Below are 72089 nucleotides of genomic sequence, written 5' to 3'. Positions count from 1 at the left end.
TTGACTGTGATTTTCTTTTGAAAACAGAGTGCTGCTGTAGAGACAGAGTGATGCTGGCTGCGGAATCATTTCGAGCTGCGGAAACTGGTGCTAGCTGCGGAAACGGTTCCCAGCTGCGGAAACTGAGACAACACCCCTTTAACTGCACAAATTTAGTTAGAAAAAGGACTAACTGAATGAAATAGTCCTGAGAAGGACTTTTATTGATGGAATGGAATGAAATGGAAATGAAGTGGAGTGAAGTGAAATGGAGATGAAGATGAGATGGAGGTGAAGATGGAAATGACAAGTGAGGTGAAGTGAAGATGGAAAGGGAGAGAGATTTTTTTTTTGTTTTGGAAAATATAGAGTGTCAGGTGTCCCTGATTTTCACTCTACATTCTCTGTATAAGACTGCCAATCTATGATTGGTTTTCAGGCTTATACAAAAGATTTTTTTTTTTTTTTTTTTCAACTGAAAGAAACAAAGATTAGGCTGATGGAGGAGAAGAATTCTTCTCCACCAGCCTCATTGCAGAATTTTCTTGAAACATTTTGACAAAGTCCTCTTTTGAGAGTGGCTTATGATAAATTTTCAATCGGTGGCCATTCACAATGAGAGGAGTTTGAAACTCATCAATAGTCTTGACTCGAACTGCTCCATTGCTAAAGACTTCATCAATCTCATATGGTCCAAGCCAATGAGTCTTAAATTTTCCTTTGAAGTCTTTAAACTTGGAATCAAACAGTAACGCCCAATCTCCCTTTTGAAACTTTCTCTCTTTGATATATTTATCATGCCACTTAGTTCTTTGGTGCTGAACTAGATCAGTCTTTAAAATTGCATCTTGTCTTATTTCATCTAGCTCATTCAGCTGCTCCATTCTGTGCTTTTGGGCTTCTGATAGATTCATCCCCAACTGAACTGCCACTTGAAGGTCTTGACTTGAAACTCAATGGGGAGCAAGACTTCTTTCCCATAAACAAGTTCATAGGGAGAATGTCCTGTTGTGTTCCTCCATGTAGTTCTATAGGCCCATAAGGCTTCAGGAAGCCTTTCTGCCCAATCTCTTCTCTGGAGATGAACAGTCTTGGTGATGATGCTCTCAAGAACTTTGTTTGTGGATTCCACTTGACCATTTGCTTGCGGATGGTATGGAGTAGATTTTCTGTGCTTGATTTTGTATTCTTCCATCAGCTTCTCCATCAAGTTAGATGTAAATTGACTTCCCTGATCTGTCACAATTTCTCTTGGGACACAAAAACGAGTAAAAATATCCTCAAAAAGAAATTGAACAACTGAATTTTCAGTGGCAGAAGGCAATGCCTTGGCCTCTACCCATTTAGTAACATAATCAGTGCAAACCAATATATACTTCTTTTGTCTAGATGGTGGATTAATAGGTCCAATGAAATCTAAAGCCCATTTTTCAAAGGGTTCGATGAGTACCTGTGGCTGTAATGGCATTTCATTTGAAAGAGTTGGTCTCCCAATTCTTTGGCAGCTGTCACACCTTCTAACATATTGTTTTGCATCTTTGAAGAGAGAAGGCCAATAATATCCTAAAGAAAGGATTTTATAGGCAGTCCTCTTGTCAGCAAAGTGTCCACCGCACGGTTCATCATGACATGCCTTAAGGATGTCAGGCATTTCATCCTCCCGAACACATCTTCTGATCACACAATCTAGCCCTGTTTTGAACAATTCATTAGAAATCCATGAATACTTTGAACTCTCCTGAATGATTTTCCTTTTCTCATTAGGAAATAAGTGTGGAGGTAGCTTCCCTGTAACCAAATAGTTAGCAATATCTGCATACCAAGGAGTTTTAGTGGTTACTGCAAACAAATATTCATCTGGAAACTTATCCTCTACAGGAGAATCTTCGTTAGTATTTTGGATTCTAGACAAGAAATCAGCTACTGTATTTTGTTTTCCTGGTCTATCTAACACAGTAATATTGAATTCTTGTAAAAGTAAAAGCCATCTTGTAACTCTGCCATTAGTAACAAGTTTGTTCATGAGATATCTAATTGCAGAATGATCAGTATGGACAAAAGTTTCATAGCCAGTTATGTAATGTCTAAACTTGTTAATTGCATGCACAATAGCTAAGAACTCTTTTTCAGTCACAGTATAATTTAACTCAGTGGGAGTCAAATTTTTACTGGTGTAGTAAATGGCATAAGGAATTAAATCCTTTTGACCCAACATAGCTCCTAGAGCTGTATCTGAAGCATCTGTAGAAATATGGAAAGGAAGTTTCCAATTTGGCCCTCTCAAAATGGGTGCTTCAGAAATTCTTGTTTTTAAAGTTTCAAATGCAGATTGACAGTCAGGATCCCTGTTGGAGAGGTAAATCCCCTCTACGGATAGAGGCGATCCCTACTAGCCCAGCAAGGGTCTAGCAACAATCAGTCAATGCTACTACGCATGTTCCTAATTGCAATTAAACAAGAGGTAAAGAGCACCTACTTGGATTCCAGCGCTGTTGTTTGACGAAGAGATGCCACCTTCGCTCCTTCGCTTTGGCTGGTCACGATCCTCCACGATCTCCGCGAATAGATACCTGCACACACGAAGAGGAAACAAACACAAGCGTGAAATCTAATAAAAGCAACCATACATCAGTCAGAAAAGATGTAATTCACATTTAACCATTGCATAGCCAAATGAGAATGGAACAATAATAGCAGTCATCTATTATTAATCAAACAGAGAAGAGTACAACCAAATGTTCTGACGTCGGTAACCTTCTCAGGAGGGGCCAGTCAGCAAGTATCCCAAGCATTCACCTTTGGAAATGATTCTCCCAAGACAAGCAACTCTCTCTCTCACACAAGCAACACAAAACAACCTTCCCTAAGCAATCAATCACTTCCACACCTAGCACACCAAATACCTATAGTAGCAGCAATCTGAGCACTATAAGCTCTATACAATCCAAGCTATTCCAAAACTAGCTGCTCATGGTAATGGTGGAAGTTTATATAGGAGAAGGAGTCTCCTAAAAGGGTGGAAGGATGAGCTTATCCTCAAGGGAGGTGGTTGCAAAGGGTCGAACAGACATGCCATAGAAGGGAGTCGATACTCACAAAGCCAACAACCAAGCCTGGAGTTATCTGGAAGGCTGGCTGTTGGAACAAATTTGCCCAAACAGGATCAGCGCGGATTATAAGGTAACTGACGCGTTGACGCCGCGCCTCAATAACTAGGAAAGTCATGTCAGCGCGACCCAATACAATGGAGAGGTGCGCTGGCTCAAGAAATGCGACCAGCGCGGAAAAGTGATGTGCTTCCGCACTGGCAGCGCACTGAATACACTACGAGCCGCCAGTCATCGCGGATATTTTAGAAACAGACGCGCTGATGAGGAAAACTTTGGAAAAATGGGTTTTTGGCCAGTTCAGAAGGCATGACCTTGATTATTGTGAATTCTTGACACAGTAAGGTGACTGACAGGGAGACAGTGACAAATTACTGTGTAACAGATGCCCCCTAAAGCATGAAGACCGAGAGAGTGGGAGGGGTGAAATGCTTTACAACACTCGCCGAACTGGAACACGGAAGGACCAAATATCTCTGATAAGCAAGTACATGCAGTCTAGGCATGGGCGCAGCCATCCGAAAGACATGCGAAAAGGTCTGTGGAATGGACGCAGCCACCCAGCTAAAGAGACCAGAATAATGATAAGGTATGGTCGCAGCCATCCACGAAGACTCAGGTAGGTTCCCCTTGCCATGCGCTCTCTTTTGAGTCCTTTTTTGAGCATTTTGACGGTGGGATTGGCCCAATTGGGCAATTTTTTGAGTCATGGGTGCGCTCTCGGTCAGCGCGGGTTTCCCGCTCGGGACCGCGCTGACCGATTTAACATTACACGTACCAACTTTGCGGTCAGCGCGGAAAACCCGTGTTCTTCCGCGCTGACCTGAAGAAAATACAAAGCGCTGCCATGGTCAGCGCGGCTGTTTTAAAAACAGCCGCGCTGGCGCCGTGAAATTTTGTTTTTTAAGTTTTGAACGTAAAAATCTTATCAGCCAGCACTCTAATTATTTTTAATGCTCATGCAGGACGCAATGGCCTTTCAGTGGCAAGAGAGGGCCCATGATGTTGAGGATATAGCCGCTTTTGCAAGTGCGGATTGCCGAAATGCCATGCGGGCGTGCGGATTCATGAAATTCTTCCTTACTCCACGTCTGAGAGCTCAGCATGACCTACTTGAGTTCCTGATCAGGGCATGGAACCCGATAGATGGCAAGTTTACCATCCGAGGCAAAGATATTGAGTTCGATCATATGGACATTTATTTTTTGACTGGATTGTCACGTCGGGGCGAGAGGCCTATCATAGAAGGGCAACGGCCCAGCGGCGAGACTCTTGACCAGCTCATGGCTCGGGTATGTCCAGAGGCTGTAAAATCACGGAGTGGGAAGGTATCAATTCCCACGGTGACGGATATAGTCCTTCGCACCATCCTTTTTATGGTAACCCGGGCAGCGGGAAGCTTGGCCAACCATGAGGCCTCGAAGACCCACCTATTGCTAGCTCTCGAGTGCTTACAGCCTACTGTGTTTGACTGGGCCACAGCGGTGACCAACAGCATGAAGAGGCAACTCAGCAACTGTCGTCGCGGAGAGACGAAACAGTTTGGCTACGGGTCGCTCTTACTCCCACTCATTCTGGAGCGGGTGCCAGCCATGCGGCTGCAGACTATGGCCGTAGACCCACCTAGAGGTCCGCGGGAGACGAGGGCCACTCGATGGGCTCGCATCATGCCGCGCGGAGGTGGTGGGCGTCCAGCTGCTTGGGGAGTGTTCTTTCGAGAGTGGTTGGACCAGCAGATCATTTTCGTGGAGGACTGGCCATACGCTGGTATGGACTTCCGCAACGATCCTGATATGGTACTGCCCGCGGGAGATCGTTGGGATGATGGAGGTATGACACTTGATTTTTGAGTTTTTTAATGTTTTTGATTTTTTATGTACATGTCTTGATAAATGTCACGGTGCGCAGATGTGGGACCTGTTAGACCCATCGGCCTAGCCCCAGAGGCACGGAGAGAGGGGCAAGGAGCTGGAGCCCTGGCCTTAGTCCCTCCAGGAGTTGATACTTCAGAGGCGATAGCTCGCAACCTTGAGGGTTTGCTGGAGGGTGTGCCAGACTACCAGGGAGTCGAGGAGGTTCCCATAGAGCACCAGATCCACACAGTGGGGGTGGCACCTAGGGTGCACCGCTTGTTGAGGCGGGTGGCACGAGCAGCTGTGTGCTATAGAGAGCACAACCCAGCACAGTAGTCGCCTAGGTTTCCTTTTGATGTTTTGAGAAACACATGTCTCGAATGTATGGAGAACAGTGACTCTTATTTTTGACACATACACTTATTTTTGAGCGCCTCAGTGCGCCACACGATATATATATATACATACTGATTTTTGGATGGATCTTGTTACATGTGATGATGTTTCGTTTATGTTATGCAAGTGTTCAGTACAAATGTGATCTTATGTATGAATTGCACAACACATGACCCATATATTTTAATGTTTTTAATGCAAGTTTAAAAGCACACACGCACGCATGCAAACTATGCTTGAGAAAATATCTTATTTACATATGTTTTACTCTACTATGCTTTCTATGTCTTCTTGTATGATGTTTATCTATTTCGCAAATGTCTGTCTAACACATGATTTGCCAATGCATCAGTCAACGTGTTTAATCGTCTCGGAATATGTTGATATGTGATATAGTCAAAATTCCTTTCTAACAATCTGACACGTAGATACAACCTTAGGATACGTTGGTCTCTGACGGAATATCGCCCGTTGAGTTGATGAACGACAAGCTGGGAGTCCAGGTTTACCATCATTGCACGAATGCCGAGATCAACTGCTTCGGCTAGTAGCTCAATTACGGCACTGTATTCGGCAACATTATTAGTGGTACGACCGAGGCAGACTCCTTGAAGATCTAGCAACTCTCTGTGAGGATCATAGATTGCCCACGCCGCAGAGGACAAATTGCAGGTACTACGGCAGGCGCCATCAGCGAAACCAACATAAGGTGCACTAGACATCTGCACAAGAAGAAGAAAACACAATAAGAGGCAAACACGTCTTCACACCAAAGCAAAACATGAAATCATGCACACAAAACACACTAAACACGCGTATGTACACACTGAGTGCACGAAGTCATGCATAATATTTCTTCAGATACAGCCCGTTGCGGGGCTTGTCAAGAGGATTTCCTTCGTAATCAATCAACTCATATGCGCCCTTTTGTAAAACTCTTTTCACGATATAGGGACCTAGCCACATGGATTCGAGTTTTCCTGCCCCCAGCTTATCTTTAGCTTGATCGTAGAGCAGTACTAGATCTCCCTCAACGAAGGAACGAGGATGAATATTCTGGTCAAAGTGAGCTTTGACTCTCTTCTTTTGCGCTTCGATAGCCAGAGAAGCTAAACGACGAGTCTCGTCTAACCGTTCTAGGTACAGAAGCCGTTCCTCCACCAGAGTGGTGTTGGGAAGCAACTCGACAGCTAATTTCAACGAAGGAATCTCACATTCGACGGGAAGGGTGGCCTCCAATCCATAAACCAACTGAAACGGAGTGAAACCGGTGTCGTCCTTCACAGAAGTCCGGTAGGCCCACAAGGCTGGGAACAACATTAGATGCCAATTAGACTTGTGCGTATTGACGGTGCGTTGAAGCATGGTGATCAAAACTTTGTTCACTGCCTCAACTTGTCCGTTGGATTGTGGATAGTACGGTGTCGAACTATCTTGACGCAAGCCTAGTTGGGTCGTTAGTTTCGTCATCATGTGATTACGGAAATGCTTTCCGTGATCCGTGAAAATAGCCTGAGGGACTCCGAAACGAGTAATGACATGATTGAATAAAAACTGCGCCGCTGTGTAACCGTCCTCGTTTAATGTAGGCATCGCTTCGGCCCACTTGGTGAAATAATCCACAGCAACAATGATGTACCCATGCCCCTGGCCGAACGAGGGTTACAGGACGTGTAATCGATGCCCCATTTGGAAAATGGACCTACGGTGACAACAGGGTGCAGTGGTGCAACAGGTGCACGCATCTTCCGGTGGTAAACCTGGCATTCATGACATGCACGTACAACAAGGATGCAATCCTTGAAGATGGAAGGCCAGAAATAACCAGCACGGAGGATCTTCTGGGCGGTAGCATATCCGGACATATGGCCGCCACAAGCGCCAGAGTGGCAGTCATTCAACACCCGCTCAGCCTCCTCGAGAGTCAAGCAACGGCGGAGAACAGAATCAACGCCGAGGCGGTACAGGGTATCGCCCAAAATGCGATAGGGTTGAGCTTGGTGACGAATTCGCCGTCGAGCATCTTTCGATACATTTGGACGGAAAGAAGACGTCTGTAAATATACGATAATGTCCCCGTACCACGGGTCGAGGGTGCTGATGAGAAACAATGTTTCATCCGGGATATGCTCCTCCGAACGAGATGGTGCAGAGTGAGATGGTAAGGAACAGAGCAGTTCAGCAAAGACCAGAGATTTCTTAGACTTGGCCGCAGTGAATTCCAAGTCGAACTCTTGGAGGATTACAATCCACTTCGAGTATTTGCCCCCCAGCAGCTGACGTGACAAAATGTAGGTCATGGGGTTGCAATCAGAGATCACGGTCGTTGTGCGCAACAGGATATAATGCCGGAATCGTTGGACGGCACAGACAGCTGCCAATGCCAACTTCTCGACATATGCGTAGCGAGTTTCCGTATCCAGGAGGTTGCGGCTAAGATAATAGACAACGTGCTCGGTGCCGACATCATCATCCTACACTAGAACCATGCCGATGGTGGTGTCAGCGGCAGCAAGATAGAGAGTGTAGTCACGGTGGTAATTCGGAGGTCTTAAGGGCGGAGCTGAGACAAGAAGGTCTTTAAGGTGCTCGAAAGATTCCTGGGCGACAGCATCCCAATGAAAGGGTGTGTCTCGCTTTAACAACCGTGTGAAACCCTTAGCCACCTCGGCATAATTCGGAATGAAACGTCTAAGAAAATTAGCTTTGCCCTGCAAGCTCTGCAATTGCTGCAAAGAGGCAGGGGGAGGAAGATTCAAAATGGCCTCGACTTTGAGGGGATCTAGACGGATGCCTTCCCGGGAGACGATGAACCCGAGTAGTCGGCCAGATTCTACGCAGAAGACACACTTATGCGGATTGAGTCGAATATGGTAGTGTCGACAGCGGAGAAAGATTTCGCGTAGATGAGATGGATGGTCTTGACGTTTAGCTGAATGAGCTGGAAGGTCATCCAGGTAAGGCTGTACGATGTGTCGGATATCATGAAAAGCATACGACATCGCACGCTGGAAAGTGGCACCGGCATTTTTGAGACCGAAAGGTAGCTTCTTATAAGCGAAGGTGCCCCAAGGACAAATGAAAGCTGTCTTATGCTGGTCTGCAGGGGCTATGTTGATCTGGTTATAACCAGAGAAGCCATCCATAAATGAATAAATCTCACTTCCTGCGCAGTCATCAATAAGCTGATCAATAAAAGGCGTAGGAAAGTTGTCTTTTGGACAGGCACGATTAATATCACGGTAGTCAACACAGACCCGGATAGTGCCCTGCTTTTTGTTCACAGGGACTATATTGGATACCCACTCCGTGAGGGGAATGGCATAGATGAAACCAGCTCGAAGAAGCTTTTCGACTTCGGCCTTGATGGCTGCAACCTTTCGAGGGTGCACTGGACGTAAGCGCTGACGAACAGGCTTAGCGCCTGGATAAGTAGGTATTTCGTGCACCACAATACTAGGGTCGATGCCGGGCATTTCCTCGTAAGACCATGCGAAGACATCACGAAATTCACGAAATAAAGCGGTATAAAGTTGAACTTCCTCAGGAGTGCACGTGACTCCAATAAAAATATTCTCGACAATCCCTGGTTTGACAGAGATGTCGATAGGCTGGGTCTGCGTGATGTTACCCATATTGCCTTCCGAAGACACTTGATATAGCTGAACAGGTGTTTGGAGAGGCGGAGATGGGACACATGAAGCAAACCGCTCAAGACAAGCGACCATTTCCGAATGCGGAGGGAGAAACGAAGAACGATGGTGGTGATCTAACCAAGGGAGTTCTTCGAGAGACATAGTCTCTATGATGGCCTCATCGGAGGGAAATGATTCCTTCAGGGGATCCGAAGTGGCCTCATCTCCCAACCAAGGGAAGTGATCATATGAATCGGGAACACTGCTTAGAAAAGCAGGTTCAGGAGGGGGAGCCGACGCAGCTACAATCTCGATGTAGTTGAGTTCGGCAGGACTCAACGGCATCATATCACCCTAAGAGTCTTCCTGATTCAAGGGAGGAAGAACCCATGGATCAGAACGCACTGAAATCATGTTGACAGGGGCGAGATTCGGAGGTGGGAGGGGAAAGACTCCCATTAAGGAGGGATCTTTGAATAGTCCAGCACCCACACTCACTAATGACTTGGAGGTATGCTCCACGAACGGCACATTTCCTTCAGAAGAGGAAGCGAAAAAGGACAGCTGGTCCACCGTGACGATTCTTCCTTGGTGGGGGAAGCGGACGACACGGAACAAGGAGGAAGCCACGGCTTGCATGGCGTATGTCCAGCTTCGTCCAAGGAGGAGGTTGTAAGTGAGATTAGCGTCAACAACTTCAACCTCTACTTCTACGGTTTTCCCTTCTAAAGAGATAGGCAATCGTGGGAGGATACCATATGGACGAGATTCTCTTCCATCGAAAGCTTCCAGGGTCGTAGGAGACTGGCTCAGAGCAGGAGAACCAATAGCCTTCCAGCAAGCAACTGACATGATGCAGGTTGAGGCACCTTCATCAATGACTGTACGATGGATCGTTTTTCCGTTGATGAGGACCTGTATAAGGAAAGCCACCTGATGAGGCAGTCTCTGTGTGAAACCCTCGAGATCAAAAGAAATTAAATCCGAATCTGCCGGGTCGATGCCACCAATTGCTGATAGCAAGGACTTCCTCTGGGAGGGGCAGCTCTGGAGGACTTCTAACGCGGACATAGCAGACGGAGCCTGAGCTAAGTCCTCGACAATGCTATAGTGCTGGGCAGCACGAGCATTGGGGTTATAAGATGACTTCCTGAGTACACCTTTAGGAGGGGGTCGGGGAATCGTCTCAGTGCTGGGTCGTTCGATGTGAAGGGGACCAGAACTGGACGGAGGAGCGTTGGAGGGAACCTCCGGCTCTTTCCCGGCTGGAGATGGATAATCTTTCGCTCGAGTTGAAACATGGATGGGAATCGTTCCAGCCATGAACACTTGAGAACCGAACGAGGAAGAGGATTGAGAGGGATCTGCCACCTGATGCGTCTGCTGGGAAGGGAAAGGATCTTTTAGCATAGCAGGAGGCCCTGGAGCACCTTTCAAAAGTCGACTAACCTCGGACCGCCTTGGGCAATCCTTGGTATAGTGATCCTCATCGCAGATGAGACAAGGATACTTAGGTTTCCGCTTAGCTCCTTCCTCGGAGGGAGGTTTAGGAGGGCTCTGCTTGGGCTGTCCAGATTTATCTTTAGCTTTCCCTTTCTTTTTGCCTTTCGAGGATTTATTCGCCGCGGTGGACTGGACGGCGTTTACCTCGGAGGTAGTCCCAGGAATTGATTGGCCCTGAGAAGCATTTTCGTTAGAGGCGTTCTGTTTCTGCTTCCCAGGGTTCACGGCCGATTTCTTAGATGACGAATTCACAGAACCAATGTCTCCATCAACAGAAGGCTTTGGTGGAGCTTTGGGCTGTCCAAGCCTCGGGGCATCTGGCAAATACTCATACAAAGTACCCGACTGAGAGTACACTAAGTCGAGGTACTGAGCTCGCGCGATTGCTTGCTCTTCAGTTACACACGCTCCCATTGCGATGTCTTTTGCAATCTTAGGGACAAAGGAAGTCGTGAACCAGTCGGTCAGGAGTTGATCAGGAATCCAGAATTTAATCAAGCGACGACGCCTTCTCCATTCATGTATATGATCAGAGATGTGCGTAGCCGTATCCTGTTTGAGAGACGTGAGAAGATGAGTCCCAGTCTCGTACCGAATGGGTAACTGAAAATGAGTCAAAAAGGCCATAGCCAACGAGTTGAAATCTTGAAACATGCCGCGATTGAGTTCGATGTACCACTTAGCAGCTGAACCAGTGAGAGTCCTCTGAAAGAGGCGAAGCCGGATAGAATCATCAAGCCATGAGTTGGATGAACACCAAAGGTGATAAGTCATTACATGGGCCTGAGGGTCTTCACCAGCTTTGCCGTGAAACTTTGGACAGTCACCTGGTATTTTGGTTGGAACTGGTGGCCAATACGGATTATGCAAAATGGGATCATTTGTTAACTTGGACACATCAGGCAGTTCCAACGTTGCTAAGAATGGTAACTGCGGGTTAAAGGACATTTGTGGCTGCGGATTCGAGGCGACATTAGGGTTCCAACCGGATGGTGGTTGCCCCCACGAACTCTGTCCGGACGGACCTGGTCCAAAAGGGCCTGGTGCGTAAGAACTTTGTCCCGATGGACCTGGCCCAAAAGGGCCTGGCGCATAGGGAGCTTGTCCGTAGGGGTTCTGTCCATACGAATTCTGGCCATATGCGGACGGCTGTCCCTGTGTCTGCCCCCCAGCTCCCCATGTATTAGCAGCTTGTCCCACAGGTGCACCATATTGATAATTTTGATAAGGAGTGACCTGTGGCTGTTGATAATTTTGATAAGGAGCAAACTGATTTTGCCCCTGGGGTTGCTGGTAGCCATATGGTTGCTGGGCCCCATACTGAGCCTGATAGGGAGGCTGCGTTTGGTAAGAAGGTTGATAACCCGTTTGAGTTTGAGGCCCAGAGTAATGTCCTTGAACCGGCTGGGGTTGAATCATCTGTCCTGAAGGTTGACTTGGTTGGATTTGAGATGGACCTGGTTGGCCAGCAGGATGGACTTGCTGGGTACCAGGTTGTCCGTGTGCCACCAAGGGTTGTCCTTGCGGAATGGATGACTGAGCTGGCTGGATAGCTGGTTGACGCTGAGGTTGGCCAGCTTGTCCAGATGGACGATTAGGGCGGACAGCGGGTTGACCTTGCTGCATAGAAGGTTGGCCCGTTTGCCCCCCAGGGTGAACAGACTGAGCAGAGGGCTGGGCTTGCTGTATAGCGGGCTGCCCCCCTTGGTGCATAGGCTGAGCAGTGGGTTGGCCTTGCTGTATAGCAGGCTGCCCCCCTTGCCCAGAAGGATTCATGGATTGAGCAGTAGGTTGACCCTGCTGAACGTAGGGCTGCCCACCCTGCCCAGAAAGATGACCAGACTGGGCAGTAGGTTGGCCCTGCTGTAAGTAGGGTTGCCCTCCCTGCCCAAGAGGATATCCCTGCTGGACTGCTGGTTGATTTTGAGGATTATAAACTGACCCAGTTTGTCCAGATGGGTACCCTTGCTGGAAACCAGGTTGGCCTTGTTGAATGTAAGGCTGCCCTGGTTGCCCAGTTGGGTAACCTTGCTGGGTACCAGGTTGCCCCGGATATCCAGTAGGTTGACTTTGATATGAATACGACGGACCTCCAACGGCCGAGGGTTGTCCCTGGTAGGGTTGTCCCTGTGGGCCCCCAGATTGTCCTGGGTAAGGCGGGCCATAAAGTGGTTGCCCTTGAGGGGTTTGCACATAAGGCGGCTGGCCTTGATTGGGTGGTCCCTGGGGCTGTCTGGGAGGATTCCGGCGCCCATGAAAAACATGAGTAGTGGGATCATATGTAACGTCCAACGGTTCCTGGTTCTCCTCGAAAGGACGACGAGGCAGGGACGAAACGTTCTCGAGGTACTCGCCGTTCGCATCATAATAAAAGAGTGGACCTTGGTAATCTGGATCCACAATAGGCTGCCCGTGGGCATCATACGGCCCTGCTCCTGGAATGCCACCAGGAAAGGGCCCAGCTTCAGGGTTTACAGATGAGGATGCTGGTACAGCAATGATGACCGGAGTCGAGTGTGCTACACAAACGGTTGGATTGGTGGGAACTGAGGTAACGGGCGTGTTAAGCCCTGAAGTAAGAGTTGTATTAAGAGGTCGCGAAACAAAGGGCCCGGTGGTGGCAATAAGACTAGGATCCCATATAGTCGTAGAAGTAGTTCTAGCGGCTATCCTATCCCTCATTGATTGATATCGTGGAGGGAGTGGAGAGGAAGCCGGGATCGGAGTCTCAATGTCCGTCACCACGGGTGTCTCACCTGTGCTGGAAGCTGTCTCATCCATGGGGGAAGTAGACATTGGAGACGACATACCGAGAGGAGTACGAGGGGTACGAGGGGTATAATCGCTGTCAGGCTCCCAGATAGGATTCCAATCTTCTATGTAATCTTCGTCGCCTGGGGCACGTACGTTGATAGGCTGGATACTCGGAACAATGGGAAGAGTACCGCTTACAACTGGTACCTCTGGAGCAACAGAAGATGGAGAACCTTGATCACTTGGACCGGGAGTTGACGGGTCAGCCAGGATGACAAGACCCCTTAGAAAACCTAAAGCAAGCTAACGACCAAGACCCTACTCAAAACTAACACACACAAGATCTAATCAGGTGATGTTATCGTGGCCGAATTAATTTTAAGACACAAGAACCAAACTTGATCTTTTCATGTTTCAAGAGTCGAGAAAAGGACGAAAAGATGACTCCAGTCTCCTTCGAATATTTAATGAGCACGAAGTGACAAGACGCTCACAGGCACCTTTTCATTTAGGGAGTCCGAAAAGGATCAAAAGTGACTGCTCTGGAGACTCTAGGTATAAGGTTTACCAAGCGACCCGTAAAACTGCTTATACACCTCAGCAATCGTATGAGAGCCAAGGACTTTCCGTACTGCAGTCAATCTTCCTGAATGCTGTGTTCGGTGCGTTACGGTTCACAAGGCGGCAAACTCGGCTTCCTATGGATAAAGGATAAAAGCCTAGTGGGGTATCCCTATATACGCGACGGTACGTGGGAGCGCAGTCTGTGTTAGACCACTATCGAGTCACAGAAGGAGGAATCACCCAACCATAATGTGAAACAACAGTGACTATGTTTAAAGACGCCGGAACACGTCTCTAACCTAGACCTCTAGATTTTTGCGTTTAGTTCCAATGCGTTTTTAGATTCATTCGGTTTATTTTATAGTTGATCTTGAAATTAAGTTTCGATTTCAGGTCTTATCGTATGTTCTCTCACAATTACCTAGATGCAAACTACATGCCAAAGAATACCGTTTTGTTCGATGAATTCTAGCTATGAAAGGGTAAAGAGATTTTTAATCAAACAAAACGAATACAAGCAATCAAACAACCTAATGCAGCTAAAGGCAAGGAAAGGAAACTTTTTCTTTTGAAAATGCAAATCAACGAAATGTTCTTTTCCTTTTCAATTCTTTAAAGCAAAGCTACTAGTTTGATTTTCTTTCAATGGCACAAAGCATCTAAATGAATTTGGAGGAACCGGAACACCAAGCAAATCACTTAATGAAAGCACACAAAGTTCCCAAAACATCCAACAAAGGCTTCCAAATCAAAAGGAAGAACTACGTTCCGCACGAGCTATGTGATCTAAGCTCGGCAAGACAAGCAAGGATTCAAACAAGGAGGAAGCGAAAACCACTCGGAAACACAACCAAAAACACTTCAACAATCACTGAACAAGTGCAAAAACAAATCTGAAGTTGGCTGATCAAACAGGAAAACAAGATCCCTACGGAAGGCTTGATACGCACACGGCCACTAGATGCCCTAGGGCTAGAATGCGAAATCAAAGGAAAAAGGCAAACACCCGGAGGATAAGAGTCCCAACCAGTCAATTAAAGATTCAACACAAACCAGCAACTGTAAAAGTGATGGCGGAAATACAAACCAAGCAGCGAAAGCAAAGAGGAAGGTATTTGCAAAACCGAAAAATGAGCAAAAAACGAAACCTTGTGGAGCAAGACTTCGCAAACAAGCAGCTCAGAGTTGAGGTAATGAAAAACAAGTCACAAACCAAGTGGAGAGAAGAGGGGAAAGCTAAAGCAACAAGTTCAGGAGGCTAATCTGGACAAAAATGAATTCTACAGGATCAGCGCGGGTAGCCTTCAGCAATTCGGCGCTGAAAAGAGGAGGCCTGTAGCAACTTTGCGACGTCAGCGCGGAAGTACATGGATAAAGGGCGCTGTCTCAAAAAAAAGAGGTCAGTGCGACTGTTAATCACACAAGCGCGATGACAGGAAGAACAAAGAAGCAGGTGTGCGACGTCAGCGGAAGGACACGGATAAAGCGCGCTGTCTCTAAAAACGAGGTCAGCGCGACTATTAATCGTGCAGGCGCGATGACAAGGATAACAAAGAAACAGGGGTGCGAAGTCAGCGCGTCTGTTCTGAATTAAACCGCGACGAAGGTGAAAACGAGTAGAATCAAGGCAGAAAACTCCCAAACCAAAGGTAGAAAGTCTTTTAACAGTCAAGACACTTCCCAGATGGACGCAGGAAGGCTACAAGCAAAAAAAACAATCCCCAAAACTCGAAAAGAGAGAAAAATCAAATTCAAGCACAAAGAGTGGACACAAGAGACAAAAAGGCTGATCCCCAGCGGAGTCGCCAAATTGTTGGAGAGGTAAATCCCCTCTACGGATAGGGCGATCCCTACTAGCCCAGCAAGGGTCTAGCAACAATCAGTCAATGCTACTACGCATGTTCCTAATTGCAATTAAACAAGAGGTAAAGAGCACCTACTTGGATTCCAGCGCTGTTGTTCGACGAAGAGATGCCACCTTCGCTCCTTCGCTTTGGCTGGTCACGATCCTCCACGATCTCCGCGAATAGATACCTGCACACACGAAGAGGAAACAAACACAAGCGTGAAATCTAATAAAAGCAACCATACATCAGTCAGAAAAGATGTAATTCACATTTAACCATTGCATAGCCAAATGAGAATGGAACAATAATAGCAGTCATCTATTATTAATCAAACAGAGAAGAGTACAACCAAATGTTCTGACGTCGGTAACCTTCTCAGGAGGGGCCAGTCAGCAAGTATCCCAAGCATTCACCTTTGGAAATGATTCTCCCAAGACAAGCAACTCTCTCTCTCACACAAGCAACACAAAACAACCTTCCCTAAGCAATCAATCACTTCCACACCTAGCACACCAAATACCTATAGTAGCAGCAATCTGAGCACTATAAGCTCTATACAATCCAAGCTATTCCAAAACTAGCTGCTCATGGTAATGGTGGAAGTTTATATAGGAGAAGGAGTCTCCTAAAAGGGTGGAAGGATGAGCTTATCCTCAAGGGAAGTGGTTGCAAAGGGTCGAACAGACATGCCATAGAAGGGAGTCGATACTCACAAAGCCAACAACCAAGCCTGGAGTTATCTGGAAGGCTGGCTGTTGGAACAAATTCGCCCAAACAGGATCAGCGCGGATTATAAGGTAACTGACGCGCTGACGCCGCGCCTCAATAACTAGGAAAGTCATGTCAGCGCGACCCAATACAAAGGAGAGGTGCGCTGGCTCAAGAAATGTGACCAGCGCGGAAAAGTGATGTGCTTCCGCGCTGGCAGCGCACTGAATACACTACGAGCCGCCAGTCATCGCGGATATTTTAGAAACAGACGCGCTGATGAGGAAAACTTTGGAAAAATGGGTTTTTGGCCAGTTCAGAAGGCATGAACTTGATTATTGTGAATTCTTGACACAGTAAGGTGACTGACAGGGAGACAGTGACAAATTACTGTGTAACAATCCCAATTGAATTCACAGTCTTTTGTAAGTAATTTGAAGAGCGGAGATGCTATCTTGGTGAAGTTTTCAATAAATCTTCTATAATATCCAGTAAATCCAAGAAAACTTCTAACATCTTTTTGACAATTTGGAATAGGTAACTTGGAGATGACTTCAAATTTTGATCTATCAACTTTAATTCCATCTCCTGAAATATGATGTCCTAAAACAATCCCTTCAGTAAACATCATAAAACATTTTTCATGACTTAAGGAAAGATTTGTTTCTTTGCATCTTATAAGGACTTTTTCCAAATTTTCTAATGCCTCTTCAAATGAATTACCATAAACTGTAAAATCATCCATATAGACCTCTACACAATCATGAATTAGATCAGAAAAGATTCCTAGTACTGCCCTTTGAAATGTTGCGGGTGCATTACATAATCCAAAAGGAAGTACTCGGTAAGCAAAATTTCCCCATGGACAGGTAAATGTGGTCTTGTCTTGATCTTCAGGTGCTACCTGAATTTGATTGTAACCACTAAAACCATCCAAGAATGAGAAATAATTTTTGCCTGCTAAAGTATCTAATACTTGATCAATAAAGGGTAAAGGAAAGTGATCCTTCAAAGTTTCCTTGTTCAATTCCCTGTAATCAATGAAAACCCTCCATTTACCATTCTTTTTAGGTACTATAACCAAAGGGGAAACCCACCGGCTATCTGAAATGGGGTAAATGAAGTTTACATTAAGTAACTTTTGGAGCTCTTCTTTCACTATCTCCCTAAGGTTTGGATTCATCCTTCTTTGAGGTTGTCTGATTGGTCTACTGTTTTCCTCAATGTAGATGTGATGAATGCAAGTCTTAGGATCAATACCTTTCATATGAGTATACTCCCATGCAAATGCAGTAGAATGTTTTTGCAAGATTTTGGTTAGCTCCCCCTGTTGTGATTTTTCCAAGTTTCTGTTGATATTCAATGTTTTCCCTGGAAAAATCTCAATGGCAGAACTACCAAACTCTTCCATAGAGAAAAGAGACATTTGTCTAGATGATAGACACTCGATGTCAGAATCCAAATGAAATTGTGTGTGGTCATATTCTGAAGATGGTTCAAAATTTTCTAATGTGTTCAAAATTTGACTATCTTCAATAATCTCAGAAATGGTAAAGACAGGTTGTATAGTATCTTCATCATCAACCCACTCATTATCTCCTATTTCTGTAATTGCTTTTGCTGGAGGATACAGATTGAACTTCTTTGTCGAATTACCATCAGAAATATACATATCCCCAGACCTACAACTTATGAAAGCATCAGCTGTGGCTAGCTAAGGTATTCCTAAAATAAGAGGATGTCCTCCTAGATTACTCTTGGGCGTTAAAATCATGAAATCCACTGGATATTCCCAAGAGTCTAGGGAGACTGGAATGTCTTCTAATACACCATCTGGTTTAATAATTGATCGATCTGCCAATTGCAATAAGGTAGGTGTAAAAAGAAGATTAGGAAGTTTTAGCTGTTCCATAGTCTGTCTACTCATGATGTTGATAACAGCCCCTAAATCAATCAAAGTATTTGGTATTTCTACCCCATTGATATGTGTTTTGACAATTGGACTACCAGGGTCTACATATTTCTGCATAGTAATTTTTCCCATCATGATATCTGCAATTTTCCCTACCAGGTGAATCCTTCTGGTATCTCTTGGTTTCCTTCCTGGTCTTTTAAGACTCAACTCCTTTATTGTTTTTGCTAGAATAGGAATCTCTTTAATGGCTTGTAACAAGGGAATCTTGATACAGACATTCTTCAATTCATCTAGAAAATTATAGTCAGGCAACCAAATTTGTTTTTCCACTCCTTTGTCAATTTGTAATCTTTCAGGAAAAGGAGGTGTGGATAAAGATGCAGGTTGCTCAACTATGGGAGTTGTGGGGGTTAATTCTTTTTCTTTTTCTTTTTGAGTGTTTGGGTTTTGAAGAGATGCTTCAGAACCCTTATTGGCTTCAAGAGACTCTTCCTCAAAAATGCTTTGCTTTTGAGCGTTTATAGAAGGTTTATCTAGGACTCTACCTGATCTGAGTTGTACTTCATTGAGAGGAACAATCATATAGGTAGGAAATTGTTGACCTTCCATCATGTAAGCATTTTGAGGGTTTTTATTATTGGGGTTTGGCAATGGCTGAGAAGGAAGTTGATTTGACTTCTGTTGAAATGGAAGCAAGAGTTGAGAATTTGGGTTCTGTTGAGAAGGTTTTTGTTGTTGTGGAAATGGAAATGATAACTGTGGATTTTGATTTGGAAGTTGTGGAGCTTGTTGGTTTTGAAAAGATGGAGGATATTGGTAAAATTGAGCAAATCTCCCATAAGGATTTTGCATACCTTGTACCCATGATTGAAAAGGATTTTGAGGTTGGGACCAAGGTTGTTGCCAAGGATTCCAATCTGGTGGGGGTTGAAAATTCATAGAGTTGCTAAACCCTTGATTTTGTTGCCCCTGCCAAGGTCTCCTTGCAACAAAACAGAGAGATTCGATTGTATTTGGATCTTCTTGAAAGACAGCTTTGAGCCCAGGAATTGAAGGACAATCCTTGGTCTCATGATTCTCTGAAAAAATTACACATGTTTCTACAACTTTTGCATCCAAGGGACATTCCCTTAGAGCATGTTTCTTCCTACACTTTGGGCAAAAGATGGCCAAAGCCTCAGCTTCTGCTTTCTGTTTATTATGAATCTTAAGGGTGTCTAGTTGCTCACTAAGACTCCCTAAGATATCAGTTTTGAATTCATCAAGCATGTTGCCAATCTCAGCCCTACTTACCGATCCAGTTGCAGATTTATTTGCTCTGATGAGAGAAGGATCTCTAGGCCCTTTTTGAGTTTTAGATTTCCCCCTTGAGAGATGGACACATAATTCTGCTATATCAGAAAGTGGAAGTTGAGATATATCTCCTTTCCCCATCATGTTCAAAATATCTATCCATTCATCTCTAATGGCTTTTAATAGAAGGGCTTTCAAGGTCTCCTCATCTAAGTTACTCATTTTTGCTCTTTTCAGGTTGTATTGAAATCTTTCAAGTAACTCCTCCAAGTTTTCATCTTCTTTTTGCATCATTTTGAATACCTCATCCTTGTGATTGGTGGGCATACAATAGTCCAGGTACCTATCCAAAAATGCTTGTTTCATATCATTCCAAGACCTAATGGATTGAGTGAGTAATCCCATGAACCATTTCAAGGCTGCTCCTTTCAATGTTGAAGGAAACAGTTTGAGTTTTTGAGAGTCGTCCAAATAATCATAAGTTCGACACACTACCTCAAACTCAAATAGGAATGTTTCAGGGTCCTCATTCCTAAACCCATGGAAGTTTGGGAGGACAGATAGTGAGATGTTTTTCATTGTGGCTCGGGAGTCCTCATCAACTATAGGAAACCCGAATGAGTTATCCCCATCCTTATTTCCCCCAATGTTACCTCTACCTCCTCCATTGTTTCCTCCTCCTCCTCTACCTCTACCTCTACCAAATCCAGTTGCTCCTTCCTCTGTCATGATAGTTTCCCTGGAGACTTCAGAGTCTTCTGGTTCCTTTACTAAGGGTGTATGAGAAGGAATTTCTCCCTCTTCTTCAGATGATTCTACTTCTTCTATTACAATTTGTCTCTCTGGAGAAGGAAGGAAAGGATCTCTTTCTAGTTCAGATTCGATGGAAGGTATGGGAGAGTCGGCTCCTGCCTCTTGAATTCCAGGAATCCTAGGGCTAGGAGTGTAAGTTGGAGATGATGGAGGTGTCTCTTGTCTATTCCTTGAAGTAGATGGATTTGTAAAAATCGAACTTTTGGCTCTAGCTAAAAACCTTCCCCTAGAATCTCTTGCTCTATGCATGTCATTTTTTATTTTTATTTTTCTTCAAGTCGGGCTAATAATTCTCTTTCTGATCTTCCAGGTCACTCTAGGTGCAAGAAGAGAGCATACTCAAGAAACTATTAAACCAATAACTTTCTCTTTTCTGATCCTCCAGATCACATTAAGTGCAAGAGGAGAGCATACTTTGAGAGGTTATCAATTTTCCTTCCTTGAAATTTTCTTGTTTTTTTTTTAGAAATTGGCTACCTAATTTCACTTAGATAACTGTTTTCTAGTCTTTTGTCGTTTTTAGTTTTTTTAGTTTGTTTTCAAATGTATCTTTCCTACTGCGATGTGATGGAAGTGTAATAAAGCAAGTGAAATGTGGATTGTGGTGATCTCTAAATGATTTCTCAAAACTTAAAGAGTATTCTACAAGAAAGCTTGAACAACAATTGCAATAAAATCAACTCTTAAAGGAAAATAAAGACATAAAATAAAAGACTAATGACATCGGCCCAGTATCTCTGCTGCTGAAATAAAAATGAAATCTACATTAAATCCAACTAAAAGTAAGAACAACTATCTCACAATATTTCTACTCTTCAACTTAATCTTCTCTATGAAAAGATACCATGAAATGTTAAGCAATGTGAAATCTAAGTGAAACTACATAAAAGACTAGTCACAATACTTTAACTTTTTCTTAACCTTGGCCTTTCAGCTGAATTTATCATGTAAGAAACAGTTATGAACAAGTCAAGTAATGTGAGTTCTAAAGCAAACTAAATCAAGCTATACTAAATGATATTTTGGCTCCCAATAAAGTTATTTGATTATGGAAAAGGAACCATCAATAGATGAACAACTTGATATCTAAGAGCAGAAAGTAAATTTGCAAGCTAAAGAAATGACAGCAAGGAAAATCAAAACTGCAAAACAATGAATGTCAGCAACATAGACAAGACGATCACGCATGCCACTAGTTATGAAAAGAAAAGAAGGAAAACTGTCCCGGGCTTGCCTAAGAAACCTGCATAACACACTGATCAGTCATGAACATAAAAGTGCAGAAATGTAAATCAACAGAAATCAACGTTTATGTACAGCTAATATACATGTTGAAAAGAAATAAAAACGCAGCCATTAAAAGACATCTGTACAACTATTATACATGAAACAAGAAAAAGAAATGCTGGAAATTAAAGGTTACTGTACAAGACTTCAGCAAACAGGGGCCCTCTGCCTACTTCAGCCGGTTCAAGGAGCAGTTACACGCTTAAATGTAAAACAGTCTTCTCATGTATTAACAACGAATGTAAAGTACAGTGGGGAGCTCAGAATTACATACAAAATGATTACCAAACGACTAACTCTACAACGTTCAAGGACGCTTTATTTATAAGGAGAAAAGCAAACTACTTTAACGAAATCTATGCTATTCAACCAACTGTTTAAAACACGTGAATCCTCTGCGTCCTCGGATCTAGGTAACTGTCATCGTGTTCATTCAATCCGGGGAATATGGCTGTTGGATTCGTGCTTCTAGATTGTCTCCGTGGCTGAGGATGATGCCACCTAGCTTTACGTGCCCAAAAACAGAGCAACGCAGAGCCGTGCCACTGCTGAACACTTCTGTTGACCGGTATTTGCCTCCTCATTGACCGCGGGCTTTTATGGATGTTCTGGGTGATTTGGAGGGACACGTACCATGTCCTCGACCCTTGGAACTTGCCCATGTGGCTCATCTTCTCGGAGGACACCTGTAACATATCGTTTAATAAAACAACTGCGGAATCCTGTGTTGGCTGCAGAAACCTGGATCAACTGCGGAAACCCGTGTTGGCTGCAGAAACGTAGCACACTGAACCAAAATTCTAAACCAAACAACAGTCACTTAGCATAGTTAGAAATTCATGTAAAAAGCCCTAGAATACAATGATTTAATCAACTAGGTGGATGAAATGAGTGGGAAAAGGAGGAAATGAATGGGAAAAGAAGGCTGAGAGGTGTATGGGAAGGTACAGGTTCAAGGCTCTACAAAAACTCCCTCCTTCCTCTAATCCAAATAACTTTTAAAAAGTGCATTCTATGCTTTGGTTTTGCTTAAAATCCCTTGGAATTTATGCTCTCTTTGGCCCTATTTACTATTATGCTTCGACCTACTTTTGTATTGCTACGAATATCCATCATATAAAAAACAAAATCCCTAGGAAGTTATGCTATCTTTGGCCCTATTTACTATTATGCTTTGACCTTCTTTTTGTATTACTATGAATATCCATCATATAAAACCCATTCTATGCTTTTGTTTTGCTTATTATACAAAATCCCTAGGAATTTATGCTCTCTTTGGCCCTATTTACTATTATTCTTCGACCTGCTTTTGTATTGCTACGAATATCCATCATTTAAAAAACAAAATCCCTATGAAGTTATGCTCTCTTTGGCCTTATTTACTATTATGCTTCAACCTGTTTTTTGTATTGCTACGAATATCCATCATATAAAAACCCAAATTAAATGAAGCCAAATATGCTCTCTTTGACCCTATTTACTATTATGCTTCAACCTACTTTTTTTATTTCTACGAATATCCATCATATAAAAACCCAAATTAACCCTATTTACTATTATGCTTCAACTTTCTTTTTGTATTGCTACAAATATCCATCATATGCTTCTTGTATTGCTACGAATATCCATCATATGCTTCTTGTATTGCTACGAATACCCATCATATAAAACCCAAATTAAACGAGATCATAAAACCCAAATTAAATGAGATATTTTGGCCTCACCTTAAATGAGATATTTTGGCCTCACATGTATTGAATGATATCTTTGAGATCTTTTGGCCTCACCTTGTCATGTATTAATGAGAGACCTTGTCATGTATTAATGAGATTATTAAATTAAATGAGATCTTTTGGCCTCACATGTATTAAATGAGATCTTTGAGATCTTTTGGCCTCAACCCAAATTAAATGAGATCCTTTGGCCTCACCTTGTCATGTATTAATGAGAGTATTAAATTAAATGAGATCTTTGAGATATTTTGTACTCAACCCAAATTAAATGAGATCTTTTGGCCCCATGTATTAAATGAGATCTTTTGGCTTCACCTTGTCATGTATTAATGGGAGCATGAAAGTCGAACACCCACACATGGTATCACCTTGTCATGTATTAATGGGAGCATGAAAGTCAAGCACCCACATATGGTCTAAATTGGGCACAACTCATTGAATACTCATTGAATAATGAGATCTTTAAATGTGATCTTTTGGCCTCATGTATTAAATGAGATCTATTGGCCTCACCTTGTCATGTATTAATGAGATCTTTTGGCCTCACCTTGTCATGTATTAATGGGAGCATGAAAGTCGTCATGTATTAATGTCATCATGAGACCTTGTCATGTATTAATGGGAGCATGAAAGTCGTCATGTATTAATGTCATCATGAGACCTTGTCATGTATTAATGGGAGCATGAAAAATGTCATCATGAGACCTTGTCATGTATTAATGGGAGCATGAAAGTCGAGCACCCACATACGGTCTCACCTTGTCATGTATTAATGGGATCATGAAAGTCGTCATGTATTAATGTTGTCATGAGACCTTGTCATGTATTAATGGGAGCATGAAAAATGTCATCATGAGACCTTATCATGTATTAATGGGAGCATGAAAATCGAGCACCCACATACGGTCTAAATTGGGCACAACTCATCGAATACTCATCGAAAAATGTCGTCATGAGACCTTGTCATGTATTAATGGGAGCATTGGGCACAACTCATCGAAATTGAAAAATGTCGTCATGAGACCTTGTCATGTATTAATGGGAGCATGAAAGTCGAGCACCCACATATGGTCTAGGCACAACTCATCAAATACTCATGCATTAATGAGATCATGAAAGTCAAGCACCCACATACGATCTAGGTACGGTCTGGGCACAACTCATCGAATAATGACGGTTTGGGCACAACTCATCAAATACGTAATGATGGTGGTCTGGGCACAACTCATCGAATACGGGCACAACTCATCGAATAATGATGGTCTGGGCACAACTCATCGAATACATAATGACCGCGGTTTGGGCACAACTCATCGAATACATAATGATGGTGACGACGGTCTGGGCACAACTCATCGAATACATAATGACAACACAACTCATCGAATAATGACGGTCTGGGCACAACTCATCGAATACATAATGATGGCGGTCTGGGCACAACTCATTGAATACATAAATAACGGTGACGGTGGTCTGGGCACAACTCATCGAATACATAATGACGGTCTAAATTGGGCACAACTCATCAAATATGGTGGTCGAATACATAGGTCTGGGCACAACTCATCTCATCGAATATATAAGTACATAGGTTTGGGCACAACTCATCGTATACATAATGACGACGTTCTGGGCATAACTCATCGAATACATAATTACGGTCTAAATTGGGCACAACTCATTGAATAATGAATACATAGGTCTGGGCACAACTCATCGAATACATAATGAGGGCGATCTAGGCATAACTCATCGAATAGGTCTGGGCACAACTCATCGAATACATAATTACACAAGTCTGGGCACAACTCATCGAATACATAATGAGGGCGGTCTGGGCATAACTCATCGAATACATAATTACGATCTAAATTGGGCACAACTCATCGAATACTGACACTGCCATTTGTATATATCTCCACACCATACCTCTACCATTTGCATATATCTCCACACCATACATACGGGATACTTCATATTCACTTCAAATTTTTATAACACCTCAACATCTACTCACAATTGGGCACAACTCATTGAATACATAATTACAGTGTAAATTGGGCACAACTCATTGAGTAATGAATACATAGGTCTGGGCACAACTCATCGAATAAATAATTACAAAGGTCTGGGCACAACTCATCGAATACATAATGAGGGTGGCCTGGGCATAACTCATCAAATAGGTCTGGGCACAACTCATCAAATACATAATTACACCGGTCTGGGCACAACTCATCGAATACATAATGAGAACGGTTTGGGCATAACTCATCAAATACATAATTACGGTCTAAATTGGGCACAACTCATCGAATAATGATACTTCATATTCACTTCAAATATTTATAACACCTCAACATCTAATCATAATTGCGCACAACTCATTGAGTACATAATTACGGTCTAAATTGGGCACAACTCGTTTAGTAATGAATACATAGGTCTAGGCACAACTCATTGAATACATAATTACAAAAGTCTAGGCACAACTCATTGAGTAATGAATACATAGGTCTAGGCACAACTCATTGAATACATAATTACAAAAGTCTGGGCACAACTCATCGAATACATAATGAGGGCAGTCTGGGCATAACTCATCGAATAGGTCTAGGCACAACTCATCGAATACATAATTACACAGGTCTGGGCATAACTCATCGAATACATAATTACGATCTAAAAATTGGGCACATCGAATAATGATGTTGCCATTTCTATATATTTCTACACCATACATTTGCATATATCTCCACACCATACATACGGGATACTTCATATTTAGAAACACTACCATACATACGGGATACTTCTTCGATGTTGCCATTTCTATATATTTCTACACCATACATTTGCATATATCTCCACACCATACATACGGGATACTTCATATTTAGAAACACTACCATACATATGGGATACTTCTTCGATGTTGCCATTTCTATATATTTCTACACCATACATTTGCATATATCTCCACACCATACATACGGGATACTTCATATTTAGAAACACTACCATACATACGGGATACTTCATATTTAGAAACACTCATCGAATACATTTGCATGTATCTCCACACCATACATACAGAACACGGGACACATACGAGATACTTCATATTCACTTTATATATTTCCACACCATACATTTGCATTTGCATATATCTCCACACCATACATACATACGGGAAGTATGTATATATCTCCACATATTCACTTTATATATTTCACACCATATATGTATGTATATATCTCCACATATTCACTTTATATATTTCCACACCATACATTTGCATTTGCATATATCCCCACACCATAAATACGGGAAGTATGTATATATCTCCACAGATATTCACTTTATATATTTCCACACCATACATTTGCATATATCTCCACATGGGATACTTCATATTTAGAAACACTCATCTAAATACATTTGCATGTATCTCCACATGGGATACTTCATATTTAGAAACATCCATCTAAATACATTTGCATGTATCTCCACGCCATAAATACATTTGCATGTATCTCCACATGGGATACTTCATATTTAGAAACACTCATCTAAATACATTTGCATGTATCTCCACGCCATAAATACATTTGCATGTATCTCCACATGGGATACTTCATATTTAGAAACACTCATGTATCTCCACATAGGATACTTCATATTTAGAAACACTCATCTAAATACATTGAGTGACATTTGCATGTATCTCCACGCCATAAATACATTTGCATATATCTCCACATGGGATACTTTCATATTTAGAAACACTCATGTATCTCCACATAAGATACTTCATATTTAGAAACACTCATCTAAATACATTTAGAAACACTCATGTATCTCCACATAGGATACTTCATATTGCACTCATGTATCTACTTCATATTGCACTCATGTATCTCCACATAGGATACTTCATATTTAGAAACACTCATCTAAATACATTTGCATGTATCTCCACGCCATACATACAGGACATTCATATTTAGAAACACTCATCTAAATACATTTGCATGTATCTCCACGCCATACATACAGGACATTCATATTTAGAAACACTCATCTAAATAAATTTGCATGTATCTCCACGCATGAATACTTCTCACACGTTAACACTTCATATTTAGTGCATGTATCTCACGCCATACGACACATACTTCGTATTCACACGTTAACACTTCATATTTATAAGACATCTGCATCTCCACACATAACACTTCATATTTACAAGACACTGAATACTTCGTATTCACACACTTCATATTTATATTTAGACTCATCTGCATGTATCTCCACACATTAACACTTCATATACATTATACTTCGTATTCACACGTTAACACTTCATATTTATATTTCACACGATATACTTCGTATTCACACGTTAACACTTCATATTTACACGTTAACACTTCATATTTATATTTAGACTCATCTGCATGTATCTCCACACATTAACACTTCATACGCCATACATACAAGACACTGAATACTTCGTATTCACACGTTAACACTTCATATTTATATTTAGACTCATCTGCATGTATCTCCACACATTTAACACTTCATCATACTGAATACATTCACACGTTAACACTTCATATTTATATTTAGAAACACTCGTCTGCATGTATCTCCACACATTAACACTTCATATTTAGAAACACTCATCTGCATGTATCTCCACATATAGGACACTGAATACTTCATCATCAAGCGAATACGCATTCATCATCACTCTCCAATATTCATTTTAAAGGCCCATCACGAAATTCCTCTGTTATCAATAAGATTACTTATCGCAGCCAAAGTATAAAGTGTGAATTTCGACTTTCTCACTATCCATGTGGGATATTATATATTTACTCTTTTAATATATATATATATTAAAAGGTCTCTACTACTCATTTCGGGGCATTCCTCTTAGCCGTCAAACCTAATTTCCGGGGCCACTCTGGAGGATTCATTGAAACAAAAGCACTTGGATGAATTCCAGAAGGGCCTAAAGTGACAGATGACACATCGTTTATTATTGTTTTAAGATTTGGCAACATGTTATTCGTTTCACTCCAGATGATTGTTTATCACGGCAACCAATGCCTTTCCCATGTTCGGTGGCACTAGTGATCTTGACGTTCAAAAGAGGGAGTTGGCTTCCTCTTTGCCAACGAGCTTGTGAGATTGGATGTTTATTGTGCATTGTCGACAGTTTGGCCTAGTAAATCTAGCGAGAGTTATTTATACACTTGGCATTTTCGTGGATGTGATGGATATTGATGCAGAGATAGATAAGAGTGCAATCGAAGCGAAGGTTAATCAGTCGAAATCATGAGGGGTTGTTAAAAGGCAAAAGAAGAAAAAAACATTGGGTGTATAATTTACACTTCCTTTATATCCATAGTCCTTCCACTGAATGATAATGGTGAATCTAGTGCATGCATTGTCGAATCCTGCATTGATCACAACACCAAAGTTTCATAGGTTCGATTGTATTTTTCCATACGTAATCCTCACGTGTTCTTGATAGAACATCCATCCGCGAAAGGTCAATATATTTTTTCTTATCAGCCTTTCAGTGTTCATGAGCTCAATGATTTTTGTTGTAAACGTTATGTACGATTCGACCTACCACTCAAATTCCTTGATGAAACGATGTTCTTGGCTCATTGTTTGTTTCCTCCAAAAATTGCTGGATTTGGGCTTCTCATATAAGTATTGGTTGCCAAAAAAATTGGATTACAACATTGAACTTGCAAGGAACGAAGGAATACTACCATGAACATTTGAAAGGTTTTGAGAAAAAGGAAAAAAACTTGGAAGTCAATAAAATGCGCTGGAGAAACTTAACAACTTATATCATTAGACCAGTATCACCCAAAGAAGATTGGAAAATCTGCCCAAAAGTTCCAAAGGACCGATTCTACAACCAAGTTATCGCAAAAGGTGGAAAAACTTGTACCGACTTTTTGTTTCACTAAACAATTTGTTGATTCTGCCATTTATCCATTGTTGCATGAAATTTGAGATCAATTCAGTATTTTTATTTTGCTTCGTTAAAAGCCTAATTATCTCTCACTAATGGGTGCGAGTGACACCAAATATATGCAAATGGCACAGCCAATAATATCCAAAATAGTTCAAAAGTGTCGCGTGAAGAATTCCATTTAAATGCATCTAGAGGACAAAAAGATATTGACATTGTTGTTTTAATAAGAGGAGGTGCACCAATAACTTTCGAGGGTTTTATTTGGAAAAGGGACTCCATTGTTTATCATAGTTGGGAAGAGAAAAGATATGGAGCTCGTTGTTAATTGTTGATATTCATTTCATTTGATATTATGGTGAAAACAAACGGAGGGAAGGGAGGGAAGGCATAGATAATAATTATATTCATTAATTTAGAATAAGAGTAAATATATGCATACGAGATAATGAAGTTTTAAATTCCGCGTTGATTAAAATATTGAGGATAGTTTCTAAACCGACAAAACAAATACAATTGTCTGACACCCATTTGATGGTCAATACAATGAATATCAAAGCCATCAACTACCCTGATGATATATAAAAGGCAACATATTACACAATTCAAAAGATTCCCCTTGCCATATACCTACATACTGCCATAATAGTGAGTGAGGGTGTTGGTTTCTGTGGTGAGGTTTCCCTTTTTATTATTTCTTTCCCTTATTTCTTGCATCTAATCTTTGTGAGCTAATGAAGATTGTCAAATTGTAGGCCTCTTCCCTGGAGAATTCAAGGGCATGAAGGCAAAGTTCTATAGGCTAAGGCTCAGTGAAGGTATCATATTTATTTTCTATTTGATTTCCTCTCTTCATTATTCACAGGTACTAATGATGTGATGGTCAAGCACAAGTTTGGTGATCCCCTTAGGTCATTGATCTATTTAAAAGTGACTTTGTATGTTCCTTAATATTTTACGAACCATTTTATGTAGAGTTGTATTCACAGGTTGAAGCAATAAAAGAACGTTCATTTACCAGTCTCAATTCCCCTATGTTTTGCATCATTTCATTTCCTCTTCACAACATTTGTTTTCATTTATTTTTGGTTTCTTAGTTGGAAACCTTTGAGCACTACTGAAGGGGGGGTGAATCAATAGTGCGATATATATATGATTTTTTCCTATTATTACTTTAATTACTGAATCACACATATATGTAGAGAATCTGTGATAGGTTAACCTGATAATGCAATATAAATCAAAGTAGAATATTATAACCTACTTCTACTATCAATTTTTGGAAGCTTATAGATCGAGCTAAACAATATAACCAAAAGAAGAAAAATCAATGGCACAATACACATGAAAATACTTTGGGGAAATCCTCAGCTAAAAACCCCTGCTATTGTATTATCATACATGGTGGAAATACATAGGAAGTATACAAGGCCTTAGCTCTCACAGCTAGCCAGCTCTCAGTACAATCATCACAGATGCTCACAGGCAATTTTGGCTTCTCTCCAGCCTTCCTCTCTGCCCTCCAAGCTCCTATTTCGTTGCATTGTTCCTTCTGGATGATCTTCCTATTACCAAGTGGAAAACGTAGCCTTCAAAACTGTGCAATCCTCAAGGATTAATCCTTGATTGCATGCATGAGTTTTCTCCATGAGAAAACACATGCAACTGATAGTACACTGTCCTTGAACGTTAATCTCAACTAGGTCTTTCTCATAATAGAAATGCATGAGTTTTTGATGAGGGAATCTTCAGTTAACTGAAGTAGCACTAGTTGAGTGCATTAATGCATCAACTAACTGTTAACTCACTATTAGTTCCTCAAATAGTTTGGAACTAATTTAACTGGACTTAACTCAGTAAGCTAAGTTAACTAATTACAACTCAAATATAACTCAATCATATCTCCTTAATTCAAGGGATAACTCTTGCATGACTTCAGAAAGACTTCTAACTTGAATTTCTCCAACTAATTAATTTAAAATAAATTAATTAATTATTTCCAAGTAGTTGTTAAGACTAAATTTGATTTTAATTCACAATTTAATCAAGCACAAATTAAATTGGAATATTCGTATTGCCATATTTCAACACTCCCTCTCAACAAGAAAGGGATTATCTGCCACCCCAATCCTGTCTCTGTGGAACTCGAATTTACACTTTGACAATGCCTTTGTCAAAATGTCAGCATCTTGCTCCTATGTCGAAATATACTGCAGCAAGATGATCCTCTTGTCCTGTGAAAAGCCACGGGCAACAAATCTTCCCTTATGCTTCTCCACACTACCATCAGCGGCTTGCTTTACCTTGTAAAGCCAATGGGAACTCACAACTGACTTGTTCTCCGGTCTCGGAACCACGTCCCAAACATTGTTACGAACTATGGAGTCATACTCCTCCACCATAGCATCAACCCAAATCGGCTGCTGCACGACTTCCTCAAAGAAAGATGGCTAGGTCTCAACACATTCCCCAGAAAGGGCCATGTATCCAGTGTACCTCTCAGGTGACCTCCTCTGTCTATGTTGAGAAGATTGTGCTCCCACATTCTCTCTCGCATCCTCCAACAATTTGTCAGCTTCTCTTGTGCGCTTTTGTCCATCTCTGGGAGACACTACTTGAGTGAATGTCTCCACTCTTGGAACCTCTACATGCAGCTGCTCCACATCAGTCTAAGGCTCCTCCTCCTTAGGAGCCAATAGTTCCTCCATAGCCTTTAGTTGGAGCTCCCTCTCAAGGGAAACTTGCACGGCCTTCTACTCATCAAACTTGAGATCTTTGTGAGCCACTATCCTCCAACTAGTAGACAAGTACACCCGATAGTTGTGAGGTGTATCAATGCACCCCACAAATATCCCCAACTCTGTTGTCGGCTCAAGCTTTTTCCGTGCATCCTTTGTCACATGGCAATATATCGATGAGCCAAAGATCCTGAAGTGACCCACATCTGGTTTCTTACCGGAGAAAGCTTCCTCTGGTGTCTTTATCCTAGGTATGCGATGCGGGCTTCTATTCTGCAAATAGACCATTGTGTTGCATGCCACAGCCCACAATTGAAGTGGTAGGCCTTAGTCATGTAGCATTGCCCGTGTTGCCCCTACAATAGTTATGTTCTTCCTCTCGGCCACGCCATTCTGCTATGGGTTATGAGGTGTCATCAACTCTCGTTTAATTCCTTCCACTGCACAGAAGTCCTTAAACTCTTGAGAGACATATTCTCCACCATTGTCACTTCTCAAGGCCTTGATCTTCTTCCTTGACTCTTTCTTGACCAAAGCTTTGAACTAATAAAACTTTCTGAAAGTTTGGTCCTTCTTCTGCATGAAATAAATCCAGCATTTACGAGAATAGTCATCAATGAAAATCACATAATACCTTTGCTTCGCTGTGGATTCCATCAAGAATTGTCCACACAAATCAGTATGAACTCACTCTAAGATAGCCTCTGCTCGACTGTCTCAATCATGAAAGAAAGACTTGGTGTACTTTCCCAAGGTACAACCTTTGCATGTGTCAACTTGTCAAGTTTACCTTTGAGAAGTCCTGTAGATATCTGCTACATTATCTTCAAAGCCCCATGATGCAAATGGCCTAACCACCTATGCCACAACTCGCCAATGTCTTGGATTTGCACCAATTCTTCTTTCGTACTCAATGCTGCACAATCATATATCTCTATTTTATAAAGATTCTTCAACCGAATCCCTATCCTCTTGGTCTAACCCATGTCTATGTGTCTTAGGAATGCCTTTCCTTTATTGAAGACAACATTGTAGCCTTTATCCTCCAACATCGCGATCGATACCAATTTCTTCTTCAGTCCTGGTACATACATCACATCTGTCAAGGTGAGAGGATCTCCTACTCCCTCTGAAAAGAAACCATGCCCACTTTTAAACACTATACCTTCCGTCGTCACCCATCTCTATGTGCATCTTGAGGTCTTTCTCCTCCAAGGCACTGAATAAATTTTTATCACTGGTCATGTGGAATGAGGCTCCACTATCAAGATACCATACACAACCCATCATCGATGACACCATGCACGCGATGAGGGTAAAGTCCATTTTGAACTGAGAGGCTAATGCCTCACCTTCCGATTCTTCCGAGGATCCCTTCTTAGACTTCTTCAATGGGAAATTAGTTGCATAATGTCCCATATTGTGACAATTAAGGCATATTACTTTAGACATGTCAACCTTCTTCCCTCCATGAGAAGAATTTAATTTGAAATGGGAAGCCTTCCCCTTCCCTTTCTTTGCCTTACTTGATAAGGCCAGATTTTCTTCATCATCATTCTTAGATAAAGAACCATCTCGTGTGCTCCTCCTGATCTCCTCCTGCATAAGATCCGACCAAAGTCATTCCCAATCCGGCAGTTTCTCCCTTCCATTCACAAAGTCCTGGTAGCTATTCCAACTCTTTGGAAGGCCAAGGAGAGTGAGGCTCACCATATCATCATCGGTAGTGGTTATTCTCACACTGCCAAGCTCATCTCTGTAGGTGGTGAGCTTGTTCAGATATGTGGAAATAGTATCGCCCTTCTCCATCTTAATTCTTCGAAGCTTATCCTTAAGCGTCAATTTCCTCTAGTTGCTACTATTCTGGTAGAGGTCCTTCAATGTCTTTCACATTGAAAATGGAGTATCCTTCCCATGGAGACTCGAGACAATATGGTCTCGAACTCCCACTCAGCCAACTCTTGTGCATTAGTTGAAGCTGGCTTTAGGATTTCTTGATCAATGAATTCCTTCAAACCATTGCCTTCTAATACAACCTCCATTCTATCTTTCCATGCTATGTAATTCGAGCTACCTTCCAAGGCATACTCGAGTCTCAAGCCATAGAATGCCATTGGCCAACCTTGAAGTATGATATGAATTCAATTTGCACCTGTAACCCCGAACTTCAAACTTTGAATTCTCTTCTCAGTATACTGTTCACATCTCCGATACCATGTAGAGAATCTGTGATAGGTTAACCCGATAATGCAATATAAATCAAAGTAGAATATTATAACCTACTTCTACTATCAATTTGTGGAAACTTACAGATCAAGCTGAAAAATATAACCAAAAGAAGAAGAATCAATGCATAATACACATGAAAATACTTTGGGGAAAGCCTCAATTAAAAACCCCTACTATTGTATTATCATACATTGTGGAAATACGTAGGAATTATACAAAACCTTAGCTCTCACAGCTAGCCAACTTTCAGTACAATCCTCACAGATGCTCATAGGAAATCTTGGCTTCTCTCCAGCCTTCCTCTCTGCCCTCCATGCTCCTATTTCTTTGCGCTGTTCCTTCTGGATGATCTTCCTATTACCAAGTGGAAAACCTAGCCTTCAAAACTATGCAATCCTCAAGGATGAATCCTTGACTGCATGCATGAGTTTTCTCCATGAGAAAACACATGCAATTGATATTACACTATCCTTGAACATTAATCTCAATTGGGTCTTTCTTAGAATAAACATGCATGAGTTTTTGATGAGGGAATCTTCAGTTAACTAGAGTAGCACTAGTTGAGTGCATTAATGCATCAACTAACTGTTAACTCACTATTAGTTCCTCAAACAGTTTGGAACTAATTTAACTGGACTTAACTCAGTAAACTGAGTTAAGTAATTACAACTCAAGTATAACTCAATCTTATCTCCTTAATTTAAGGGATAACTCTTGCATGATTTCAAGAAGACTTCTAACTTGAATTTCTCCAGCTAATTAATTTAAAATAAATAAATTAATTATTTCCATGTAGTTGTTAAGACTAAATTCAATTTTAATTCACAATTTAATTCAAGGACAAATTAAATTGGAATATTCTTGTTGCCATATTTCAACAATATATGCACTAGCAACACATTAGATTATCCATGAATATAAACATATAAGTAGCTAAAACAAGATAATTATGAGACCAACAATAATCAACACATAAAAGGCACATCACATCAATCACACATGAGACACAAGATTTCAAGTGGAAACCCTTCTAGGAGAAAAACCACCCTTGCGATTGTTGCTCTGCTCTGAATTTCTATTAGTCAAGAATTTGGTCTTTTACATAGGTTGTTAACTCCCATTAGCATAGAGACTCGACCTCACATACATAATGCCAACACCCATCGACTAGGAGACTCGATACTACTGATCAACTCGGAATATTTTGTTCTCTACAGATATACATACTACCATCCACTAAAATCCACCACGATGAATTGATCATTTCCCAACTCTGATTGGACTATCCAACTACCATCGGATGAGAAATTGTTCCTTTTGTTGAAGCTTCACTATCAATTCTCTTCTATCATGAAGTCACTACTCCTCTACCACTATGTGGACCTCCTTTCATATATTTTCACACTATATCCAAGATACTATGCTCAACAAGAAATAAGCTTTGCATACATGCTCTCGGCAACAAGCTAGCATCATCAAATAAAATATAAACCAGTAAAAATGTGGCCACATCAAATCTGAATACAATCAAACCCTCACAACATTATAATATTGTGTAATACAATCAGCAACAAAAGACACTATGGCTATGTTCCAAATGCATCAACAACTCCTAGAAAAACAAGTGTGAGAGGATCACCAACATATACTCAAGCGGAACACAAAAACTATTTCCTCAAACAATCTCTACTCCAGCAACTTCAATTATGATCTACTATGTGGCATGCTTAAGATCTGCTAACTATTTAGTCATTAACACTCATAGACTGAAGCATCTAGGCTCTACTCAAGGTCTGAGGTATAATCTCATTCTCTAATACCTTCTCACTCACATACATACATCATCAATAACCACAAATCTCACAAGACAAGAATATAAAACTTGTAGGGTGAAATTGAGCTTGGGGCTAGGATCAAAGGTGCACAAATTGGGCCAAATCAATCCACTAAGGTCATTACTTGTGTAGTAAATTCATTCATATCATGAGAGGACTTTTTCAAACCATTTCGAACCTTTTCAAACAATTATAGAAGCCTCTAGGAATTTCCAAGCTAATTTCCTTTCGAACAGCACGAGGAATGTGGAGAAGATGTCATGAAATCCCTCAATCGCATGCATAACACTGGATCCATGTGACTGGGACCTATAACCACTCCCATAAGTTTTTCTACCAGTGACTGGAGCACTCTAGTTGCTCCCATAGGCTTGGCTCCATGCGACTATGGATAAGGATGAAGGAAAATGTCATGCCTTCAACTCGGAACCTTTGCCACCTGTTAGAAACTCTTCTCCAACATCTATACTAGCTCTAAACCTCTAACATGGCCTTTGATACATCTGAAAGTAGATCAAAGATTCCTTCGAAGTGTCAGTACCAATTTGACCTAAAAGGGCCAACAAACAAGGTTGGCAAGTGTGCCAACAAGTCCTCCACTCTCCAAAAAACATCTAAAAAAGTTGCAACACCTCTAACAGATCTAAAAACATGTATGTAGCACCATCATCAAGCCATCAAATCACAAAAACAAGTCATCTTCATAAGAATGGACATGAATACGTAATGAATACCTAGTTGACAACTCAACTAGTGTGCCATCAACAATCACCATCACATGTAGATCTACATCATCTACTTGTAGCAACATCATCATCATCATCATGAGACCAACACACTGCAACAAGTCATCAAGTGCACCATCAAGTGTGTTATCATCATCAGTGCCAACACAAACCAACATGAGTGACATCATATTATTGACATCAATGCCAACACAATCATCCCAATGTTAACTCAACTAGCAGCATCATGACCATGTTGACATCAATGCCAATCCTACAATCCTAACAAACTCCCCCTTTGGCATTGATATCAACCCCAACAACATATGAGGTTGATATCAATACACTCTCCAAACTGAAGCTACTCTCTATCCATCCTAATTCTATCCCCCTTTGACATCAATGGAAGAGGGTCAACTCCATATGAATAAACAACAAGAACTAGAACATAAGCACTAGAGTAATACATCTCTACATGGCTGAAATGTAATGCATATCAAGGTCATCCATGACTTCATATAAGCAACAAGCAGCATATATATCCAATCAACAACTCTAGGAGCAACTTGCCAACATAAGGCAACCATAATCAATATATGCAACATCATCATATAATATGCAACAATATCCACATGAGGCAACACACACAATCTCTCCCACAACTACGTAGAAACAAGCTTCAAAATATATCATCACAACACGAGGATCAAAACCCCACTGTCATAACAGAGTATGAGGCATAGCATGATCTCCTTGAACATATGTCATCTCCAAGTTGTAGAGATACCATTTGTTGGGATGAAATGACCGCTTCCGCTGCAAAAACTGCTTCGTTTAACAAATAGAAGCACCATATGGGCCAAGACTCCACATGGCCATGACGCAAATAAAATATACAATGATAAATACATGGTTGTAGTGGCAACATAAGACCTCATACATACTCATATATGACCTCATAACTTGTGGTTGTATGACCCAATGATACTACAATACAAGTCCATGGCTCTATGAGAATATTACATGAATACATCAATGAAATACATAGCTGCTATGATCATCTCCTATGGACCAATGACTCAAATACATAATTTAACATGATTGTAACATCATCAGTAGCCCATAGATGTGGCTAAAAAATGACTCCATAAGACTCCTCCAAAACAATCCTAACACCATGATGACTCAACATACTAATGACTAGACACAATACCAATGTGAAATGATGAACAATGGTAAGTACGTGGTTATAGTAATCACCATATAGCAGCTCACTCATGGCTAGTCCATGTCACAAGTCTTCTCAATACATCCTGGAGTCATGATCGCAATCTATGCATGGTTTCACATCTTTTCGACCAGCTACTAGTGGAAACCAAAATCATATACATGGATGAAAAATGTGCTCTTTTTTCTACTCATGAAAGACATATAAAGCTACTACAAACACATGAGTGGAAAGGAATCAAGGAGACAAGATAAATCACGAATCTCAATACCATGCATAGATCCCCTTGAGCTCAATTGATCTCCAATAGATTGGCTAATCCTGTGGACTTGAATTGGCATGAGGCTCAATGAACTCATCATATGTTTTTGCAACAATCGTCACACCCTCCCTCGGAGGCTGTGCACCTCTCATGAATTTTGCAGTCCTCTATAAGTATGCAGTAAATAACCATGGACTATAGGAGGGAATGCTCTTCATTAGTTGAAGAGTTGTTGCTCCGCCTTCTTCCACACAGTCTTGGGTTGTTTCTTTTCCTCTTTGATCAACTGCTTCTTCTCTTCCTTCTCTTTCTTCCTTTCTTGCATCACTTTATTTGTACAAGATCCTCCCGCGTTTTGTTGCTTTTGATGGTTTTGTCTTGAATAATAGGGCAGAAAAATAATCTCTTTCCATATGGCCAAATCTATGGCATATATAGCACTCCACATGGCCAAGAGAATCAACTCTTCTTTTTCTCATGCCATATCTAAACCTTACATGAAATGTGTCTCTCCTCCAATGGTTAGACCTGCAATCTACTATCTTATGGAAAAATAGGTGACATGAGTAAAAATAACCATAAAAATCAAGATTATACCTGAAGGCCAATTTCCTTGGCTGTTGAAATTGGTTGAATCTCTGTTGATATGGTCTATACATTCTGCTCTAACAATTTTTTGCAACATGTCCAAACTTGTGACAATTGTAACATTCTATATTATGCACAAAAGGAACAAAAAGCTTTGATTCCTTTGAAATTTTACAAATATGTCACGATCATCTCTAGGAGAAAAAGATATTTTGAATCTAGGTGCTCCTTGAGATTTTCTTTTCTATTGTTAGTTCTGCTTGCTTTTATGTTGTTGGGTTTGCTTCTTATTTCCTTGGATCTCACTTTTGTTGTTGGTATTGTTTTTTACAGGTTTCTTGGGTTCTTCTTTGTTATTTTTTCCTACATGCAAACTAGACTCACCCTTTTGAAATCCAAGATCAGATTTATCCAATGGTGATCTTTGGATCTCAAGAAAATTGTCCAAGGCTACAATAATCTTCTCCATATTCTATTGATTTCTTAAGGAAACCACTTCATCTTCTAATCTCTCAATCTCTTCTACCTTCGCTTGATACTTCTTCCTCATCAAGCTTTTATGATTCAGCCAAATTGATCTTTAAGCTGACAATTTCTTCCTTGAGTTTGGCCTCCTTATCATCACAGATCTACAATAATTTTTCTTGATCCTTGCATTCAGTTGTTAGTCTAGAAATATCAGCTCTAAGACTCTTAATAACATTTTCATCTTCATTATGTGCTTCAATAGATCTAAATATGAATCATCAAAATTATAACTCAATAGAAAATCATTAAGATTTATACCTTTTGGTTCAATATTTTCTAATATCTTTTCATCATCAACTGAATCATGTGCACTAAAAGAATGATATTCTTGTGGCTAAGGTTCTTGTTTTTGAAGGGCCTTCTTCTTGTTTTTCTTCTTGTTGCTCTTCTTCTCATTTTCCTTATTGTTGTTGGTTCCATCTCCAAAAATGGATTCTAGCTTGTCCCACATATCTTTGGCATGTTTCACACCCACTAGTCTCTTCATATCATCATCATGAAGATTCTTGTATATTATGCACCATGTTTATGCATATTGTTGCAAAACTTTATCTGCAATTGGATCTTTACCACAACCTTCACATACTAATCTCCAAATGTTAGATCCACAAGATAATAATTGATATTTTACATTTGTGTGCCATACCTTGTAATTTGTAGCAGTGGGGACAACCATTCTGAAATAATAATAAATTAATTAAAAAAAAAACCACCAACAAACCCCAGATCTACTCTCGAGCAATCAAGCTGCAACCAAGAGCCCCTCTCTGATACCAATTTTTGGAAACCTTTGAGCACTACTAAGGGGGGGGGGGGGGGGGGTGAATCAGTAGTTTGATCTATATACGATTGTCAGGTCCCTATACTACTAGTGTAACCCCTTATTGTTATTAGTACAACCCCCTTATTATATTGTTATGCCCATGTAGTCCCCATATTGTTATTATTGTGCCCTTACATTATTATTGTTATGTTGGCTCTAATTATATTATGAACGCTTAGACTCCTATATATAGAAAGGAGGTCTTGTCATTTGTATCATCCAAGAATTGTTCATTTGTGTAATGTAAAGGAGGTTGCCCCCTCGAAGAGGCTCATTTCTAAGGCGTTGATCTATCTTTTCTATATTTTTGTGAGCTGGTTTCATAACATTTGGTATCGGAGCTTTAGATTCTAGGGTTTCGCTGCTCCAAACAGGTCATTGTGGAATTTTTTCTATAACTTTTTTTCTACGACGTCTCAGAAGAGAAAAAAAAAAACCCATTTGAGAGGAAATCTTGCTGAACCTCACGTCTGAGTTTCATATCTTGTCTCGCTACATTTTCGGATATATGATCTGAGGAATTTATGGCTTTTGCAAGCTCCATAACTTCATCTAAAACAGGTCATCGTGGAATTTGCGCTATAGATCTTTCGCTACGAAGTTTCAGAAGCTAAAAAAAAAACCCATTTGAGAAGAAATTGGTATGAACTGTGGCTCCGAATTTCAGATCTTGTCTCGCTATATTTTCAGAGATATAATTTGAGGAAGTTAGGGTTTTTGGAGACCCCCGAATTAGATTCCAAACAGGTCACCTTGGGAAAATCGTCATAACTTTCTCTCTAAGCATCAAATTGAAATTTCATAAGAAGTTACAGAAATAAGACGGAATGTAGTTTTCTGTATATATTTTTCAGATCTGAAAGTCGAACCATTGACACGTGGCACTTCGTACAAGTTCGCTCTACTCAAACATTATATAATTACGTCATCTTAGGAGATTAGGAATAAATCTTTCTTGGAGAATCCAATTCTAATCAGACTTGCAGGGTTAGAAAGAGAACTCAGAGGGCTATTACAAGCTAAAATTTCAGAACTTAAAGATCTGAAATTACAGAGTTACAGTCGTTTCAAGAGCAAGCTCCTAAAATCAAGAAAAAGAGAGATGAGGAAGATTGATGGCAAGGATCTGGTAAATTGGATACTACATATGGAGAAATATTTTGATCTACATGGTGTACCATTGTTACAAAAGGTATGTATTACATCTTCATATTTAGAACAAGATCAATTTTTATGGTATAAATGGATTTGTTCTCGTAAACCACTTGTTACGTGGTCAATTTTCACGGAGGAAATTATAGCACATTATGAGGATACAAAGAGAAACACCTTCTTTAGCCAATTGATAAATCTCAAACAAAAGTGTTCAATGGTAGATCACATTGAGGACTTTCAAAAATTGAATATAAGGGAAAATGATATTCCATAGAAGCATACGATTGATATCTCCATAGGGACATTAAAGGATAACATTCAACATGAGGTTCGTCTTTGGGAACCTGATTCCTTGGAGAATCCATTCAGGTTGGAAAGAAAAGTGGAAAGCAAAATTATGGCAACAAGGAAGTCTACCCCTCACAACTATAAAGATGTAAGTGTTGTTTCTCCTAGCCTTCTAGAACCTACAAGGTTGACAACGCAACAATTGGAAGAAAAAAGAGCAAAAGGGCTTTGTTACAATTGTGATAACAAATACATTAAAGGGCATAAGTGTGCTGAGAATAAATTATTTTACATTGATTGTGAAGAGGAGGGACAAAAGGATCAAGAAATGTCAAAAGAAGAGGATATACACCAGGAACCAACCCTAGAGAAAGAAGAAATGAATCCGACCATATCTTGTAAAGCGTTGGCAAGAATTACCACTCCTCAAACTCTCAAGATAGAAGGACATATCAAGTAGAAAAAGGTTCAAGAAGTGAAAGATCACATCGATAAAGAAGAAATGAATCCGACCATATCTTGTAATGCATTGGTTGGGATTACCACTCCTCAAACTATCAAGATAGAAGGACATATCAAGAAGAAAAATGTTCAAGGAGTGAAAGATCACATCGAGCATCAAGAAATAAATTGATCATATCTTGTAATGCATTGGAAGAAATTACAACTGCTCAAACTCTCAAGATAGAAGGACATATCAAGAAGAAAAATATTCAAGCAGTGAAAGATCACATCGAGCATCAACAACAAGTTCTCCAACTTTTAAAGGATAACGCCACTTTGGTGCAAAATCAAATGAAATAACAGGCAGATCAACATCACAGTGAAAGAAGTTTTTATGTAGGCGATTGGGTATTTTTATGGCTACATCTCAAGCAAGCTATTTATGAGAAGGAAATGTTGGCAATACTACATGCACTTAAGAAATGGCGACCTTAAATAATGGGAAGACACTTCAAGGTAAAAATGGATTATGATATTCTTAAATACTTTTTAGAATAAAGGTTATCTTTAGAAGAATAGAAAAATGGGTCACAAATATGTTGGGTTATGACTTTGAAATCATCTACAAAAAAGGGAAGCAAAATGTTGTTGCAAATGCACTCTCAAGAAAAGATGAGGATGTGGAAGCATTGTTTTGTTCTATTTCTATTATACAACCAGATTGGATAAACGAAGCAACTTAGGAATGAATGGAAGAAGGACGAAGAAGTGTGGCCACTCATTCAAAAGTTCCAGAAGATCCCAGTTCAAAAAATATTGCCAGAACTTGACGAGGAAGGAAAAATCATATTGGAACGTGGAGCAATCACAGAAAAAGAACTCGATAGCTACAAAATCGATCAATTCCAGAGTATCTGATAAAGTGGAACAACTTACCCGCTGAAGATTCCACATGGGAGGACAAGAATTTTATACAAAAACATCAAGAACTACTCAAGCGTTGAGGACAACACTTTTTCAAGGAGAGGGGCATGTTAGGTCCCTATACTACTAGTGTAACCCCTTATTGTTATTAGTACAACCCCCTTATTATATTGTTCTGCCCATGTAGTCCCCATATTGTTATTATTGTGCCCCATAGAAGCCCACTATTGTTATTATTGTGCCCTTACATTATTATTGTTATGTCGGCTCTGATTATATTATGACCCCTTAGACTCCTATATATAGAAAGGAGGTCTGACAGTTGTATCATCCAAGAATTGTTCATTTGTGTAATGTAAAGGAGGTTGCCCCCTTGAAGAGGTTCATTTCTAAGGCATTGATCTATCTTTTCAATCTTTTTGTGAGCTGGTTTCCTAACAATGATTTTTTCCTTTTATTACTTCAATTATTGAATCACACACATATGTACCAGCAACACATTAGATTATCCATGCATATAAACATATAAGAAGCTAAAACAAGATAACCATGAGAGCAAAAATAATCAACACATTAAAGGCACATCACATCAATCACACATGATACATAGATTTCTAGTGGAAACCCTTTCGAGAAAAAAACCACCCTTGTTGTTGTTATTTTGCTCTGAATTTCTAATAGTTAAGCAATTGGTCTTTTACATAGCTTGCTGACTCCCATCAGCATGGAGACTCAACCTCATATACATAATACCAAAACCCATAGGCTAGGAGACTCAATACTATTGATCATCTTGGAAGACTATGTTCTCTATGGATTTATTGACTACTATATGCTGAAATCCAGCATATTCAATCGATCCTTTCCCAACTCCGATTGGACTATCCAACTACCAATGGATGATAAATTGTTCCTTTTGTTGAAGCTTCACTATCACTACTCCTCAATCATGAAGTCATTGCTTATCTACCATAATGCGGACCTCCTTTCATACATTTTCACACTGGATCCAAGAAACTATGCTCAACAAGAAATAAGCGTTGCATGCATGCTCTCAACAGCAAGCTATCATCATCAAATAAAAGATAAACAAGTAAAATTGTATCCACATCAAATCTGAATATAATTAGAACCTCACAACAATATAATGTTGCATAATACAATTAGCAACAAAAGACATTATGGATATGTGCCAAATGAATTGGCAACTCCTGCAAAAACAAGTGTGAGAGGATCACCAACATATATTCCAGCAACATACAAAAACTCTTCCTCAAAAATCTCTACTCCAGAAGCTTCAATTTTGATCTACTTTGCAACATGTTTTATTTAGTCATTAACACTCATAGACTAAAGAATCTAGGCTCTACTCAAGGTCTGAAGAATAATCTCATTCTCTAACACCTTCTCACTTACATACATATATCATCAACAACCACCAAAATCACAAGACAATAATATAAAACATGTAGGGTGAAATTGAGCTTGGGGCTAGGATCAAAGGTGCACAACTTGGACCAAATAAATCCACTAAGGTCACTACTTGTGTACTAAATTCATTCACTTCATGAGAGGACTTATTCGAACCTTTTCTGACCTTTTCAAACAATTTTGGAAGCCTATAGGAATTTCCAATCTAATCTCCTTCTGAACAGCGCGATAAATGCAGAGAAAATTTCATGAAATCCTTCATTTGTATGCATAACACTAGATCCATGTGAATGAGACATATAACCCCTCCCATAGGCTGCTCTTCCATAGACTGGAGCCTTCCATACACTCCCATAGGCTTGGATCCATGTGAATGTGGCTAAGGATGAGCGAACCATCATCATCAATGCCAACACATGTCAACACAAACCAACATGAGTGGCATCATATTGTTGACATCAATGCCAACACAATCATCCCAATCTCAACTCAACTAGTAGCATTGTGACCATGTTGAAATCAATGCCAATAATACAATGCCAACAAACTCCCCCTTTGGCATTGATGTTAATCTCAACGGCATGTGAGGTTGATATCCATACACTCTCTAAAAATGAAACTGCTCTCTATCCCTCCTAATTCTCTCCCCCTTTGACATCAACGACAGAGGTTCAACTCCATATGAATAGGTAGCAAGAACTGAAGCATAACCACGAGAGTAATACATCTCTACATGGCTGAAATATAATGCATATCAAGGTCATCCATGCCTCTGTATAAGCAACAAGAAACATATATATCCAATCAACATCCAGAGCATAATACCAACCAACAAGTCTAGAATCAAGTAGCAAAAAGCCAACATAAGGAAACCATAATCAACATATCCAACATCATCATATAATATGCAACAATATCCACATGAAGCAACACACACAATCTCCCCCATAACTACATAGCAACAACCATCAAAATATATCATCACAATATGAGGCCAAAAACTCCACTGTCATAGCATAGTATGAGACATAAAATGAACACATCCAAATAGATCATAATGCCAACAATGTATGGCTGAAGTAAATAGGAACAAATAATTCTCCCCTTGATCACATGTTATCTCCAAGTTGTAGAGATACCACTTGTTGGACTGAAATGACCGCTTCCGCTACAAAAAATGATTCCTTTGAAAAATAGAAACACGATATGGACCAAGACTCCACATGACTATGACTCAAATAACATATACAATGACAAATACATGGTTTTAGCAGTGACAGAAAACCTCATACATACTCATACATGACCTCATAACTCATGGCTATTGGACCCAATGATACTACAATACAAGTACATGGCTCCATGAGCATATTACATGAATACATCAATGAAATACATAGCTGCTATGATCCTATCCTATGGATCAATGACTCAAATACATAATATAACATGATTGTTACATCATCATTATCCCATACATGTGGCTGCAAAATGACTCCATAAGACTCCTCCAAAACAATCCTAAGACCATGATGACTCAACACACTAATGACTAGACACAATATCAATGTAAAATGATGAACAATGGTAAATACATGGTTGTAGTGATCATCATATAACATCTCACACATGGTTGGTCCATGTCATAAGTATTCTCAATACATCCTAGAGTCATGATCACAATTTATGCATGGTTTCACGCATTTTCAACCAGCTATTAGTGGAAACCAAAAACATATACATGGCTGAAAAATGTGCTCTCCTTCTACTCATGAAAGACATATAAAGCTGCTACAAACACTGAGAATGATTTCCTTTTAGATCATAGAACTGATCTATTGATCTCGTAGATCTATTATTTATCTCCCATTTTCTCTTGTAATTAATCAAATTTTTTAGTAACTATTTACTCAGAAATTTGCCATCTAAAATTGATTTCACTGTCATTAGAATCAAGTGAATTATTTCTTAATTTTAATGGCTTATCTTTCACTGTTATAATCTCTAAAACGAAGCATGCATGTAAGCCATAATACCAGTTGTTATAACTTCTTCAACAACTAGTCATTCATTATTAAAAGCGTGTTAAATCCCCAATTTGTTTAAATTATTGCACTTGGTATTTGGGATTTATCTCCTAGATATCGAGTTAGATTAATTTCTTTTAATTTTCCGTACTACATTTAGATTTGGATTCAGAGTTAGATTAATTAATTTCATCCTTAGAAGTCCCCTTATACAAGGGAAACCTTTAGGTGTGGCTTGGCTGAGCCCTCAATTCAGCCTGAGGATTGATTTCTTGCAAGCTAGCAGCAAGAGAGTAATTCAAATTTCTTTGTTCTTGCTAATAGTTAATTAGCAACATCACAAGTCAGCAAGGAGAGAAAGTGGATAACTAGACCTAATAGAACCAGTCAGAACCGCCAAATCAAACAGATAAGGGCTCAATTGGGGCTATGACCAAATGGTATCCCTCACATGTTGATGAGGTCATTTTTGGCCATCAATGGACTGGCATCGCTGACCCCAACAACATCCCATGGTAGAAGAAAAGAATGACGAGGGAGAAAGAGATCCTTTCAAAATATTTCTCAAAGAATCCCTTGAGCGATAAAGGAATATTATGATAGACAACTTTGACCAGATCCTTCGACAGATGCCCACAAGCAACCCATCTTCATCCAGCAGCCACCTTGGAGGCACCACTCCCTTTAAGGTACAAGTCAACTTTGACATTCCCATATTTGAAGGCAAGCTAAATGCAGATGTCATAGATAAATGGTTAAATATATTGGAATGATATTTTTCACTTCATGATTTTTCCAATAGGGAAAACATCACTTTTTCACTCCTTAAAGCTGCCCCCCATGTCAAGGACTAGTGGGAAACCTACTGTGAGCAGAGGGATGAAAGGGAACCCTCACTCTTTTCAGTTACACCCACTCGGAATTAATTCCAAGATGACATCAAGCAATAGTATTACCTTGTCGAGAGTTATGAATATAAGTAGATAAAATGGACCACACTGTCGCGGGGAAGGGACCAAGATGTGTCATCAAGGAATAGTATTACCTTGTCGAGAGTTATGAATATAAGTAAATAAAATGGACCACACTGTCACAAGGAAGGGACCAAGATGTGTCGGAGTTCACAAATATTTTTCATACCCTTTGCACGAAGTTGGGTATCAAGGATTCTGAGTGGAATCTGGTACTCAAGTACCGTAGTTGTCTACACAAATACATTCAAGACGATATGGAGTTCCTGAACATATCCTCGCTTGGCGTTTGATACATTGTCAAGAACGAGAAAAAAATTAAACAGAAGAAGCGAGACTTTGGATCATCAAATCTGAAGCAAGGGAAAGGCACCCCTAAACCATAGAACAAAGGACAAAGCCAAGGTGATGCAAGAGTATTAGAGATTTCAAGTCATCAAGATTTTTGGAGATAAAACTCCAAACAGGGTTTCAATATTCTAAAGGAATTGTAATTCCTTAATTGTAAATATTCTTAGTTATTTTAATTATTATATTGTAAAGGAATTGTAATTCCTTAATAGTAAATATTCTTAGTTCTTTTAATTCATATAGAATAGTTTTAGAAAAAGTTATGGATAGGAAAGATTTTTCCATAAGGTAAAAGGTAATTTATCTTTAAAATCATGAGAGCTTTATAGAATAAATCATGAGAGCTTTAAGGAATAAATAAAGAGTGATTTATGGACGTAGAAAAATATACTTTTATTCTAAGTTTGTATTTAATCGTTGTAAACCTACAATCAAAGCTAATGGCCAAATGATTGTAGAATCAAGCCAAGAGAAGAAGATAGTTTTGAGTATTTGTGTATGTACGTATTTTAAAAAATGAAATAGAGTTTCATACTTTTTGTGTATGAATTATGTGCATGCATGATTCTTGAAGAATTCTAGTTTATGTTTGAAATATGAAAATTATATGAAGTCGAGTCTTTGAATGGATGTGTTGTTTGTGTGTTGTTTAAATAAAATTGAATAACAGAGCTGGGTAGAATTTTATGTGAGTGATAGTATGGGTTTTGACCATATGTTTATTAGAAAATATGTTATGTGAGTGAACTTTACAGGAAAACTAAAATTTTCCTGCATCAAAGTGGTATCAGAGTAGGAGATATGGAGACAACAGAAGAATTTTGCACTACAATATGGAGGAAAAATTAGAACGAGATTAAGATAGTGGTAGGTAAATTGATTTTGAATTTTTTATAATTTGAGGATTTTGATGATAGGTAGCAGAAAATGATATGAGAATTGTGGATTCAAAGGAATTATGACCACTAACACAACTGTGATGGAGGAAAAAGAGTTACTACAGAAACTTGGAGAGAAAGGAGTGCTCGAAATGGGTTCCAGAGGAGGGGGCCAAGAAAGGCCAATAGTCCAAGCTTAGAGAAGATAGCTTGGTGAGGCGTGTGTAGTAGGAAGGAGACCTCTTTCTATAAAGGTTATTTTCATTTCATAGTGGGTAGTGGAAAGCTCATAGAGGAAGAGGAGAGGATGAAGATGACTATGGGAAGTCATTTGAAGAATTCAGAGGGAAGCCACAGAGATGCCAAAGTAGTTGGCATAAGGAAAATGAGTGATGAAGAATATGAGAGGGAACTCATTGAGATAAAAGAATTGTTGAATGTGCTTACAGAGTTGCTACAGAAGAAAGAGGAGAGACAAAAGTGTGGGTAGAACCTGAGGAAAAGGGTTAGATGGCATGTTGAAATATTATGGGCCAAGAAGTAGAGACATAAGTTGAGACACAGGTTGAAGGGAGAACTCAAAGCTACTAAGTGTGAGGACGTAGTTTATAGGGGTGACCCTGAGCAAGGAGAAATCCATGGAGAAGATAGCAATTGTGGAGATTTGATGTTAATTGATACATCAAATGAGTCTGAAAAGACTTATGATTTTCCTCGTGGTTTGTTTATGGTTGTAGGTGTTATCGATGATGAACATCCCTTTGAAACTATCATGAGAAAAGATGAAGAGAGAGGATAACAAAGTTCAAATTTTGTTCTCAGCAGAGAGGAGGATAAATACTTGAATGGGATGCTCATCAGGAATGATGATCCAAAAGCAAAGGCAACTTTTGGTGTTCACACTAATTGTGTGCATGCAGGTATGGAAGAATTTATTATCAATTCTCAAACTGATGCAAGTGGAACAGAAACCGAGGGTTAACAACTTGCAAAATTTGTTGTGAATGAGGATGCAACAGAGTCAAAAGAGGAAAGTTTCCTGGCAACATGGAGACAATGCTCTCAGCAGATTGAAGTGAGACAGAGAATTCAAAGAGAAACTTTACAAGCATGGAATGAGGCTAAAAGTATGCTTAAATGGATATATATATATATATATATATATATATATATATATATATATATATATATTTATTTATTTATTTTTTTGTGGTGGGAAAAATTTCACTTGGAATGGTGAGCAGAAGCATGGTGAAACCAATGTCTTGCAATTAGAAAAGAAGGAATGGAATTATGGTGGAATTTAAGAACAATGTGAGGAAGTACAACATGACAAACATGATGATCAACAACAAAACTATGTACGAGATCCAGGAGGACGTCAACAACAACAACTCATTGTCAGGACACCATGAAAATTTTTCTAATTTCTACCTTGGGAGTCTGATGTAGGAGCATTAGAGCTTCCAAGTCATCTAGCTTTTTGAGATAAAACTCCAAACATGGTTTCAATATTGTAAAGGAATTGTAATTCCTTAATTGTAAATATTCTTAGTTATTTTAATTATTATATTGTAAAGGAATTGTAATTCCTTAATACTAAATATTCTTAGTTCTTTTAATTATTATAGAATAGTTTTAGAAAAAGCTATGGATAGGAAAGATTTTTCCATAAGGCAAAATCTAAATTTTCTTGAAAAGCATGAGAGCTTTATGGAATAAATCATGAGAGATTTAGGGAATAAATCAGGAGTGATTTATGGATGTAGAAAAATATACTTTTATTCTAACTTTGTATTTAATCATTGTAAGCCTACAAGCAAAGTTAATGGCCAAATGATTGTGGAATCAAGCCAAGAGAGGAAGAGAGTTTTGAGTATTTGTGTATGTACATATTTTAACTAATGAAATAGAGTTTCATACTTTTTGTGTATAAATTATGTACATGTATAATTCTTGAAGAATTCTAGTTTTTGTGTGAAATCTGAAATTAATATGAAATTGAGTCTCTGAATGGGTGTGTTGTTTAAATAAAATTGAATAACAAAGCTGGGTAGAATTTTATGTGAGTTATAATATGGGTTTTTACCATATGTTTATTAGAAAATATGTTATGTGAGTGAACTTTGCAAGAAAACTAAAATTTTCCTGCATCACATGTTAGAAAATCAGAAATCCAGAAATATTTTCTTATTCTTGATAATTACTTGTGATGTTTCTTATTATTATGATTCTTTATATCTTCCTTCCTTTAGTCCATCAAACAATTACCAAAGTAGTAACACATAAAACAATAGACACAAGATGTAGGCATTATGCCAGGGAAAAACCCCCTTTGAGGGGAAAACCCAGTCAATAGATTCTTCCTTCCAATAGTATTATTTGAGACTCTTCACCCTAGACCAAGACAAAACCTTCCCTCCACACCAATTCATCCTACCATAATTTTGACCCCTTTCCAACAGCTTCGACTAGGCAGCAACTTACGGCAACTAGAAGCTTCCAGCAATAGAGAAACTTGGAATACTTCGATCTCCCAATATAGGACACGAAACAAAGAGAGAAAGGAACCAAAATTTTGATTTTTCCTTTCTCCTTAGACTTCCTCAAACTCACATTCACTTCGACTTCCTGGCAATAGACTTCGCACCTTTTCCCATCTATAAGAGATATCGAACTTGTTTGAGAGAGTGATGCTCTAAATGAATTCAATGTGCTTGTATTTATAGGCTCCATATGAGGTCTAATAGGGTCCTTAGGCTGACTTGATCTTCTTCTAGGCCGACATGGTGTGGAGGATACATAAATCATATTTGACTCAATACTTAACATTTTTTCATGATTCAAAATCCAAAGAAGGGTCTCTTTAAAAGTAAAATGGCTCTATTGACTTAGAATAAATCCTAGAAGTCCTCAATGGGGACTTTGACCTAAAACATGGTGACCCAAGCATGAAACCCATGCTTTAGTAAGTCACAATAATAATAATAATTATTTTTTCTTTATTCTTTTGACAAGTACATTACATGATGACTCAAATACATTAAATGAAGATCGAACCTAGTTACATTATCCAACACTCCCTCTTAACTAGGGAGGTATTCATCATATACACGTACAATGGAAGATCTCAAACTATATAAACTCTGAAGAGCCTTAAGCACCGCAATGCCATGGACTAGATTCTTGACTAGGACAATCTATCGATGTGGTATTTCAAAAATTTAGGCACTCCAATGCCATGAACTAGATTCCTGACTAGGGACATCTATCCATGTGGGAATAAGATGGACTCAAGCTTTCAGCCTCTCTAGGTACCATCAGGCTTACTATCTAACCATCAACCCATAAATACAGGTGTGTATCCAAAACAGAGCTCAATAACCAACACCACCTTTCCAACTTTGGGACCCAGACATCAACACAAAGTGTCGGCCAGATTTCTTCCTAGGAAATGCTTCACTCTGAAATACTTAACACCCCTTGATCCAGTAGATCAAGGATGACCAATCTCTCCCAATCAAACTGATTGGTAATCGGCATGTTATCAAAACCTTCGAGAGATTCACTTGTATAAACACAACCCCAATCAATAATATACTTTCACATGTACATGGTAAAATACAAACCTTCAGGGTCATTCTAGATGTTGGTCCTCAACTCAGTAGGACTATCAACCAAATCTTGGACAAAAGATTCCTCAATTATATACTTTGCTACTTCTCTTGCAACAACATATCCTCTGAACTTCATTCTTTAATAAAAATCAAGCTATGCCCTCCCTCTCAACCAAGAAGCATCTCTTCATACGAACTCCCTCTTAATCTTAGGGAGCTCTCTTCTATGCAGGCTTCCTCAGGGAGATTAGTTTCTTCTTTTCATCATCGAAGAATTTTTCATGGCTTCCAACCATTTCATCAGAGTTATCATCATCCCTATCATTCTTATCACGTCAATGAATATCTTCACCATATTGAAGATTGTGTGCTTGCACAACTAAGATTGCAAGTACAACCAAATATATAGAAGCATGAGATTAGATATAACAGAATCATAGAAGCATTTTAACTTCATACATATCAGATACTTAGACTTAATTACAAACAAGAGAAATATAATCTTCAACATTTTGCTAGGGATGTTGTCATGAACCCTAGAGTAATACTTCATAACAAATTTCATTCCATCTAGGGTTTCAATGTTTCTTCCAAAGGTATGGAATACCTTACTACAACATATAGAAAACCCTAGAAACAATTCAAACAAATATAAAGCATCTAAACCTTTCAAAATTCATATGTTAGACTTCTTACTAGGGTTTCATACAAATCCTAGATTTCATCCAAAAGGGTCAATCAAAACCAATCACAACGTAGTCATTACCATGACCAACTTCCACTAGGGTTAGTTGCAAACCCTATATTTCTGATCAACCATAAATCCCAACCAAAACTCAGATTTCAAAAATCTTACACAAATCTCAAATTATCATATTGTCATTGTACATAAGAGATTTTACTTCAACTAAGGTTCAACTCCAAAACCTTAGAATTACATTTTCATAATCTCAACAATCATTAAATAAATAGATCTCATATTGTTATATCACACATACTAGATAATTTAAATACTATTAGGGTTTAGCTGCAAAACCCTAGATTTCCAAATATCATCATCCTAGAATCTCATACAAGGACTTCTATTAAATCCTAAGACTTATGACCATCAATAACTAGGTCAACACATATATCTAGGAATTCATGCATTTCATATGTCTGACAACATTAATATATCTTACCTAGACCAAGCTAGGGTTTTGACCAAAAATACATATCTATATATACCTAGGGATTCATCATCATGCAAAGGAATTTCATATCGTGTGTTAGTCAAACCAAACTTCACAAATAACAATAGGAGTTATACATATAACAAACTTGATTGGACTAGGGTTTGATCAAACAAACACACACATACCAAGGAAATCATCTCTAAGACTTTATAAGAGTCTTGCTTACATATTCAACCAAACCATAATGAGTAAGGGTTTCAGTGTAGAAACATAGCAAACCCAACATTACCAAAACTTCAAAGGTTCGAGATTTTAGACCTTATCATTCAACCCTAACAAGTTAGGTTTTCCTCATCATACCAAAATCCCAAACATGAAAACTTCAAACAACATTTCACAATATCCCTAAGAAGTTAGGTTTTCAAACATTCGCATTAGCATACCTTTCAGTTAGGGTTTTCCATAACTTGTCTAGGGTTCTACAAAATCAGTTAAGAATATGAGTGGGGTGGGTAGATTTATCAAGAGATGAATCACCAAAAAAATAATCATTATGATTCAATATAGCTAGACATAATAATGTTAGTAATAGATCGTCAAATGAATAATCCTTTCAATATAAAGAAAACAATGTATATAAGATATACCTTTGTTCCTTGACCAACCTTGTCTTGAGAGGTCCTCCTTCATATTTCTTGCAGATGTTTTTCCTAATCAAGACAATAGAGGGAGAATGGTGATTAGTATTTAATATAATCAAAACTAAATGAGTACATGAAACCAAAACTAAAAGGAAATGAGATAATTATCTTAGGGAGTCGTTGGGGATCCCTCCAAAGCTTGAGGGATACCTACAAAATTATAAAAACAGTAAAATGTCTTTTCCAAAAATATGTTAAAAACCTATAAATTCTAAAACATATAAAACAAGATATCTAAAGCTACAAGCAAAAGACTTAGTATTGCAAGTCCCCAATGTCATATTCTTCGGGCTTGGTTTTCTTTGATTATCCTTCCTTAGCAAAGTTAGCATGATCTCTATCTCTCTTCTTATTGTTTGGATTGATGGGATAGTCACTCTTGTAGTAACTCTTCATATGGCATTGATAGAATTTTATCTTGGACATGTCAACTTTCTTCCTTGGTCCTTTCAATTTCTTTCCTTTATGTTGAGAAATGTGGGCATTTGATACTCCTTTAGGATTGGAAACTAATGAGATCCTTAATTCTTCCTTACTACAAGTAGTCCATAATTCTTCAAAAGTGGGAGATTCCTTCCAACTATTAAGGCCTACAACAAATGTACCCCAAGAGGATGGCAATCCTAATAGAGCAGTGATCACGAGTTCTTTGTTTGGAACAATTTCATCAATGGCCAAGAGGTCATCCTTAATTCTATATATCTTCACAAAGAAGGATGACATAGTGTCTTATTTAGTCATCTCTGCGGTCCTTAGCTCATTCTTCAAACTTGCTACTTGACCAATCTTCTTAATAGTAAATAACTTTGACAAGGCATCATACGTTTCCTGAGCATGATTGATGTTAGCTATGAATGCGACAAGGTTGTCCTTTATTCCTTCTACCATCAGAGTCATGGCCACCAATTGTAATTCCATGTATTTCACTTTGTTAGCATCACTCAAATCCTCTGTAGGCTTCTTTACTTTGCTTTTGGCCCAGTCCAATTCCTTGTTCTTCTCAAGGATTAGATCAATCCTCTTCTTCTAGGACTTGTAGTTAGAGGCCCCTTCAATTTTTTTCTCTCCCTTGATTGTGTTAGACATCTTCCTTGAATATGGTAGACCCCCTTCCTGAGATATTCCTTTTGAATGGTTCCTTGATCAAGTGCTTGAGATTGCCTTTTACTTCCTTCTTCACCAAAGCTTTGATCCCATGTTAGAAAACCAGAAAGGTAGAAATATTTTCTTATTCTTGATAATTACTTGTGATATTTCTTATTATTACAATTCTTTATATATTCTTTCCTTTAGTTCATCAAGAAATTGCCAACGCAGTAGCACATAAAATAATAGACACCAGATGTAGGCACTATGCCAAGGAAAAACCCCCTCGAGGGGAAAAATTAGTCAAGAAATTCTTCCTTTCAATAGAATTCTTTAAGACTCTTCACCCTAGACCAAGACAAAACCTTCCCTCCACACCAAGTCATCCTCCTAGAATTTTGACCCCTTTCCAGAAACTTCGACTAGGAGTAGCTTTCAGCAACAGAGAAACTTGGAATAATTCGATCTCCCAATCCGGGACACGAAACAAAGAGAGAGAGGCACCAAAATTTCAAATTTTCCTTTCTCCGTAGACTTCCCCAAACTCGTATTCACTTCAGCTTCTCGGCAATAGACTTTGCAATTTTTCCCATCTACAACAGATATCGAACTTGTGTGAAAGAGTGATGCTCCAAATGAATTTGATGTGCTTGTATTTATAGGCTCCATGTGAGGTTGAATAGGGTTCTTAGGCTAACTTAATCTTCTTCTAGTCTGACATGGTGTGGAGGATACATAAATCATATTTGACTCAATACTTAACCTTTTTACATGATTCAAAAGCCCAAGAAGGGTCTCTTTAAAAGAACAATGACTCTATTGACCTAGAATAAATACTAAAAGTCCTCAATGGGGACTTTGACCTAAAACATGATGACCCAAGCATGAAACCCATGCTTTAATAAGTCACAATAATAATAATAATAATTCTTTTCTTTATTATTTTGACAAGTACATTACATGATGACTTAAATTCATTAAATAAAGACCAAACCTAGTTACATTTTCCAACATCACAAGGTGGGGTGACCCAGGACAACCCATCAAAGCTACAAGCAAAGAAAAAAACCATGAAGATAAAGAAGGTGTTGGGTCCCTATAATACTAGTGATTACCCCATTGCTATTGTAGTTATACCCCTTATTTATATTGTTGTGCCCCTATTACCCCCATATTGTTATTTCTGTGCCCCATAGAATCCCTCTATTGTTATTTTTGTGGCTTTATATTATTATTGTTAGGTCGGTTGGATTATATTGTGACTCCTTAGACTCCTATATATAGAAATGAGGTTTTGTCATTTGTATCATCCAAGAATTGTTCATTTATGTAATGTAAAGGAGGTTGCCCCCTTAAAGAGGCTGAATTCTAAGGCGTTGATCTATCTTTTCTATCTTTTCTTGAGCTGGTTTCATAACATTTGGTATCAGAGCTTTGGATTCTAGGGTTTCGTTGCTCCAAACAGGTCATCGTGGCATTTTTGCTATAAATTTTTTTGTGACGTTTCAGAAGTCACAAAAAAAACCCATTTGAGAAGAAATCGCGCTGAACCTTAGGTCCAAATTTCAGAGCTTTTTGCGCGATATTTGCGGAGATATGATCTGAGGAAGTTGGTCTTTTTGTAGACTCCTGAATTACATTCAAAACAGGTGACCTGGGGAAAATCGTCATAATTTTCTCTCTGGGAATCAGATTGAAATTTCGTAAGAAGGTACAGAAAAAGGACGGACTTTAGTTTCTTGTATATATTTTTTAGAATCAAAGATCGAAAATTGTACACGTGGCACTTCATACAAGTTTGCTCTTCTGGAAAGGTCTATAATCAGGTCATCTTGGGAGATTGTGCATAACTCTTTCTTGGAGAATCCAATTTGGATCAGAATGGTGGCATTGGAAAGAGGACACAGAGAGCTACTACAGTTCACAAATTCAGAACTAGATGATTGGAAAGTACAGAGATACATCAGAGGCAATATCAAGCTCCTACAAAGTGAAAAAAGGTGTGTAGATTTTTTTAAATTTTTGCTTAAGCTTGGTTTGAAAATTTATTTTGAAGGAATTCAAAGGGCATAGTAGAGCATTATTATCGGTAACTGATGCCCCGAGGAAAGAAAATGCAAACACCTAGTAAGGAACCTGAAAGCTCTAGCATGACTCATGAAGAAGAGGAAGAAATGCTACATGATATATCAAAATTACAAGAACAAGTGCAACAAATGTCACGCTCACAAAAGTTAACAGAAGCTAAGATAAATGGCGTGGAAGCTAAGATGAATGGCATGGAAGCTAAGATGGACAATTTGAAGATAGATTTGAAGACAAATTTGAAGACAGGCATGATAGATTTGAAGACAAATTTGACAAATTTTCTACAAGAAATACTTACTAATGGTGAAAAGGTAGTAAAGGAAACTCATGATGAGAACAAAAGAAATGTTAATCATGATTCCATAGACGCTAATGTTGGATCGAAGAATCACCATATTCCAAAAATCGATATGAGGAAGTTTGATGGCAAGGATCCCGCCACATGGATATTACAGATGGAGCAATTCTTCGATCTCAATAATGTGCAAAACGCACAAAAGGTACGTATGGCAACTGTATATTTGGAACCAAATCAGTTTGTATGGTATCAATGGCTTTGTTCTCGTAAACAATTTATCACTTGGGCAATTTTTACGGAAGAATTGATAGCACATTATGAGGATACAAAAAGCAACACTTTTTTTAGCCAATTGATAAGTCTCAAACAAAAGGGTTCAATAATGGAGCACATTGAGGAGTTCCAAAAATTGAACATAAGGGTAAAAGATATTCCAGAGGAGCATAGGATTGATGTGTTCATAGGGTCTTTAAAGGATAATATCCAACATGATGTTCGCCTTTGGGAACCTGATTCATTAGAGAAGGCATTCAGGTTAGCAAGAAAAATGGAAAGCAAAATTATGGCAACTAGGAAGCATACCACTCACAACTATAAAGACGGAAGTGTTGTTGCCCCTAGTCTTCCACAACCTACAAGGTTGACACCACAACAATTGGAAGAAAAAAGAGCAAAAGGGCTTTGTTACAGTTGTGATAGCAAATACACAAAAGGTCATAAGTGTGCTGAGAAGAAATTATTCTACATAGATTGTGAAGAGGAAGAAGAAAAGGAGCAAGAAAGGTCAAAAGAAGAGGATATACTCCAGGAACAAAGCCTAGATGAAGAAAAAATAAATCCGACCATATCTTGTAATGCATTGGCGGGAATTACCACTCCTCAAACCATCAAGATAGAAGGACAAATCAAGAAGAAAAAGGTAATAGTGTTGATTGATTCAGGAAGCACCCACAATTTTATTCATTGTAGGGTAGCAAAAGAATTGAATTGCTTCCTATATCCAGCACCAGAGTGTCAAGTGATGATTGCAAATGGAGGAACAATAAATTGCTCTGGAAAGTGCCATAATATCAAGCTATCCATGGGAGAATATGTATTGACTAGCCCAATGCTTTCCATTCCAATGGGAGGTGCTGATGTTGTACTAGGAGTCCAATGGCTACAATCCTTGGGTACAATAGCTTTTAATTTTCAAGAACTTTTCATCAAATTTTCTATGGAAGGAAAGGAAGTTGAATTAAGGGGTATTGCAGGGAAACCAGGAAAGATAATCAGCTCTAATGGCATGACAAAGCTTCTAAAAAAGGAGCAAAGAGGTGTAATTGCACAATTATGTTCGCTAGATGTTTCCACATTGGAATCATCTATTTCTCCAGATCTCCAAAAAGTCCTGGACAATCATTCCAAGGTATTTGAGACTCCCAAAGGTCTCCCACCTATGCGTGATCATGATCATGCTATTCATCTGATTCCAGGAAGTGTTCCTCCAAACATCAGGCCGTACAGATATCCCTATGTCCAAAAAGTGAAATTGAACGTATGGTTGCAGAAATGCTAGAGGCTGGTATAATTCAACCGAGTCAAAGTTCTTTCTCAGCTCCAGTAGTATTGGTGCACAAGAAGGATGGATCATGGCGCATGTGTCCGGATTATAGGGAGCTCAACAAGCTCACTATTAAAGATAAGTTCCCCATTCCTGTCATTGATGAATTACTGGATGAATTGCATGGATCAATTTACTTCACCAAGTTGGATCTTCGTTCGGGATATCATCAAATCAGAATGAAGATTGAAGACATTCCGAAAACGACATTTAGAACTCATGAGGGTCATTATGAATTTTTGGTCATGCCTTTTGGCCTTACCAATGCACCTTCAACATTTCAAGGTTTGATGAATTCAATTTTCAAACCATTCCTTAGAAAATTTGTGTTAGTATTTTTTGATGATATACTAATCTACAGCAAGTCTTGGAAGGATCATGTTGAACATGTTGACAGGGTGCTACAACTATTGGAGGAGAAACAATTATATGCAAAAAGATCCAAATGTTTCTTTGGAGTCCAGGAGGTGGAATATTTGGGTCATATTGTATCTCATGAAGGAGTTAAGGTAGACCCTAGCAAAATTAAAGCCATTAAGGAATGGAAAATCCCCACATCCATAAAGCATCTGCGAGGATTTCTTGGGTTGACAGGGTATTATCGCAAGTTTGTTAAGAATTATGGGAGAATAGCAGCACCTCTAACAACATTATTGAAGAAAGATTCATTTTCATGGACTCCGGAAGCAACAAAGGCCTTTGAACATCTTAAAGAGGCAATGTGCCAAGCACCGGTCTTAGCTACACCGGACTTCACAAAAACCTTTATTGTGGAATGTGATGCTTCAGGAAATGGAATTGGTGCTGTTCTAATGCAAGATGAAAGACCCATTGCTTTTGAAAGTCGTCCAATCAAGGGAAAGTTTTTAAGCAAAGCTATTTATGAGAAGGAAATGTTGGCAATACTCCATGCACTTAAGAAATGGCGACCCTACCTAATGGGAAGACACTTCAAGGTAAAAACGGATCATGATAGCCTTAAATACTTTTTAGAACAAAGATTATCCTCTGAAGAGCAACAAAAGTGGGTCACAAAGATGTTGGGTTATGACTTTGAAATCATCTACAAAAAAGGGAAGCAAAATGTGGTGGCAGATGCACTCTCAAGAAAGGATGAGGATGTGGAAGCATTGTTGTGTGCCATTTCTATTATCCAACCAGATTGGATAAACGAAGCAAGGGAGGAATGGAAGAATGACGAAGAAGTGTGGGCACTTATTCGAAAGCTACAACAAGATTCCAGTACTTTTGATACATTTAGCTGGCAAAATGATTCGTTATGGTACAAAGATCGCTTATACCTCTGTAAGAATTCCCAGCTAAAACAAAAGATTCTTATGGAATTGCACACTTCTCCCTTAGGAGGGCACTCAAGATTTTAAAAAACTTACCACAGGGTTAAGAAGGAATTTTTTTTGGCCTTAAATCAGATATTCAAAGGTTTGTGGCGGAATGTTTGGTTTGCCAACAAAATAAAGTTGAAACAATTAAGACACCGGGTCTATTACAACCTTTATCCATTCCAAGCCAACGTTGGGAGGAGGTTTCAATGGATTTTATCACAGGTTTACCCAAGTCTGAGGGAAAGAGTGTCATCATGGTGGTAGTTGACAGACTTACCAAGTATGCACACTTTTGTGCATTATCACATCCATTTAAAGCCAGTACAGTTTCTACTGCATTTATGGAAACAATTCAAAAGCTACATGGAAACCCAAAGATTATTGTAAGTGACAGAGATCCCATTTTCACTGGAAATTTTTGGACATAATTATTTTCTTGTCTTGGTACTCAGTTAGCTCATAGCTCATCTTATCATCCTCAATCTGATGGGCAAACTGAGATAGTAAAAAAATGTTTGGAAGGATATCTTCGTTGCTTTGTATCTGATAAACAGACACAATGGGTCAAATGGTTGCCTCTGGCTGAATGGTGGTATAACACTTCCTTCCATACAGCAACAAAAATGACCCCATTTATGGCACTTTATGGGTATCAACCACCATCCATCACATCATATTTAAGAGAAAATTCTAAGGTTCAGGCAGTGGAACATCACATCGAACATCAACAACAAGTCCTCCAACTCTTAAAGGATAACCTCGTGTTGGCACAAAATAGAATGAAACAACAGGCAGATCAACATCGCAGTGAAAGAAGTTTTGATGTAGGTGATTTGGTATTCCTACGGCTACAACCATATAAGCAAATGTCCCTAAAGCAAGCTAAGAAGGATAATAAATTATCACCAAAGTATTATGGTCCGTACAAGGTGTTGCAAAAGATTGGTACTATGGCATACAAATTGGAGCTTCCTGCAGCTTCTCGATTGCACCCAGTTTTCCATGTTTCATGTTTAAAGAAGGTTATAGGCGACAAGCTCCCAATTCAAACAATATTGCCAGAACTTGACGAGGAAGGAAAAATTATATTGGAACCGGAAGCAGTCACAGAAACAAGAACTCGACAGCTACGAAATCGATCAATTTCAGAGTATCTTATCAAGTGGAAGAACTTATCCGCTGAAGATTCCACATTGGAGGATGAGAATTTTATGCAGAAGTATCCAGAACTACTCAAGCGTTGAGGACAACACTTTTTTGAAGGAGAGGGGCATGTTGGGTCCCTATAATACTAGTGATTACCCCATTACTATTGTAGTTATACCCCTTATTTATATTGTTGTGCCCCTAGTACCCCCATATTGTTATTTCTGTGCCCCATAGAATCCCTCTATTGTTATTTTTGTGGCTTTATATTATTATTGTTAGGTCGGCTGGATTATATTGTGACTCCTTAGACTCCTATATATAGAAAGGAGGTTTTGTCATTTGTATCATCCAAGAATTGTTCATTTATGTAATGTAAAGGAGGTTGCCCCCTCGAAGAGGCTGAATTCTAAGGCGTTGATCTATCTTTTCTATCTTTTCTTGAGCTGGTTTCATAACAGAAGGACACAAGAAAGTGGTGGGATCTCCATAAGATCCCCACTCACAACATAATTGAGTGTCAAGAAAAGAAGTCTCTGGTGGTTGCATTGAAGGCTTTAGAGTCAGATGTATGTTTCGACTTTGAGTCAAAAGCTGACAAGGGGAATGATAAAGGGAAGAAAATTATTTATGTGGATCCCAGTGCCACTGTTGCCACCACCAAGATCTAAAATATTGAGTCCAAATTTCCAAAGGAATGGGAGTGTCTCTTCCACTCATAGATGTGGTTGAAGGGATCTCTGTAGCAGTTCATTGTCGACAATGGATCCAAAAGAACCTCATCTTAGCAAAGGTCGTTAAGTGGTTAGGTCTCTCAATCACACCACACCCATAGCCCTACACCATCGGGTGGCTCCACCAAGTACTAGATCTATGTGTCATTCAGCAGTGCCATCTTCCTTACAACATCGAACCCTTCACATATGAGGTATTGTGTGACATTTCTCCTCTTGAAGTTTATGCTATATTATTAAGCCAATCATAGTTGTGGAAGCATCATTTTTTGTATAAGTCGAGGCCTCACACTATTATTATTACTTTGGGCATTAATTTATAAAAGATATTGGAGGTACACCCTCCTACCTCCATCTCTTTTATATTTTCTAAGAAATGCAATAAGATCATATCTGAGACGAGGAAATTTGTTTTTTTTATTTGTTCTCATAAGGGGAAGATCATGACAACATCCATGGCCCCTGTGAAGGGTTCCACCGTGCAGCAAAATCAGGTGGATAAAGTCATGGAAGAATATAGATACATCTTCTCCTCGCCAAGAGGGGTACCTTCGCATTGTCAGGTCAAACATTCAATCAATCGGAATCTCGGAGTACCTCTACCCAATGGATCAATATACCACCGCTCTATTCTAGAAGATGAAGAAATCAAGCAGTAGATCTAGGAGTTTCTACAAAAAGGGCACATACAACCAAGTTCTTCACCTTGTGGGAGACCAATTTTACTTGTACAAAATAAGGATGGGACCTAGATACTATGCATTAATGATTGGTCATTAAATAAAATCATTGCCAAGAACAGGTATCCAATATCATAGATTGATGGCCTTCTTGAGCAGCTCAAAGGGACCAGATATTTTACCAAGATCAATTTAAAGTTTGGTTATCACCAAGTTCCAATAGAACCCGTAGATGTATGTAACACCACCTTCAAATCCAAAGAGGGCCTTTTTGAGTGGTTGGTCATGCCTTTCGGGTTGAAAAAAGACCCTAAAACTTTTAAGAGGCTAATGGATTGTTGGTGTCTAGGTATGAACAATTTATTCACCCTTTTTCCTACATTAATGTATCAATCTGGGCACGTATTCTTTTCAAGGCAACACACAAGGTATATGCAGGGGAAAGGTTACAATATTTCATCAACCAAGGGTTCATGATTGTCAAATCAAAACATTTCTAAAATAGAAATAGAAACTCAACTACAGAACTTAAAAAGGTATTCACAGCGATCTAAAGAATCTGCAACGGCGACAAAGAAATAAACGCAACCATGAAAAATACACACATAAAAATAAAACACGTAGCACTTGATCAGAAGAGCGGGCCCAACTCTCTGATCAGGGTTGCGTTACTCATAGCAAAAGATAGAACAACAAAAGGGTTGTATTTTATTAATCTGAATAATGTTGTTACAATACAATGCAGGGTCTAGCTAACCCCTCATACAAGAATGAGCCGTCTTTTATATAGTACAAAGGGGAGTAACACCTCTCCCCAAAACCCGGAAACTATATTCCCAAAGATATACATCAGTTCACACAACACCAGGGCCGAGAGAAAAAGAACATGAATGATCCAAAATGGGTTGAGAATAGCTGCAAATCAGTTATGTTGTTTCATTGTGGTCAATCAGCTACTGTAAATCACAGAACTACTGCAATATGCCATGAGGTCAACACCTGCACTCCATAATCTGTGTTCATAACATATTTTAGTGGTTCGCATAGATAAAACCCTCATGACTCTACTTCATTAATTAAATATCCCAAGAGACGATAAAAGGGGAATTACCTAATAGTTTTGCAAGTAAATGTATGCGAATGAATACAAAAAGGGATGAAAAGAGGAGTGGAAATGCAGGGAAAAGATAGGCCAATTTGGTGCCCAACATCTCCCCCCCAACTGGTCTTTTGCATGCCCTTGTGCAGATCACCGTCTCCGTAGGTCTGGGTTGGATAGGCTGTGTGCTTCATGAAGTCGGGCGAGATCATATTCCTTGGCCATCTCTGTTCCTGGGACCTTAAACCCCTCCAAAAGAAGAACCTCCTTCCACCAATCATTTGGTACATTATATGTGGGGTTTAGTGCTCTGCTGGAAACCAAAGGACAGGGTACTGAAATCAAATTCCCATTCACCGGATCCCACATGTTTGGATGCACGCCACGTATCTTGGCACCCTACTGAGTGCCCGTGCAAAATTTGGTGCTCTAAATGGTTCTCTGTTTCGGACAGATGTGGGTGACATCATCCACATTTTATGACAACTATCCAAGGCCTCAGCTTGAAACGTGACTAATTTCTTGACAAAGAGATCAATGCACCACTTTTGTGTCCTCAGCATTCATTCCTTATTTCCCATAATTTCTAAAATTGTAGTGTGCTTATTATACATAGTCGCTGTTCTCTTAGGTTCTCCTCTTACCATATAAGGCTTCGTGAGTTGATTTGACTCAAACTTATTAGAAGCCTTCTGCCAGCTTATCTGATTGAAAGTGTAAGAGGTGAGGGCCCTTAAATGAATGTCCCCCACATATGGAATCAGATTAAATTCTCTTTCAACATGTAAGAGATACCCGTGCATGTAAAGCTCACACATCAAATGCTGAGTTGGCACATCATGGGCTCTCATTATCTAGAGGAACTTTACACCATCCTTAATCTTGTGACTAATTTCTTTTTGGATGCTTTCCAAACAGAAGAAAAGAAAACTTTCATGAAAAAATAAAGAATAACTTGAAGCGGGAGGGCGACATGCCATCACCTCCTGTGCTAAATGGAGCAGTTGTTCTTTGTCGGTTTTCATCTTTGCCACTTGTCTTTCCAGCCGTTCCACCTTTATTTGATGCTTTGCAACCCTCAATCACATTATATCTATGCACTCCACATATTTAAAGAGAGCCATGGATTCTCGTTCTTGGGATTTCTTCACTTCGTTCTGATATCGCGCCGCAGTGGATTTCGAGGTTTGCATTTCAATAGTCAAAGAAAACTCACGGCCTTCAAACAAATACTCTATAGGGTCTATCTAAGTGGCAATAGAGGTTGTTGCCACTCCATCTACTTGTGTCTCTGCTTCGACCATCGTGTCTTTGGGCTTCTTAGCCCACTGCTTATATTTCCTTACCTGTTTCTTCAACTGGAGCATCTGCCTTCTCAACCTTTTGACCTCTGTTTTGAGCTACATTGTTTCTTTGAATTGCAGCTGATATTTCTATTTAATAGGTAGCCTCCGCTACTCACATAATTCTACCCATTCTTGTTTAACCACCACCTCATCTGGTACTGCAGCTGGTTTGAACAGGTGGTGGATTACTCAAGGGAGTATCCATAGGGTTAATTGACGGGGCTGCTTGGCTTGGTCTCTCTTCCCTAGGAGCAATCGCTTCTTTACTGACTCCTACCTCTACTTGCTGTGAAGCTATTTCGATGGATGGCAGATTCATTTGATGGGTTTCCATTGGTGGTTCAACCAAAATTTTCCCTCCAGGTTCCCTCATTTCAAAAACACCTGCCTCTTCCTCTATTCTAGGTTCCTGAAAAAGACCTCTCTAGAAGTTTGCAGCCCATGAACCTATGGCATCTGGTCCTTTATTCCTCCCATCAAACTTCAAAATCGATGGAACGATAATATCCTCCTCTGTCTATCGGGAAGAGCGAGACACCCTCGCCCCTTTTGGAATGGATAAGTAAGAGGAAAATTGGAAGCATTTTTCTACCTGATCTATCTCGGCCCCGTTTGTGGCCTTGGGCTCTTTCCCTCTGTCTGTAGTGTCTCTGCTTTGGGTTGAAACCCCTGCCTGTGCAGCCCCCTGTTCTGAGGTTGACGCTGGTTCTTGTGGAGCAGCATTAGTCTCAGCATCTAATTCCTCTGCAACCTCTAGGGTCGGACAAGATGATGGTGGTTCTTATATAACACCACCTTCCGTATCCAGCAGTTCTTGAACAGACGATGTTGGCACTTTTTCTTCCCACATGGCATTGATAAAAATGGATTCTTGAATCACTACATCAATTCCGCCTGTTATACCCATAGCCTATCCTTCTGTTGTCCCTATGGTTCTTTCAGCTGCAGGCCCCTCTCGTCCTAGTTCATCTTCCTCCATTGGTTCTATGGTCGAGGGTGGTTCTTGTGCGACACCCCCGGCCGCAATATTAATGAATTCCTCCACCTCAGCTTGATGTGGTCCCTCTTCTCTTATTACAGTGCTGTTGATTTGCTCCACTGGCTCCATGGTCGAGGCTAGTTCTTGTGAGACAGCTTCAGTCGTGTTGCTGGTGAGCCTTTCTATATCGGCCCCTTGCTGCAACACTTCTTCTTCCATCGGTTCTGCGGCCAAGGATGGTTCTTGTGAAGCAGCCTCGACTATCCTTTCTGGTTCGTGTTCCTGGTTCTGTTCCAACCCCTCGGGTTCCATCTCCATTTCCTCTGGTCCTTCTTGATCTATGTATTCATCCTCTACTCCAGTTCCTTCCTCCATCACTTCCGACTCTTCTTCTCTAGTGACTCTAGTAGCTGCTATCTCTTCCTCTGTAGAATCCCGAAATTTTTCCCACGGGATTTGAAGTCGATCGATTGCATGCATGACTAACGGCTGGACCAGCCCATTGTTGGTAATGATTGTTACCACTTGTCGTGAACGTCGAGCAGAGTGCGCCATCAGCTGGAGACTTTTTAACAAGAAGAAATTCATATTCAATGAGAAGGCTTCTGATTATGGGAACTGGAGGTGAGCCAGTATTATGAAATGATATTTAAACACGGTGGCATACCTCCCCAAGCGGGTTATGTATCTCATTACAAAACCTGCTACCCCACCCCATCGGTGTGGTAATGAAATTTGGTCATACCCCGGCCTTTCTGAACAACATTTTCTCCAGCTTGCAAAAATGCTTTGGGGAACTCCAGGAGGGTGTTTCTTCGTGAAAACCATTTCTGCCCCTACTGGGGTAGCCCGCTGACCTCTGCAATGGTTTCCTCGGTAATATGGATTTCTATCCCTCGGACCCGAGAGCTCCCTTCCATTAAATTGAGTGCAAATTCAATCGCAATTGCCTCATTAAACCCGTGCAACCTGTCAAAATAGAAGTTCGACCTTGCATTTTCAAAAACCTTCCATACTTCCTGATTATTTCGGACCATTGTCATATCCTCTGGCCCATGGCGCACAGCCAACCCGCCCATCGCTGTAGGAACTGGATCAACACAATGGATAAAATCGGCTGGTAGGGGGAGAGTAACAGTAATCCAACTGACGATGCCAATAATGTTTAGCATGGTTGCCGCGGGGTAAAATAATGGTAATAATGGCTGGTACACCTCAAAAAACACAACAAATAATGGTAGGATATGGAAGTATTGCTGAATGATTATGGTGATTGAATACATCGTACTGGGGGAATGACCGGTAAGGTTTGTGGTGTATGATTTCAAATTCCAATGCGTGGGAATCATGATTACAAATTCACATGATTTTTGGTTTCCGTTCTCATTGGATTTGGTAATGATGTGATATGATTATGATTTTAGGTACGTCTTCGTTTATTTGTGATAGGACCCCCCCCCCCCCCCAACTTAAATACGGTTGTCTGCAACACGTACTAGTCTCTTTTTGGAATGTTTTAATTAAATCCTTAAGAGTCAATGAAGGCCTACCTGGCGACCTACCTGGCGGTGGAGTAACAACAAAAATAACCAACGGAGTAATGGCACTGGCGGAGTAACAACGCCGACAGAGTAACATCAGCGGCGGAGTAACAACAGTGGCAGAGTAACAACAACTACGAAGTAACAACACCGATGGAGTAATAGAAATGGCGGAGTAACAACACCAGTGGAGTAACAACAATGGCAGAGTAACAACAACTACGAAGTAACAACACCGATGGAGTAATAGAAATGGCGGAGTAACAACACCAGTGGAGTAACAACAATGGCAGAGTAACAACATCGATGGAGTAACAGCAACGATGGAGTAATAGCACCGACATAGTAACAACAACGACGGAGTAACAACACTGGTGGAGTAATAGCAATAGTGGAGTAACAACACCAGCGAAGTAATAGCAACGGCAGAGTAACAACAACTGCAGAGTAACAGCACCGATGGAGTAATAGCAACTGCAGAGTAACAACACCGATGGAGTAACAACACTGATGGAGTAACAACAACGGTGGAGTAATAACAACGACTGTTACTTGAAAAATTTCTCAGTTTCTCCTTGTCATAATTTGGTTCTTATTCCTGCAAAAAGACAAACAAGTAAGTAGTAACAACATATATTTATTATTGTTATATATATATATATGATTATTATTATTATTTAACAGAAGGCAGAGGGAGTATTATATGCACCAACAACCATCAAACCAGATGTATTAGAAAGATGTTTGATGAAGGCATCCTTAGAAGTTGGACAGTGGTATAACTTCAGACGGTGTCCGTTCTCTAGGAAGGAAGTACAATTTTCATCTACTGTAACCAATCTGACTGTTCCATTGCTGAATACAACGTCCACTTCATAGGGTCCCATCCAACGAGTTTGGTAATCCCTCTGCCTAGATTTCCAGAGCAGCCCCTTTCGTTCCTTTTCAGACTCCTTAATGGAAAAGGTCCATCTGAGCACTTGTCACTTCAGGCTCATTAAAAATCGAAGGCGACTAGAGTCATCTTTTTTTTTTCTCGACTCTTTAAAATTGAAAAAACAAGTTGTGTCAAAGCGTCTAAAATTTATTTTAAACGGAATAATCATCACCTTTCCTACGTTGATCTTAGGTTGAGAGAATGGAGTCCACCAACCAAGGAATTCCCCTTGGAGGAAATCCTAGTCCCTTCTCCTCTTGCGGAGATGTTGGTGCACCCCATATGGCCACATTGTCGCTTCCAGGATTGACAATCGGCTTGCCCGTATGGCTCTTCTCAACCTCTGTCGTTCAAAACACCGCAATTCCTGAACAATCGAGTCAGCAACTAGACAATTCCAGAGTTACCCCCCAACCCTCTACTTCCTCCAATTCTTCCTCTCCTCCTTCCTCTTCACTTGATGAGGCTGGTAAAGCCAAAAATCAAGTACTAGAGAAGAAGAAGGAAAAGAAGAAGAATGAGAAGAAGAAGAAGGAGCCAAAGGCGAAAAGGGGCAACCAAGCGTCGTCTAGCGAAAATCCACACACTGCACCGACCAGGCCTAAATCGCCATGCGTCATTTGCAAAGGAGACCACTATCATAGAGATTGTCCTTGCATCCCTCGGATTTTAAGGGACTGGTCTCCTCGTTTGCACAATCCGGTGTCGTCAACCTCTGATGATCATGTTGAAAACACACCGTAGACTAGTGAAAGTGAAGCCCTAGGACAAAAAGGAAAATATAGATTTCCTTGTAAACTGTGCAAAGGCGATCATGCCGTCCACTGTTGTCCCTTCTTAGACGAGGCTAAAAGAGTTTTGGACGATCGTCCGGTTTCACCGTTACGACTTCCTCCTGGATATAAAAAACTCTTGTCGAGTCCGTCACTAGTTGAAAATCTGGCTGACCCGCCCAGGTGGTCGGCCGAAGCATCTATCATTGAAGACGAACCATCTGAACCCATACCAGATGAAAGTCAAAAGGTCGAGATGATAGTTGACCCGGTCTTGCCTTCAGAGGTTCCATCTTCAGATGATACAGTCACCGAAGAGAACAAGGATGACATCGTCCAAATTCTTTTCGTAAGCATAGACTCCGATGAACATGGGGGCAATTTACCCATTCCTTTACCACAGCAAGGAAGTTCGTCAGAGTCGTACCCGACCATCTATTCAGTCCCACCTCCAAGCAACCTAGTTGTTTCCTTTGACTGGAATCAACTAGGCAGACCCCGTTTACCGGCTAGTGTACCATTCTGAATCATTGCTCAAATATATAGAATGGTTATGGCCGGTACCATCATAGATGAAGGGGCTTCTATGAGTATCCTTTCCTCGACTGCTTGGAAAGCGCTTGGTTCGCCATCGCTTTTGCCTGAGATGAGAAATATAACAGGCTTTGACAAAGGAACCAGTCAACCGTTAGGGATCCTTCCCAATGTGCCCATAACATTGAGAGGGAAAACCATTCATATGAACGTAATGGTAGTCCAAGGACCCCTGGATTATAATCTACTCCTTGGACGAGACTATATTTATTGCATGGGAGCCATTGTCTCATCACTCTTTAGAGTAATGTGTTTTCCGCACGAAGGAAGAGTGGTCAAGTTCGTAGACCAGCTTTCATTTCCCGGATCACACATAGCAAATAGTCATATACCATCCCTGAATGGTCTTTTCACACAAGGAATGTCTCATCAATCCCCAGTCCGTCCACCTGATGAGCGCGAGTGATTCGGGGGACATGACTGAAACCCAGGGGGCATGCACCCTGGTCTGCTTCGGCAGGAAAACTTCGGGTATAGGGTAGGTTTCCGCGAGAGATATATGACTAGTTTGTACTCCCGTCCGTGATTGGAAAAGGGGGTTAGACTGGAATAAGATTCCCTCGTCAAAGTTATGTGAGTGGAGGCGTCTACACCGCTCGCCTTTGTCTATTTCGGTAGACATTGCCGAAGAAGTGTTTTGTTTACAGTGTGAATAGAACAATCTTTGGTAACCTGAAAGAGGTAGACCTTTCCTGATAAAACAAATGTTTTGTCGGTAGAATAAAAGGTGACCTTGAAGCTTTATTTTATACCTGGGGGCATGCAAACCTTTTGGCGTGCAAGCGAAGAGCGACCATTTATTTTTTAAATTTGTAGGTCCTCTAACCCTTTAAACTCGTAGGATTGGTCGTTTCCTAACTTGCATAAAGAAAGGATGTGGGGCAAAACTCTAAAAATTGCCATTTTCATATATGAGACATTCTTATTATACGACTGGATTAATCGAGCAGTTTTAACGCGGACTTCATGCTCGTTAAAAAATAAACATAAGCAATGAGCAAATGTTTCCCCCAGCATTTAAGCTCAATAAAAAATGAACCAATTCCCGGTAAATAACCATCGTGAATGTAGTACTTCAGCCTTTAAAGCCTTGGTCGTGTTCCCATCATCACCTCCACTCTGTATCGGCCGATCATTCACCTCCATTTGATTGTTTACCACTTTTGAGGAATAACTGCGAAGAGTGATCCCGCCAGCCATCCTTGTAACACTGTTGTGATTGGAAAATTCCAAACCTTACCTGGAATCAGCTGCTACCCAATTCTATCACTCGTTCCTCAAAGACGAGTCTCCTTTAGGCTCTTTTCAACTGACTCGTAAAATATGAAAAGATTGCTGAGCGATTGGCCTCTCCAGCTCATTAAAGGGACCGGAAGTGCTATCCCTCCTTTTGATTTTAATCTTTTTGAACCTGAGGGATTATTACACAAAAAGATCGAGCGCTTGTTTTGTTCGGCTCGTTAAAAGTATCGAAAATTCATCTCTTCTGTATTGTTTTATACTTTTTCAGACTTAAGGGATTAGATGACG

This window comes from Pinus tabuliformis, chromosome 2_2 (assembly GCF_031772625.1).
Source record: "Pinus tabuliformis cultivar Carrire ecotype Pingquan chromosome 2_2, CPIR1, whole genome shotgun sequence".
In the NCBI taxonomy this organism is placed as follows: Eukaryota; Viridiplantae; Streptophyta; class Pinopsida; order Pinales; family Pinaceae; genus Pinus; species Pinus tabuliformis.
Note: the sequence above shows the minus strand (reverse complement) of the source record.